At 42.8% G+C, this 71,864-nt stretch overlaps 1 protein-coding gene across 1 annotated transcript; it reads left to right on the forward strand.

The window, feature by feature from the left end:
- The first annotated feature begins 21,913 nt into the window (after window positions 1-21,913).
- PXDC1 (PX domain containing 1) lies at window positions 21,914-47,331 on the forward strand. The gene is made up of 5 exons (XM_033062326.2): window positions 21,914-22,555; window positions 35,363-35,454; window positions 35,741-35,858; window positions 39,531-39,642; window positions 45,678-47,331. Exons 1-5 carry the CDS (start codon window positions 22,300-22,302, stop codon window positions 45,793-45,795), a joined length of 696 nt encoding a protein of 231 aa, XP_032918217.1. The 5' UTR covers window positions 21,914-22,299; the 3' UTR covers window positions 45,796-47,331.
- The last annotated feature ends 24,533 nt before the right edge of the window (window positions 47,332-71,864 follow it).

The following is a 71,864-nucleotide window of genomic DNA, read 5'->3' on the forward strand; positions in this document are numbered from 1 at the left end:
TCAATAGCTCTCAGTCAGTCTCCTTTGCTTAAGGTATCCAGGGCCTTTCCAGTGACCTTTTTAAGTAAGAACTTAATGTGTATGGATGATAGGTCTCAAAAGGACATGCTGGATTTATTAGAATAAATGTTTTCTGTTAGGAAAGTTTTCCGAGAAGGCATTCCTATGGTCTTCCTCTTGTATCCTACAGCTAGACTGTTCTATTTATGTTTGCAACAAAAGCGTAGGGTGTTCAGGCACTAAGAATGTCTTCTCATAGGCTTTGTTAACCTTCCGTGTCTTCTTTCTAGGAGTCATTTTTTCCTACATTGTAAGCTCTGGTGCTTGCTGGCATTACTAAATTCGCCAAGACCAGTTTTGCAGATGATGGATTTGCAGTTCTGCAGCTTGCAGAACTTTCCAAAAGCAGTATGTCTGTATACAGCACTACAGAGGGATCTTTCTTATCTCTCTTCCTTGTTCCAATTCCCAAAAGTACACACTAGCAAGCTTAGTGCACATTGTCTAGCATTTCCTAAAAAAAAGACGGCTTACACTTATAACTGCAAATGGTCTTTACATGATGGTATAGTTGTGGTGCCCCCTTACATGATGGTACAGTGATAATGTCTCCTACCATTAGACTTAGACTTTCAGAATAGCTGACCTGTAAATAAGCTCTTTTTGAATGAAGTGTCCAGAGCTGAAAGCTAAGTCTGCTGCTGTTGTAAGCCCCAGAGCACCAAGAGCATTTGGTGGCAGCAAGCTCAAGTTGAAATACTCAAAAGTTTGTTTCTAAAACATCCAAACTTTCCGCATTATTGTATTATTATGTTAGTTTAAATTGGATGTTATGTGATGGCTGTCTAGGAATTATCTGAGTTGTGAGTATGAGTTTGTCAAAATGCATCAGTTCATCTTTTGCTAGACAAGAAGGAAGTGACATAGCAGCTATCAAAAAAAACTCCCAAACCTGTCCTTGCAGAGTGTCCTTAAAATAACCCTTTTCAAAATACAAAAATACGTATGAAGAATTTCCTTTTCCTTTCCTCCTCACAGAGCTGATCATTATGTTTCAGTGTGCCCAGGTTGATTCTATGCTGAGCTCCTCTTCTACCCAAATACCTCTCTTGTCCCCGGTAACCAAGATTCAATTTGAGAATATTTTTATTGATGTACATAGACCAAATCCCATCACCCTCTGGGGGATGTTAATGCAGTTACAGGGATACATGGCTTTTCTCTGGATTTGAATTCATGAAGTAAAGGCTGAGCCTGACTTTGAAGATATTCCAGATTCATTTCTGATGGCAGCCATCATGCTTGGCAAGAGTGAAATGATCTCCTTGTTGATGAAGGCAGATACCAGCCACTAATCTTGACAGAGCACATACCAACCCATGAAATGTGAGCCCTTCGGTTAATTTTGCTGAAAAAAAAGCAATAGAAAAGTTGAATTTTTCCTTTCTTATGGATCTGCTTCAGAAGGGCTACACTGTGACTGAGAATGCCATGTCTAACTTCTGTGAACAGGAGCAGTTTCCCATGAGGTGTTCTGCCAAACAAACACCTACAATGCTTTAGGTCTTATAGAGTGCTGTCTAAAAAGGCTTAATTTTCTGCAAACATGAATAAAAACATGAAAGGAAATGAATAGGATAATGAAATGCTCCTGAAAGTCACAGATTTCTAATGGAGAAGATTAAAGGGTCAGTGTATATATAGGTGTAAAGAGATCATAAAGAGACCTTTTTTTTTTAATTCTTTTTTTTTAAATCTATTACATTTCATTCTCTTTTCTCTGGAAAATATTTTGGATATGAAATGGAGGAGAAAAACTTTTGTCTAGTTTCAGAACAACCAGCCAAACAGAGAAACTTGTTTTTCTACTTCTTTTTGTAACACATCTTGAAATGAAAATGTAAGCAAATGAAAGTGAGAGGAGTTTAAACAAAAATTAATTTTTAAACATTTTCCTTTGGACCTACAAAAAGAGGGGAGGTTGCTTCTCTGTAAGGAAAATTCCGCTTTTATCCTCCTTTCAGTTTTTGAAGGGGAAGGTCTTTGTAGCATTTACCACACAGGAGGGATTTATTGCCCAGAGCTGAGCACAATTGAGAAAATAATTTTGACCTGATACATGGAGGTAATGTCTAGACAGAGAGCATTGAAGTGCTCAAGGGGAAACTCAGAGTAGGAACCAGTTATGACAAATTGAGCTTTTGAAGTGACAAATGGAAGCAAACATGTAAAAACCTGAAGATTTCATAAAGTAAATGTGAGATTTGCTGCTGACCTAAATCAAACTGGAAGACAGGACAAGCTAAATCAGAATGTATTTGTTTCTGCTGCCCTCCTCTTCCAAACAGGAGCCAGAGCAATTGCTGGTGGGGCCATACTATGCACCCAGAGCGGTGAAACCACCTTTTTTATTTGGGTTGGTTTTCTAAACAAAGCCAAGGCTTTCTTTCACCTGTTTTAGCTGGAAATCTGGATTGATCTCACAAGAATTGTCACTAGGATAACCTAGAGGTTAATGAACTGCTTTGTGTGGGCAAGTATTGTAATTAACTGTACTGAGTTCAGCAGGCAGCTGAAGGGAGCTGTATTTGTGAGGTCCTGAATGTGTCATTTTTGGGGGCATTTTGCCTTAGCAAAGCTAAATGCTTATTTGATGGTATTATGGGTTGGAAAGACACCAAGGTAAGAGTCACCTTGTTCTGCAGGAATTGAACTGAAGAGTGATTTCAGATTATCTGTTCTTCTGAAATGTTAGAAGTGGAAATCTGATATTGGGATGATAATTTTGGTTACAGGATAGAATTATGAAAGGGAAAGACCGATAGCAAATTGTCATTTGCACCCCAAAATATCCCGAGTTCTTCATCTGTATCAAAGCATTCAGCCTTTCTCTCTGTTAATCCAGTAAAGAGCCTGTGAGAAATTGACTCCAGAGTCACAAACTAAGGAAAGTCACCTAAAGACTGAAGTTTTCTTCACTGGAGAACATAAAAAATGAGGAAAGAATAAGGGGTTGTTTATATTTAAATAAGCACAACAAATAGGAATTTTCCTTTCTTTCTTTCTTTCTTTCTTTCTTTCTTTCTTTCTTTCTTTCTTTCTTTCTTTCTTTCTTTCTTTCTTTCTTTCGACTCTGATGGTTTTGTTGTTTTGGTTTTTTCTTCTAGAAAACATCTGAATGTTTACCAGGGCAAATAATAAATCCTCACGATCTTAATTACAGTAATTTCACTACTATAAGGCGCACCCTTTTGACTGAAATTTTCCCCCGAACACGGAAGTTTGTCTTATAGTCCGGTGCACCTTATCTGATGTACAAAGTTTGAGAATATGTGAACCCGGAAGTGCGGTCTGCAAGCTGAGCCGGGACCCACGGGAGCTGCAGCCGGGCGGGGGAAACTGGGAACCGGTGTTGCCACCAGCCGGGGAGAAGTGGGGGGAAGTGGTGCGGCCGTGGGGAAGCGCCAAGAAGCGCCGTGGGAAAGCGCTGAGAAGTGGCGAAAAAGCACCGTGGGAAAGCAGCGAAAAAGTGCCACGGGAAAGCGCTGAGAAGTGGAGCAAAAGCGCCGCGGCAAAGTGCTGAGAAGTGGTGAAAAAGTGCCATGGGAAAGTGCCGAAAAGAGGGAAAAAAGCGCCATGGGAAAGCACCAAAAAAGCCGCGAAAAAGCACCGCGAGAAATCACCGCAGAAAAGTGGCGAAAAAACACCGCAGGAAAGCGCCAAAAAGCAGCAAAAAAGCGCTGCGGGAAAGCACCAAAAAGCAGCGAAACAATGCCACAGGAAAGCGCTGAGAAGCGGCGCCACGGTCGGCCGAGGGGAAGCCGGGACGCAGTGCAGCCGCGCGGTGGGAGCCAGGAACCAGGAGCTGTGCCAGCCGGCGCCGGAGGCGGGCAGGAGTGCCGGGGTCCGCTGCACGGGGAGGGCACCTGGGGCTGCGTTTAAAGGCTACACCGATCTGTGAAAAATGTTTGCAAATTGAGCACCTGCCAGTAATTCGTTACTTTGTTGTGCGCTGCGCGGCTCCTCGCTGCAAAAAAATAGTGCGCCTTGTAGTCCGGTGCACCTTATGGTCGTGAAATTACTGTAAATGACAACAAAACACATGCAATAGATGCTTCTCAAATTTCTTTGAGACCACATTTTTCCTGCTGCTGTGTGGTATAAAAAGTATTTAATTTTGAATGGCAGTAAATTATTGAAGTTCTTGAGTTCTGATGTGTTATCAGATATCAACTTTAAGACTACGTGGATGTATTCTACGTGGTGAAATACCTTGCACCTAAGGTTTTTGGTCCCTTTACTTTGGAGGGAACTGAAGCAGCAAAGGGAGAGTGTGTATCTGGAAGTGTTAGATGATCCAGTGCAACATCCTGTAATAATATCCTATTATGCTTGTCTGAAATGATTTGATCTCTCTCTTTTTTGGTGGGTTAGGGAGGTGAGGAGAGTGAAATAGATGTCAAGAAATGATCTTCCTTCATTTATTAGGCCAAATGACTCTGAAAGAGTTAGCCTAGTCTAAAACCTGGGTTGTCTGACAGTTAAGTGACTGCATTATTGCTCACAGTCAATGACCATAAGAGTTGCACATCACTTAAAGCATGGCAATGGTTTTAACAGAACCTGTTTCTGGCTCATACTCTCCCATGGAGTCATTTCAAGAGAATGACTCCACTATGTATCACAGAACAGGAAATTACCATAAACATGGCTGAAGAGAAGATTATGTTATTGCAGGCTTTCACATTTCTGGTATGTTTAATTTTCTTTGGCTGCAAAAAGGACATTTTAGGTTTAATCCCTGAAAGTAGGTACATAAAAAGTAGAAAATTGAGATAATTTATGGGGCATGAGAACAACACAAGGGGAAACATCTGAGAATAAATCTAAAATGGAAATGTTTGCAATGTCTTGCTTAGGGCACAATCAACATAACCGGAACGTGATATTGCCTGTTGCAAGAGTATGTAAATTACTTGGCAAGTGCAATGCACTGTATCGATGTATTGGTGTTCTAGGGTTGTAGCTAGAGTCCTGTATCAGAAATGATGAGAGATAAGAGGAAATTACCTGAGAGGCTTCTAAAAAAGGTCTTGTAAAAGTGTGTTACTTTTGGATAGGTCTAGGTAACAATCCATGGCAGCATCTGATCCAACCAGAATAACAGGGTTACAGGCATGATAAAAACACAATTTGCAAGCAAGGTATGGATGCCTAACAAAATATATGTGATAAGACTTGATAGCAGTAGCATTAAAGTATTCCTTGCTTCCTTTTGAACCAAGTGTTAAATATTTATCACATCTGAGCTGTATCACTGATCTTTAGTGTAACACAGAGCATGCCCACACAGCCACATGATGCTGCGTAGGTGTGACAATCCGTGTTTAGGAGGCATTGCTCGGGAAAGTGTTCACTTCAAATATAAGGAAAGTGAAATTCCTCCTAAATCCAGTTGTGAGCTGCTATTACATCACTCTTTGGACTATATGCAAGGGGTTGCCTGCAAATACACTGTGGTTTTCTGCTTTCCACCAGGACAAGAAAACTATCTCCTTCTTTTTTGATTTCCTTTGTCTTTTTTTTTTTTTTCCTGTTGCTGATTGTTACTAGGAACACCAAAACTTCACACCACAAACATTACTAGGAAGGGAAAAATTAAATGCTTCAAGTGCTAATAGTTCTTTCTTACGTTTTTGAGGATGTACATACAATGTAAAAATCCTGGGTTTAATTTTTGTCTTAGACAATTGTTTGTGATCATTTGCCTTCTTTTCCATTATAAACACTAGATTTGTTTCTGGCACATCTTTATTTCTGGCACATCTTTCCCTGTCTAGAAGGATAAGTTGGAGACACATAGCACTCTCCTGAAAAGCAAACAGTCCACATATGTAATAAATTCTTTATTAGTCCCATTTATAGCTTTGGTTACAGTGAATAATATCACATTTTCTTTGAAGTAAAAAGTCTAATTATCCTTCTGTTTTACAAGGAAAGCTTTGTAAACCTCTTGTAATTACAGGCTGCTATATATTATCTAGCATTGAAATTTATTCTACTTGAACATAAAAAAACTATTTTCTCTTTATTGAAAATTCCTGAATTATTTACTTAACTAAAGACTTGAATGCTTAAGAATGAGTGAAGCAAAGGAAAAGAAGACTTTTTCACCCAGAGAGTTTCCTTTCAAATGTGGGAATTGTGTATAATTTCACACCAACATTAAAACAAGGCCTACACTAGTATAAAGCCAGGTTCAAGCCCGTGGAGTAGAATTCTAAGTGTGAAACCTTATAGTAGAGCCCTTGACAAATTCAGCAAAGCTGGAATTTTATCCTGAGGCTTTACCATCTCCTTCATAGTCACGACCATTTCAACTTTAAAACTCACAGAATTTGGAGCTTTTTATTTCCCCTTATTTTGAATGATGGAGCATAATTACAGTCTCTGTGCTCCACATTCAATTTTTTCTATTTTGCAGAAGTGCTAAGACTTCAAAGCAGAGAAGACTCATGGGCAGGGCATTTTACCACAGAACTGTTGAAGAAAATGCCAATTTTTGAAAGCCTGGTTTCTGAAAAGGCATTATAATACTTTAATATTTTATTCTGCATTTTGTAGTTAAAGCTGTAATCCTCCTACAAATTCCCCAAAGCATTTTTCTTGCAGGGTGGAGGGGGTTCATTCTGGAATGCTTTTTAAAATACAGATGTGTATGAAGGAGTATTTAAACTTGCATGACCCAGGCAGGAATGGGAGTTAATTTGAAAACAGTGTAGCATTTCAAAGCATGGAATGAGGTATGTTTTCAGCACTGAGCTTAGTCATCAACCCTCTAAGTTGCCATATAGATGATCTTTCCAGATCCAAAACCTTTCAATGAGCCCAGGATCTAGTTAGAAACTCTTCTTAATGTGGAAGCTGATCCTGAATGTCTTTCACAAGTTGGTCATCAGCGACCTAGGCCATTATGAAGAATAGAGCCAGGCCCATGGATTTGGATGGTAAACGTTAATGGAACAGTATGAGCTGCACATGGTTTTGGACTCTGTTTAGGAGGGAAGGTGGTACCATGTTTGGCTCCTTGAAGGGATGTGCAGTAAGCACTCTGGACATCTAATGCACATCCCCATACAGCTGAGAGGAGTTTACAAGTCCCTGTGCAGGTGTTGGAAAACAGCCTTCTCTCTTCAGGTTTCACAGCCCCCTTTGACCACATCATGGGACGTATAAATCTGGGAGCTGAGAGTGTTATGCAGCTTCCCACATATGCCAGCTACCTGTTTTCTTTTGATGCCTTTTCTTTCTTCTTAAGCAATACCTAAGTTGATTGCTTGTTTTCCTTGTACAGTTGTTTATGCTGAGATTCAGCTGGGCATGCACTTCTCAATCCTTGTAGTGTAGATTCAGAAGAATTTCTTTCTTGGGGAGTTGTTCAAACTTGGGCCAGTGTAAATAGGGTAAGAATCTCCCTGGACAGCAGTAGTGAATTAAATCTGGTTTTATATTTGTAGAGCAGATGTTTTCTTGGAAGGAACAGGCAGAAGTTCTATTTCAAAAGCTTCAACAGAGTTAAGCTTTGATAATACACTCCCTTCTTTGTTTTGTTATGAATACCTGCCAGAGGAAAGGAAAGGGTTTCTTTCTTCTGGATCCCAAGTACATTAATCTCTGAAGTGACTGGTTAGGACAAAGTTGAAGTGTCAGATAATGATATCTGAAGTAGATTTTAGTGTAATTGCTCAATATTATGTGTTGTTGAGGAAGATGGGGGAGGGTAGGTTTTGTTTTTGTACATTGCATCTGAAAAATTCTGCTTCCTAAACTTTCAACTCTTCTGTGGCAAGGGGCGAGTTGGTTTTTTTAAAACTTTTTTGGGTACATACCTTGAAAATGTTATTGCTTATTAATTTGTAGCAAAAACCATTTAGGCTAGAAGGTACTTCAGGAGGTGTGTAGTTCAACCTCCTGCCCAAAGCAGGATTAGCAATGAGATCAGACCACATTGCTCAGGGCTTTATGCAGCCAGGTCCTGAAAAGCCCCAAGGACTGAGATTGCACAACCTTTTGGAAACTGAGTCACTGTCTGACTGTCCCAAAGGGGGGTTTCCCCCTTCTATCCCTCTTTCAATTTGTGGCCATTGTCTCTCTGCTATGTAGCTCCCTTATCTCTTCTCAAAAGTGTAGGATACTCTCAGGTACCCAAAGTCACCTCTTCTCAAGCCTGAACAAGCCGTGGTCCACCAGTGTCTCATCACAGACCTGAGTGACAACTTCCAGATTTCCTGGACTTGTTCTGTCTGATTTTATGTGTTTCCACCCTGAGGCCAGAACTGGATGCCATATTCTAGCTGCAGTCTCATGAATGCCAAGTAAAAGGAAATAATTGGTGATCTGTTGCCCATGATGTTGGCTACCTCGGCTATCAGGCAGACTGTGGCTGGTCACTGTTCACTCCCACCCTGAGGTCTCCAACAGCACTGCTCTCCAGCCAGCACTGAAATCGGGGATTTTTTACTCAGACTATTCCTCCCTGGTGCACAAGCAAGCCCTTGAGCTTTCTGAAGACCACCTCTTAATGAGTCAAAAGCTTAGGGACCCTTTCTGAGCACAAGAAATCTAATAACTGTGACGAATTCCTTCCAGTGGTATTTCCTCTCCTTGGGAACAGAAAGTTGTTGATGATGGTTCTGTTAAACACACGCACCCCGGTAATGATCTCTGTGCCAGACAGATATGCACGACAAAGGTTTCTACACTACACTATGTTTCTTGAATCCTATTAGGGAAAGCAAAGCAAAGCATTGCTTCTGTTTCTAAAATCATCATTAGTTGCTAAAGCCACTGTTACTTTTCAGAAACACCATGGTGCTATTAATAAGGCAAAAAGTAGAGTAAAAATGCCCTTTAATTAGCTATGCAGAGATGAACTCTTAATTCTGTAGCTGGTGTCTGTGCTTTATTTTGAAGGAGCGGGAAGGCTGCCTGAAAAGAAATAAAGAAGAATGGAAGTCTGAATTCTGAGCTCAGTTATGCCAGCTAGTATGCAAGGCAGTTTGGATCCAAATCTGTTTTAGGAAAGACTTGAAGATTTAGCTTGTTAAATCTGTACGAAATGAATTACTGCAACAAAGGAAGAAAGCAAGCCTTGTGATGGTAGGACAAAAAGGGTTTTATTCTCACTTCTTCTCAGAATTTCCTTGGTGATCTTGACAATTTTAGCCTGTGTGACTTGGTCAAGCTTGAGCGCCTGTGGGTAGGCACCAGACATGAATATGCAGGTATGCTCCCAGTAAGCAACCTGATTTTGAGGGTTTGATCATCAAACCTTCTAATTTGATGTGCTTAGCTTGGCCTCCCAGTTTATCTGATCTTCTGTGGTCTGACTGGATGTCCCCAAGTAAACAGCTAATGCTTGCACAACCACATCTGTGCTTCACACTTTCTTGCAGGAAAGAAGGACTGATCCAACGGATTAAGGCACAAATCTGCCTTAAATACAGGCAAACAGAATTTGGGCCTCCAGTCCTGTTTGCTGTTTTCCAGTTTGGTTTTTTCAGTTTCTGATTCGTTGGACACAGCTGATATCTTGGGTTACCCAAGTCCTGAGTGGGAGACTCAACTGAGTGTCAGCAATCTGAGAAAAAATAAAAGATGACACTTTCTATTCTCAAAGAGTTCAGCCTCAAATCTACTAATTTTTTTAATGTCCCTTGGCATCTGAGGAAATTGAGCATGATTTGACGAGGAAAGCCTTTATAGGGAAGGTCTGATCATGTGAAAATGGACAATCTGGAAAGCATGATGTATTTTTAATAGTTTTTAACTGACAATGGTGGGAAGTAAGCTGGAAGGCAATGGCAACTTTATATGGTTTAGGTATTCTGATGGTTATTTCCCTCAGTCATGTGCTGGGGTGTCTTGTCTGGTAGTGGCAACCGCGTGCAGGGGTTGATGCCTGGAGAAACAACCTAGAACAGAGGCTAGACAGAGTTAAAGAAAGAAATAAAGTAGATATTTACTAAAAAGCCTTCAAAAGATACTTGGGCCCTACAAGAGCCTGGCCATAGCTACACTCCAGATGGACCCATGAAGGACAATATATGAACTCCAAGTCACAAGCTTTCTTGTTTTTATAAGTTTTGGTCCATTTACACTTTGGGGTTAATTGTCCAATTACAGCTTCAGGATATGAAGTCTCATTCTCCCAGATTACTCTCCTCAATTTGCTTTTTATACTTTTGGTCTGAAGCTGCAATGGTGTCCTTGTTTCTCAGGCTGGAAAAGGATAGTTTTGTCTAAGTAAACTGTGAAGAGAACTTGCTAACACCAATGCGGTAAAGAATCTGGAAAACAGGAAAGCTAAAACTTAAGGCATCGGGGTAGCTACTCAGGCTCAGTCTTTCATGCTGGACAACTTTGCTATTGCTCCAGTAGGCAAAGAGAGGTTGATTTTTCTGGGAAAATTAAGCCAACTCATTTGAGTACCGAATATGGCTTTGGAAAACTACTATGGGATAGATAACTTTTGGGCTTACACTGGAAGAAGCTGCTTATCAGTTTTGAAGGTTGTGATATAGCATTGAGAGGAATGTTAAGAGTAATTACTCAAGGGCCAGCCCAGTTTTGTCTTCTTGAGTGTTATGGCATCACCAACCCTTGGAACTAAAAGGAGGATGAAAAAATTGCACTTTTAGAGGAAAATGAGCTCTTCTGTTTTAAAGCACACTCCTCATAAGTTGTACTGTGGTAAATTCCTTTGCAGACCTTCTATCAATCTGGTTTGCTTTTTAATGGAGGATAAATCCTGCTAGCAATCGTCAGAGAAGCTAAAAGATGAATTGGTGTGTGATTTTCAGCACTTAGCATTACTAATACTTCTCTGCTGTAACTGCTATGTGTGGTTGTTACATACTGGCATTTCTCAGTAGAAGACAGCAATGCAAACACATACTTTAACAAGTCTCTGCTGAAACATAATTGATTGTAGCCAGCTATTGTTCTTCTGAATCCTGCCTAGGACAGGCAATGAGAAGCTTCCTGGGATTTTAGGCCCAGACCTTTTTGACAGGAAGCTGAGGAACAATTAAGAGGCATTGAATCTCTTTCCTCCCACACAGACACTTTTTAAAATTGAAAACTGTGGAAAAGAGGAAGTCAAGAGAGTTTCCCTTGTTTTACTCAGGTGCTGTGCAAGGGGGTGGCTATATATAACATGGTTTTGTTCTGAACTGCTTTGTGGACAGGGCTTTTTCTGGCATGGGGTGGCATCCAGCCACTCTAAAGGGAGAAGTTGCTCAACTTCTCACTCAAAATAAGGTGACATTTGTGAGCTGTGGCAAGGCAGGAAGAAAAGCTTGCTGCTGTCCCACCTGCCAGGACAGGCTGGTATCCATCCATCACCTATTGGAAACCACAGGACTGGCATTTCCCCACAAGCAGATGGCTGATACTTGTGCTGTTTTGCCTTTGTGCTCTTTGCTTCCATTCAGGATTGGAGGATACAAGCCGCTAGTACTGATTTTTCTGTGCAGCTAAAAAGACATGAAAGCTGCTGTGCTTTTGAGGGCTTAGGCTGTCAATGTTCTTATTCCCTGTAGGTCTTCCCAAGGTCTCTCATCTCTTTTTCATCTCTGCAGATGCCTCTGTCTTTACTAGATCCTTCCTGGTGACCCCTTTTAGGGAGGGATAGCTGAAATTCTGAAACATGGAAACATTTTGCTATAAAGCTCCAATTCTGTGCCTAATTCTGCCTGGGCTTCATTGGCATCTGTGTTTGATTGTGCTGACACAAGGTTGTACATGGGAATGATCAGAGTTCCCTGGTGATTTGCACCAATGAATCTGTGCTTGTGGAGCTACAGCACTCCAAAATTTTCAGAAAAGCTTTCAAGTTCATGGGGAATATCTTCAGGGATGAGTGAGAAGGTATCCCCCATTGTCTTCAGTCCTCACAAAGACTGATACCCTCTGTTCCCATCCAGCACCCAAGCTGAATTATTAGAAATTTCTTGGAGCAACCAATAAATCTTGCTTTGCATTTGGAACCCTGTTAACAGGCAGTATCGTTATAATATTCAGAGTGCCTTTAATTACAGATCTTTTTGTTCATTGCACAAGCAGCATTACAAGGTTTCAATAAAAAATGTTAAGAAAAAGCAATTTAAAAGCAAAAAATCCCCAAAACTGATCCTCACAAAATATTACCTGCTGTTTGTTTTACTAAACAGAAGATGCACTGGCAATAAATATTGGCAAATGAGTTTCCAAAAGCAAATACAGGTCAAAGAAAATCACACATCATAGTGGTATTTAGCTAGCTGTGCATACCTCTTATTTAATCTGAACTTATTTTTAGTAGCTCTAGCTGCAGTAGTTACCACAAGATGATGTAGGACTGGGATTTAGGTCCAGACCTTTTTGATGGGAAGAATAGGATCTCCATAAGATAGGAAGTTCACAAAAGATTAAGGGGGAAAAAAAAAGTGCTAGTTTAGCAGCTACAAGTAACCATTCTAGGCAGTTTTTGTCACCTCATCTTGAGTTAGTATAATAAGAAATAAGAAAACTGAGAAATCTAAGTGGCAGGAGTGGAAAAACAAGCCTTAATAGTTGTCAGGCAACAACTGATGAGAAGTAGCTTGCTCAACAGGCTTGCCCACAGATGCATATTTTACCACATGTTTAAGATAAGATTGTATTATCCTATCTCTTTGCCTTATATAATTGAATCATTTATGTGAGTGATGTTAGTGATGGCACTGTTAGGTCCAGCATAAAAGAAGAGTTTGGCACCAAGATAGTGTTCCTACCATAAAGAATCCCTTGTTCATGCAGAAGTTTCCATCTGTTTATGAACATATCTTTGATAAATAGGTCCTGAATTGAATTAAAGGTTTGAACCCTCGTTGATAAATTCCCTACTAAACTTCTTCAGAAACATTTTACTTTTAAATTTAGATTCTTAAGATTTCTTCTTTTGCAAATTTTTAATCCAGTCAGACAATATGCATTTTCCACCAGAAGTCTATATTTCATCATTGGTTGCTTTCCCATTGTATTAAATCTTAAATTTATTTAGGCCAAATTGTTTTTAACAACTCCCATTAAAACCTAGTTCTCCTTCAGGAGGGCTCTTTGAACTCTCTTAATGTTGACTTGTTTTCTGGGATCACTGATTGTGTGTACAGCTGCCAACTTCTAATACAAGTAAATTCTATTTGTAGAAGTTTCACTGAAGCAGCAGAAGAGATGGTCTTGGACTAAGGGCTGTGTTGGGATCCTATAGTGATGACAAGGGATAAATCTTTGCTGGGAAGGCCTAAAGAAAACGTGCATTGCATTTACAGTAATCCTGTGGTAGGATATTGCAGCAATTCCTGCTGCATAGCCTTCACTTTCAGCAGAAATTGGGAATTTGTACTTCTGACATTGACAGTAAAGTCCCTCCCTCTCTCACTGGATGAGTTGGGTTGGAGTCCCATGTTGCATTGTTTGTTGACTCTGACCTATGGGATATGACAGCATTGTGTGCTGAAAACTGGAGGCTTCCGTAGATTTCTTTAGATGGTCTAATTTGGAGCTCACTGCACTTGAAAATTAAGTTGGTGTTCAGGGGGATTAGCACTGGAATACAATGAGTTTGGAAACTGGTTTTGCATCCCACCTTCTACCAAATAAAACAAACAACATATCATTAATGCTGAACCTGATACGTTTTTGTACTTGAAGCATCTATGCAGTCAAGTCCAGAGTCTTTTTAATATGAGTAGAGGTTGTTTTTCCAGCAATTTACACGACAACCACTGCATGTCTTTTTCTTTATTCTCCATGTTTATCTGAGGCTTCACAGTAGGTTCAGTTAAGAGTCCTTAGTTGATGTTACAGAAAAAACACCACAGTCCTATGCAAACACAAAAACTTTGTAGGTTTTTTTATTAACCTCATTATATTGAAAGTGACAAGTTTGCCATTAGATCTTGTCTTTATAAGGAAAAGATGCTCTGCTAACTTTCATTACCTTTTTCAGTGTGTGTTGAGTGTATGGGAACCCAAACCACATTAATGTTTAAGGTCTCTGGCCTCTATAAGGTGACGAATAATAATAAGGACTTTAGGGAAAATATTTCTCATATGTCTGCTTGGGAGGGAAAAAACCCCATGAGGCCAACACAGTAACTGACTTAGAATGCTATAAAGGGAAATATCTTTTCTCATACAGATAAAAAGCCTCGATTCACACATGAGCTGAGCTGAGCCAAGTAGAACTGATGAATATAGCACAATAGTCCAAACAGATTCACTACAAGCCCTGTTCTGAATAACGAAAAAAAAAAGAAACAAAGAGGAAGGGGGCAGGGAAATGGTTACCTTCTTGCTCTTGGGAAGAGTTAGAAAAATAGAGTGCTAAGCAATATAGGGGAAAAAGAAAAAATAGTCACATATTATTCATGCTTCACTTGTGTTTGGTATATTCACACAGGCATATTAAGCATGAAAAGAACTCTGAAATGTAAATAGAGACATTCATTGTGTGGTTTTACTTTATTTTTTAAAGAGGAAGGGAATAGAAAAAATGGACTCCCCACTCTGCTCTTTCTCAGAAGAAATATCTTCTGAAGCCATTCTGATGAAAGCATAATTAACCTTGTTTTCATTAATGGGTCTTTCCTTTGTGGCTCAGATGACAAAAAATGGGAGAGAGCATGGCCCACCCTTGGTGATCAAGGAAACATCATAAAAACTGAGGATGAGGTTGTTGTGCACAAACTGAACTATCAAAGGTATGATGGGCTTGAATTCAATTCCCGTAATTATCCTAATGATGCAGAATGTAGCCAGGCCAAAATAACTCAGGTAATTACTTAGCATATTGCTCTAGTTTCTGCAGTGGCAGTTATTGTTTACATCTCTAATTATGCTGTGTAGACACATCAAATCACTCACGCTTGTTTTGTCTTGAAGTATTTGAAGCAGCAAACACCGATGAGCTGTATCTTATGGGTGCTGCTGTGTGAATGAACGCAATTCAGCAATACTTGTTCATCAGGCTCAGGGTCCAATCCTGCGTGTCTGTCATACTCAGAATTCCTGTTGCTGTGACTTCCTTATGTATTTCTTTCATTGAGAACTTCTCCTTGCCTTAAGCAGATGTTGAAGGGCTCCTTATTCACATAGCTGAGCACTTTGTGTGCCCTTAATTTTAAGAGCATGAATAGCCTATTGCAGGTCAGCAGGACTGCTCAAATATTTTACGGGAGAGTTACTGCTGGTTAAGATACAGAGTTTTCATCTAAAACAAGGGCAATTTCTTCTCCTGGGGTAGTGTAGCAAGAACAAAGGAAGAACTCATTTCAATTACTAACAATAGCAGCAAAAAAATACCTTGTATGAAGTTGTTATCCACTGTCTACCATTTTTAAACTGAGTGATTTTTCTTCACAGGAATGAGGGGGAAGAAAATGGAAGAACATTAGAACAGTTCGTCCTTAAAAAAAAACAAAAAGGATTTGTTAGTGTGTGCAAATGGCTCTGTGGGACATTTACACCTCTAGTGGTCATATGCAATGTGATTGGTTTCTTTCCCCTGCAAAACAGCATGTTCTCTGAAGGTTGTATACAAGTTCACATGCCAAATGCTACAAATACTTCAAACTTTAGGATGACCTCTTTCTGCAGTCCTAAGCAAGCAGCTTTCTCTGCTCTGTGTCTCAGTCTCTCCTGCAGACACAGAATAATAATGCTCATCTATTTTAACACTTTAGGGTTTCCTACTTTGAAATGCAACACAAATTTGCAGTGTTAGGCCGTTCAAAGGATCATTACAAGCCATACTGAAGGCCAGCACTGTGCACCTTTTTGTGGCCCAGATGGTTGATGGCACTAGGCTAAGAGTCTGAAAACACAGATAAATTTTGTCCTGTATATTTTTATGCCAATGGTTTTCTTAGCAATCTGCAGGTATATTTACTTTATTTTGCTCTTCTAAAACATAGTGAAGGTATAATTTCTATGTTGTCTCTGGGAAGAACGCTTATAAAGGGTAAATTGTCCCAATAGAAATATTCTCCTATTAGATGAAGTTAGTTTACCCTTTGGCAGGAATATACCTAGCTTTCAACTGCAGTTACAGCTCCTTGAGCATTTATAATGCACTTTTCAATGGAAGGAATTTCAGACTCTTCTATTAAATCCAATTCAATGTCAATTCTGAGGGAGAAGAAGTGGTCTTTCAAGCATTTTTTTTACCCAGAAAGCATGTTACAGATTCTAAAAATAGGCTGTGCATACATTAATGCCTATATTATGAGGTAGCTAAAACTGGATAGATGTTGAGGACTTTTTAAACTACTGTTGGCTCCAGGAGGGCTCAGTACTTCACAGAATCTGCCTGAGGGAGAGGGAAGGAGAACAAAGTGAGAATACACAGTCCCAGCAGTGCTCTGGCTATGCATGCAAACCTTTTGCAGTCAAAACTCCCCACAGGAGCATGAAAGGATGTTTCAGTCTGCAGCTTGTTTAATCAAGGGCTCCCCCTCAACAGAGGTGTTCAGAAGGAATGGATCTCATCATGTGAACTAGAGGCTAAAATAGGAGAGGCTGCTTTGACTTTGACTTACACATTGAAAAAAACTTTTTAGCAGAATAGTGCATATTGGGGGAAAACAGGAAAAAAAACCCAAAACCATGCCTATCCCCTCTGTATTACAAAGGAGAGGGCTTCTTTTAAAAGCCCATTATTTTCTTCCACTGCTTAAGTAAGTCTATAAAGTTTCAACCCCTCTTGCTTTATGAATTAATTTGTTGATCAATTTATGAAGATTTTTGTTACTCTGACACTGCACTGGCAACAGAGCCAAATGAGCTAACTGAGTTTCTTTGCAAAGACTCTAGTCTCCTATGTTTCCAAATCTGATAGCTGAGGATGGAAATGTTACCCTGTTCTTCACTGGAGTGTCCAGGCCATCCATGTTCTCATGACAGAAAGATTTTTGAAAGGCATCAGACAAGAGCTGACAGATGACTCCAGATCTGGGAGTTGTGGTGGCCTTTTGACTTAAGTGACTTCAGGTACTGAAGAGTAAGGAGCAATTATTAATGGTGCCAGGCACCTTGGGGTGCAGGAAGCCTTGTACAACCAGAGAGCCTCTTAGCCCACGGCAGGCACTGTCACCTTCCTGCCCCTCCTGGACTTTTTCCAGGGTGATGCACCAAAGCTATTTAGGCTGATTTTTTACATCAGCATTTTCCAACGTTTGAGTTTTGGTGGCAGTATCAGCTAAGGGAAATACTCCCTTGTCTGCCCCTGTCTGGTTATTCCTGGTCTGTACTTCAGTAATGTGGTTTTAAGCCTGGTCACCTGGCAGGGGTAATCACTGTGGGGCAGAAAACACAACTCTGACAGTGCTGCCAAAGCCAGGCTGCCTGCAGTTCACAGCCTGCCTTTGTCCTTGAGTTCCATGAGAAGCCTTCTCTTTAGGTGTTCCTGTCCCAGAGACACTCACTCACCTTGGTTTCAGGTGGAAATGCATGTTGGTTAGTGGCTGCTAGTGTTACAATAATCTGTTTCCTTTAAAGAGGTTAATGATCTATACTGAAGTAGTGTAACATGCCAGTTTCTCTGGTCAGGTCATGCTCACAAAAGATACGGCTCTTTTATTCCTTATGGTGAAATTTTTCTTTATCCCTTGTTTGCAGTGGCAGACATTCCTTATGACTGAACATAAAGCCTACAGTCAAAAATGAGGACTTTAATTATGAAAATAGTAGAAAGACCTCTTCCTCCCCTGAGAAGTATATAGTTCATGGATGTGGACAGAAAGAGGGTGAATCATCATGCCTCTGTGCTAAGGGTGTTGAAACCACAATGGTAAAAAAGGAGTAAAATATCTTTGAAACAATGACAGGGAGAGATCTTCATAGGTATTTAGATGAAGTTCCTCCTGAATGTAGATGCAGTCTAGGAGACAGTAATTGTTGGGGACTATAACTGGTGAGGGCAGAAGAAAGTGCTGCAGTGGAGTGCACGTCATACGACATGAAGGAAAATGTAGATAGTACAGAAATAGCCTTTAGAAGACTTCATAACCTACTTTTATATGACAGAAGGAGAGTATCCCTATAATTTCCACTACACTGATGAAGAAACCTGAAAAAACAAGGCTGACATGTCACAGCACAAGGTTAGAGCTACAAGCTCATTTGACTTCATTTGTGTTCCTAGCCACAGTTCATAGCACAGATATAAGAGCGTTACCTGCCCTTGAGCTTCTTAAGCTGTGATTTGGCCCTGGCCTCTTATCAAATTCAGGCAATTTTGCTGCATCACTTCGATTGTGTTTGCATTGGTTTGGCCAGAGCAACCTTTACAGGGTCTGAGTCCTTTCAACAAGCTTATTAACAGTATATGGTAGGTATCCTGCATGTATTTTGAATGAATGAAATCCTTTCAAGTTTGTGAGAGTAAAATGCAAGACCATAAAATTGATAGGTTATAATCAATCTAATAAATGGCTGAGAAAATGCATGCATTCCCATAACATTTTATGACTCCAGTGAGACAGTAAGATCACAAAAATGCAAGTGGATAAAACATGGGCTGTTGGCATCTTTATTCTCTAAAGTGCAACTGCCAGTAATTGCTTTTGTCTCAAAACTTATCTATGGATAATAGTAAAACTGCATGTCATACAAGAAGGAATGAAATGTATTTTAATAAAGCACATCTTTCTTCTTTATTCAAAGTCAAATGCATTTTCCCATTTTCTATTGAAGAGCCACCATGGCACAGTGCTTTTGCCCATGCTGCATACATGTAACAAACTTGTCAAGTGCCCAGCCTCTCAGTATTTTTAAAAGTGTACAAGAGATACAAGTTCTACTCTGACAATAAAAAGAGCTAATAATAAAAGATACTTTCATTTAGAAGATGTCTATGTCCTTTGGGACTATCTGGCCTTCCTGACTATCCATTTTACATTCCATGAAGCAGATAAGCTTGTGAATTCCGCCATCCTCCTCAGCACACTAAAGCAAACTTTTCCATGTGTAAGCGTTTTCCAGGAAAGCTTTTCTGGAGCCACACAGTTATAGATGTTTATTACTAACACAGCTTTCATGAATAGCCATTGTGCTCATATTTAATGTCTTGACAACATTACACTGCTGTAATAGGGGCTCTCCTGCCCCAGGGGGAAAGAGGACAGATATATATATATATATATATATATATATATACATATATATATATGGATGTCCTGCCACCTGAACTGAGAATAAGATTAGATTGTGGCGGGCTACCAACTTGGCCCCAGGCAATGAGTGCCAGAAGTGCTCAGTGGCAGGATTAAAGCTGTGCACAGTTCTACTTTTCACTTCAAAAAGGGGATGTTGTACTTCTGGACTTACTGGATTAAGTTTTTTCTGAAACAGGATTGTACTCATGGGGCAATAACAAACTGACCCTATACATTCAGCATATAGGCATATGGGTACTTCTACCTTTCATACTCGGAAAATTCAGCAGGATCTGGCATCAGGATGACAGTTTCAAGCCCTTTAGGTATAGAATTTTCAGCTTAGGCTAATTTCCCGTGAGCATGCAGTGACAGGCACACAGGGTTTTTTAAGTAAGTTGGAAGCATGGCACCAGTCAGACTAAAAGAGAAAAACAGAACCAAATACTTAATGCTTAAACCTACAGGATGGCACATGCCAACTTTAGTCCAAATTCAGAACCTCCAGCCAAGACCTTGAGGAGTCCAGCTGAAGCCAAAGCTCCTACTCAGTGGTGAGAGCCTCAGAGGTTTATGGAGTGACACACAGGTGGTGGGAAGGCCAACAACAGCAAAAATCATTCTACTGCAAAGGCAGAAAATACCAGTCAGAATGAGCAGAAGTTAAGTGCTTTCGTTGCTTAAACAGAAGCAGTGCAAAGCTGAAATCTTTTTAAAAAGGGGGGTAACTCTTGCAGTTGTCTTCCTAGAAGTTTCACTTCCTTAGGTTATTTCAGGTTAGCACAGCAAGTGCTATTTGCTTGGGTTTTTTTATATTGAAGACCACCATGTACTGGAACAAGAAGAGGGATTGCAAAAGCCTACCCTGAACAAAAGGAGCTGTGTGTGGATCTTTCTGTAATGCACAGGTTCACAGTAATTCCTTTCCTGTGAAGCCACACTGAACTCTCTGAACAGCTAATTTGTGGTACTTGGGACATGTGTAGCCCAACAGTGATGTGAACATTCTTGTTTTGGTGATGCAAGGTGATCCTCTGCCACATGCTTTGTTCTGTGAAAGGCTAAACACCTCTTTATGGGAAGTGAGTGCCTTCAGGTTGTTTTGCTTTTTCCGGTTTTGTATCACAGCTCTGGGCCTGGCACTGTTGTCTGTGAAGTCAGTTTAGCAGGAATAGGATCTGCTTTGTCATCTTGAGTATCGCCCACCTGTTCTCAAAACCACAGATTTCTCTAAAGAAATGTCTGCAGGTGCTATAGAGCAAGGCTGCAGCAGTCACGTGCCTTTCTGTTTGGAGAGATGAGGCTCAGCTGTTTGTTTGCATTCTTTATATATGACTGTGCTTCAAGGAGAGCTAAACCCAGTTTTATTATGTAGAAGCAAAATAGAGAAAATATACAATTGGGACATCATTGCAGTTGTTGGACTTGCTTTAATGTAGAGGCATTTGGAACCTGAATCATGTAGGCAGCTACTTGCAGTGTTATCCGTTGAAAAGATTATGGTTTAGTTATTTAATTATGCACTTTATGAAAAACTATTTGTGCCACCCCATGGTGCTTATTTGTGCTACCACAAGCTGATCCAGCTGTGATGCTCTCCAAGCACTGCTTTTTGGTTGATTCTTGTAATAGTGGTCTTTCCTGTGGGCTCTGCTGGTTTTTATGAGAGATTAAACAGCATCTGAATTTTTACCATGTGAATTCCTGGCTTCCCGAGCCACAGATGTCACTCCAGCAGAAAGTGGCTTAAATTTTATTATACATAGTGTGAGTGTAATGACCTCTGACCTCCCCAAATTATAAAAACAGGAAGAGTGTCTCTCCTGCCCTGGGCCATCATGACCCAGGGAAGTCACTCACTGCCTCCCTTGGCCCTGCCGAGCCCCTCTGTCTTAGAAAGCCTGATGCCAGAGGCCACTGCCTTCCAGCAGAATCCCTTTTTAGACGATGCACCCCACATCACTACGCTGTCGTTTGCTTCACCTTCAGTATGCATATCTTAACCCCGCAGCTCCAAGGCATTTGCAGGCATCCAGGCATCTCCCACACACTTCCTTGCTCTACAGTGCTGCTCCGGTTTTGCCAGATGCCTGCTGCCGACTGCTGCGGCCCCCGCCAGCTCTCCCCGTGCCCCACTCTCTGAGCGTTCGGGCACTGCATGGGCTGGGAAGGAGGGAGAGTGGGAAGTCTGTGCTGCACTGTATTTGCAGCACAGACTTCCCCATTTCCCTCCCGTACGCGATGCTGCTGGGGGCTCCTTAAGGATGCCGTCCCGCCAGACTATTATTAAAAGGGCGAAGGAGTCCCAGGCACCAGCTGTGTACTCCTTCCTCCCGTTTTTCTTCTCTGTGCTGGCCCCCTTCCGTCCGGAGGCGCAGGCTCGGTTGCCGGGGGCTCCATCGAGGTTTCCCAGGGCACAGGAGGGATGCTGGTCCACCCTGTGCGCTGCTGGCGGCTGACAGCCCGGCAGTCTCCCTCTTCCTCCCTCAGCTGGCCGGGACGGAGGCTGAAAGAAAAAAAAAATAAAAACCGAAAAGAACCTTCTGGGGTCACTGGGAGGAGAAAGAAAATCCTCGTCATGTCTACGGAGTCTACGAAAACGTCCCGAGAAGGAAGAGGAGGATCCCGCCCCGCGGGGACCGCAGGGCTCGGCGGAGGGGCTGGGCGCTGGCTGCGGGGCCGGGGCTGGGGCACGGCGTCCCCCCGCCTTTGGACGGGAGGGGCTCTGCCTTCCTGCGGAGCCGAGAAGAAGGGGCCGAGCCACCCTGCTCCCCGCCCCGGAGGGGCTGAGACCCGTCCTGCTCTCGGCAGGGCAGGGTGTCCGGGGTGTCCCTCGTTGCGGCCGCCGTCTATGAGGCACTAGCGAGCCTCTCTCCAGCGCCGGGAGGCGACACAGCCCCGGCGGGCAGGGCCAGGCCGGGGGGGCCGTGCGGCGGGTGGCACCCCCCTTCTCTCTTCCTCCTCCTCTTCCTCCTCCTCCTCCTCTTAACTTGGCCACGGCGGCGCGGGGCGGTGCGCTTCGCCCTGCGCCGGCGGCGGGGGATGTGCGGGCGGCGGCGGGATGGCTTCGGCCGTGTTTGAGGGCACCTCGCTGGTGAACATGTACGTGCGGGGCTGCTGGGTGAACGGCATCCGGCGGCTCATCATCAGCCGGCGGGGCGACGAGGAGGAGTTCTACGAGATCCGCACCGAGTGGTCGGACCGCAACATCCTCTACCTGCACCGCAGCTACTCCGACCTCGGCCGCCTCTTCAAGCGGCTCCTTGACTCCTTCCCCGAGGACCGGCCCGAGCTGTCCCGCTCTCCCTTGCTCCAAGGTTTGAGCAGCCCCCGCGGCTCTGGCGCTCCCTGCTCGGCGGGCGGGCGGGTTTCGGCCGCCGCTTCCTCGGGGGTGGCGGTGGCCGGGGAGGACGGGCGGGAGAGCGAGCGGTCCCTCTGGGCGGAGGGAAGTGAGGAACTGGAGCCGCTGAGAACCGGACGGGGCGGGGGGCAGAAAAACTGCGGGGGCGTTTTGCTGTTTTGCTTTCGGAAACTCCTCCCGGGATGTTGATTTCTGTTTCTTCTTCTATTTGTTTTTTTTTTTACTATACTTTTGGAGCCGAGGGCTCCCGGAGGAAGGAGACCCCAGCATCGCTGCTGCTGTCTCCAGCTGCGCGGCTCCAGGCTAGGCTGGGCTGGGGGAACAGGAGGATCCCCGTTGGCGCTGCCCCTTTCCGGTGCCTTCGGGCTCACCGAGGAAGGGATGGGGGGTGGTTGGCAGGAAAAAGGGTGTAGCTGAAAAATCTCCGCGTGTTGGTATGTTGTTTGCCACAAGGAGAGGGGAAAAAAAAAAAAAAAAAAAAGGGCTGCGGCGCTTGCCAGGGGACGGAGCAGCTCTGGGAGCTGGCATAAGTCCTCGCATAACTTCTGTGGAAACGGGAATTACAGCAATGGTTAGTAGAGACGTCTGTTCTCTTCGAGTTTCTGAAGTGGATTAACCAAACTCTAGGGATGTTGTCCATGCTCAGTCCTTGCTGTGCAGAAGCAGGGTGTAGCCAAGCTGTCTTGCGGGTTGGGTTTAGTTTGTTTAATGTTCGGGGTATTTTATAGATAGAGTTGCGAGTTCTACTCTCACGTATTTCAAGTGTGTAGAGTGGTGAGGAGCCTCCAGCCATCTGAAAATTGGTGTATGCCCAGCACTTCCAGTCTCCTCGCTTGTTTGAGTTAGGACGTAAATGATTTGATTGAACAGGAACGGGGAAAAGCCGATATTCTGTGCATGATTTGTTTTACAAGTTTTACACAGCTCTTACTTAGCCTCTCGCCTTGCTGTGGGACCCCCCTTGCACAGGGTCTGCGTTTTGCTGTTCTCGCAACTGGGTCTCCACCGTTCCTACGGTGTCAACCCACCGGACTTCATTTCATTCCCGGGCCGTCCCTGTGTGACAGCGAGCTCTGTTCCCTCCCAGTGGCGATCTCTCCCGGGCTGCCTCCCCAGGGATGTTTTCTGACAGGTGTTTATACCGAGACAGGTTTTTTCCATGCTCCTGCCTGATCCCTGACCTCTGGTGGTGGGCTAGGTTTGTGTTTTTTATGTGCCTCACATTAAAACGCTCGTACCTTTCCCTCTCCAAGCTCCTTGTGCCGCGGGAGCCGCAGCCCTCTCCCCGGCCGGTGTCCCCTGGCGCTGGGCTTTCCCGTCCCCGCAGCCGCAGCTCGGCCCCGCCGGCCCCGGCAGCTCCGCCGCCACTCGCGGGCCCCGAGTGCCCTCTGCAGACGGCGGGGATGGGCGCAGGGATGGGCCGGGCAGCCCCTGCTCGCTCCGGGTGCGAGCCGGAGATGCTCGCAGGGCTGGGTGCCGAAGGGCGACCGTCTCCTCCTGCTGGGAACGGGGCTGCTCCTGCGGGTGCCAGACCCCACCTCTCAGCCCTGGTGTGTGCCGGCGCAAACAGCGCCTCATGCATTTCTATTGCTGACCAGGGATTTAAAGCATTGCAAAAGCTTGTTACCCACCTCCTGTGTCCTGCCCAAAGAACTGCGGGTGTGATTAGTACTGGTGCTGGGTGACAGTAAGTTCTCACTAACATGGCTTTCAAGTGTATGTGGCACCTGTGCCATGGCTTTTGAGGATGCTGGGTAGGTTTGGAGCGAGCCTGCCTGTGGCCTCCAGGATGCAGCACCTGCCAGAGTCACTGTGACTAAAAATTGACATCCCAGGGAGCCAGTAGTCCTTCTTGTTGGCTTTATGGGGCTCTGAAGAGTAGTTTGGCAGCTGGACTGGGGTGTGTGCTGTGTCTGGCTACAAATGGACTCCATCCTTGGCCTTCTACCCCTCCCAGTGCTCCTTCCCCATTAGTTATGCACAGTTATGCTTGTCCTAAAGCTCTTGTCATTCCTCAGCTCCTCTCTCAAGCGAGCATGGTTCCTCTCCTGTCTTAAGGCCTGCCAGAGCTTTTGCAAAGTATTCTACTCTTTTCACTTCTCTCTGAAGCGTTATTTGTGCAGTTTGAGCCAGATGAGATTATGGTCCCTTGCACTGGTTTTACTTGACAGTCGCAGGTAGATATGCCATTCATGCATGAACAGCTGGGAAAGATTAACCATCCTCAGCCTGTGTTGCTCAATCTCTGCCTAAAACCTAGAGCCAGCAACCTTGACTTACCTTTATCTCAGGAACAGGCACACTGACTTCAGTAGAATGGGGAATGAGCAAAGCATCAATTCAGGATTTGAAAAATCGAAACCTAATATAAGTAGATTATGATCTGTTTAGCTTGTTGGGGGGGTGGGGGTTAACTTTGCAACAGAGATGGAATAAAAATCAGGAGTAGTTTCTAAGCAATTACAGCGTGCGTCACAATTTCAGCAATACTCTGTTTGAAATTATGCTGCTCCTTCTCTAAAGAAAATTACTTTGCAGAGTATGCTTCTCTGCCTAAAGAACACTTCATCATACCAACATTTTAAATTGGCTGACCACAGCCTCTGATAACTTGACAAAGTTGAAACATAAAAATCTCATTTAACTAAGTGACAGTGATGCAAATGTTTGTATGTAAGAAGAGATTGCATGGGGCATGTCCAGTCTTTACAAAATTCGTGGGGTAAGCATGGTTTCTTAATGCCCTGTTTAAAAGCAGATGTCCTGCTGTCTACAGTGAAGCTCAATGTACTTAACCCAACAAAAACACCTGACGAAAGCTCATTATTCTGTGTGTTAGCATTCAGTCATATACATGTGTGTGTATTTTTATATATGTATACAAATGTATTTGCATATGTATGTGAGTTTGTATGTGTGTGTGTCTATCTTGGGCTTCCTGAAAGAAGGTGAATGTCAGCGGTGCCTTTTATCTGGAGGAAGTGATAAAGTGTTGCAAACCAAATTTGCATTTCATTGAAGGACTCCAAAGTCCCTAGAGATTTGCCTAAGGAGCATTAAAAGGACTAGTATTATCCTACAGCTCAGTCAAGCTGCAGTGTGTTACATTTAAGGGATATGACTGAGAGTGGAAGCTTGAGCTATTTCATGTTATTAACTTTTTAAATGAAGGTTGTGGCTACTTTAAAAACCTCAGCAATTTTAGAAAGAGTTGGTTGTTACCTTTATTGCTGGTTTCAGCAGACAGTTCATGCTGAGCAGGAGTGTGCTCTTTTTCTTGCTCAGCAGGACGAAACTATTCTCTCCATTCCTTTCTTGACCCCTCATCCTCCGGGACTGACTTCCACAATGCTCTCCTCTTCCTTATTTGTTGGAGCAGCTGAGTGCTTTGAGATTGCAGGGGAGAGGATGGGAGGTGTAGCTGTCTGCAGGGGCTGTTCTTCTCACCCTTTCTTTGATATGAGAGATGGGGAGGTACCAGGAGGGAGTAGGGCATTCCCACAGTTCGGTCTTGTCTTTTGGCTACTAATAAGAACATGTGGCAGAGTGCACTCTGTATCTGGCGTGTACAATGATGCTAAAGGCCAAGGACGTTCAGCAGCACAAGGCATCTCACCAGGAAGCTGGTAAACAAGGTTAGATATGTGCATACCTGCAGGGTGACTAAGTATGATTCACTGTGATGTTACCAGTGACTTGCTAGTATTTTATTTGTCTTTGAAATCTGCCTGTCCCTTGCTCTAGGCAAATGTACAAAAGAGGATCCACAGGAAAACACAGATTCATTCACTCCTGCAATGAACATAGCCTAATGTTAATAAACTGTCTGTTTCTCTATGCAAAGTCTACTTTTGAATTTAATCAATTTTTCTTGAGAAAGGCAGAGCTATGGACTTAGAAGCTGACTTAAAATTGATGGAAATAGAAATAGTTGCAACAGACCAAATAGACACCAAAACTGAGGTATAAATCTGGAAAAGGACTCTTCCTTTCTCCTCCCTCCCATTTTCTGTAAATCTTACTTGTAAGGAGGTCTCATCTAAGATTTATCCTAGAACTTGAGCCAGCTTCAATGCAGTCAGCAGTCACACACCTCCCTTTCTTCTGACTTCAATTTGGGCAGAATCAACCCCTTAAGGGAGCCCAAAAAGCACATTAGCAGCCTTTCAAAACTGGGATTTGTTTTGCCTTTGGAGTGGCAAGGTGGTTTCTGGCAATCCTCCTCTGCAGTTGTTTGTTGCCTTTGTTATCAGAACATAGTCTCAGATATTCTTCCAATGAAATTGTTCATATTGTACCTACCTGTAGTACCTGGTCCTGCTCTGATACTCTGATCAGAAACTCTCTGACAGATTTATTTTATTTAATGGGCCTCTCATCCCAAAGTTCTCGTTTTCCTCCTTTCCATGCCTCCTCTGACTCATTCTGCTTTGTTGTGGTCTTTTTTCCCCTTGCTCTTCTTTCTGTTATTTCCTCTCTGCTTCTCCAAGTTGCTTTCCCTGAGCTACTTTCTGTTCCTTTTCTTTGCCTCCAGGTTTCCCTCACCAGTGTGCTGCCATCCATGGTTATTTATGGCTCTGCAGAACTTCTCTGTTCCCTTCCACCTTGCAGGTGCTCAACCTCTGTCCATCCACAGGAGTTTTCTAGTAGCGGTGGGGATTTTCTGTAGAAACCTTTCACCTTTATTTTGCCTCGTGGCGTAGAAGCAGTCACTTCACCTGCAACAGACCTGAGCTGTCCCTTACAGAGACTACGCTGAGCTCTAGCTCAGAGCCTTGTGCCTTCCTCCTGCAGGAAGCAGGTGATCAGCTGTTTTCCATGTCCGCTGCCATTGGAAGGATGTACACAACATAGAAAGCAGTTCCTGAAGAGCTAGCCCAGGAATACTGTTTGCTTGCAAAAACCGCATTTAGAACTTAGTTTTCTATATGCTGCATTATAGTGTTGTTGTTGTTTACAAGGCCATCTGGGAGTGTGACTTATGAGAAGAGGGAGCTCTACAGAGGCAGCATAGTGGTTTCCACAGACAGCAGCTGGTTCTCTGTGCTGTGACAATACAGATAAATGCACTGCATCTATTGTGCTCTTTTCATTGTTGACATTGTCAACAGTTCATTAGTGGAGCTTGCTCAGAGCTTCTGTCTGGCAGACAAAAGATGCAGCTCTTGGTTATCAGGCTCTAGCAGAACCATACAACCAAAATTAAGTTTGTGGCTTCTGGGTTTGTTTTTTTATCAGCTGAATTTCATGATTCATTTTTAATGATGGCAATTAATGAAGCTGTGTTCATACAAAGCTAGACTCCAGTTGCCTTTTTGTGGTGAACCAAGGCAATGTGTCAGGGAAGTTTTGTGGTGGAAAGGAATGGAAATGAGATGTTTTTCATGACAGCTCTCACCTGATAAGAAATCTGCATTAAAAATGGTTGTAGAAGCTTGCATTTTTCATCAGGTTTTGACTGCTTTGTTCACTCCTATCTCATGCTTCTTTGACAACTTTTTCTTTCTTGTGGCTTATTAAGACAGGGAACTCTGTGAGGAAAGCCTGTCTGATGTATTCTGCCCCCAAAACATGCCTTCTCCATTCCAGAGATCCTGGGAGATCCCATAACTAATAATACAATGTGTGGAAAAGCCATCATTTTGAGGTCTGGGTTTCTCCGCTTTTAACTTACCTCCTTTCTTTGCATGAGTGTTTGAGTGTGCCAGGGTCCTCAGGTCATGGCCACTTTTGCTCTGGGGGATTTCAGTTGGACAGTTGTTTGGACAGGACTTTTCCCCACCCTGCATCTGCTTCATATGAGCTGCAAAAGAAGAAAGGTGTGGGCAGGGTTTCAAAAACTCCCTCTTTCTGCATTAAACAGATTTATCTCAAAATCTTCAATATGTTTGCTACTACCTAGTGGAACTTCTGAAAATATGGAGTGACTCACATGTATTCTATGTTCTGATACCTCTTTAAAAAAATTTTGGTCCTCATCATCAAGTTTAAGAAGGGCAGCACAATGTGATAAATGTCAAAAGTCCACCTCCCTACACCCACCCCTCTTTTCAGCTCAGCTGTGTCCTTTTAGTTGCTCCCTCAGTAATGCCAGGAAGAGGGATCTTGTCTGGGATATTGCATCAATAGCAAATCCTTTGTAAAGGCTGTAGTGACTCCTGTCACATGAGATGGATGAACTTCCCCACAAGGGGAAGGGGCAAGTGTGTCTGCCCCAAGAGAGAGAGGTTGTAGAATTAGGGAAGAGGCATCAAAGAGGAGTTGCTAGAGCTGCCAGACTTAAGTCAGACCAGTGCTGTAGCTGGCTCTAGGATCCTGTCCCTGGTGATAAGAACCAGATGCTGCAGAAGCATAAATAACAGGCAGAGAACAGAAAAGTGACAGTCCTGGACTCTAATAATTGAAGATCTGACATTCCTGATTGCCTGTAATTATCTGCCCTTCTCTGGATCTTATCAGGTCTTTGGACTTAAGAGATCCCTGTGGTGTTTTTTCTGCAGTTATTGAAGAAAAGTTGTGTGAAACTAGCTGTCCCATCTGCTGGGGTTTTTTTCATTTCCTGCCTTTACATACCCCTGAGTATTCCCTTACCCTTCTAGCAATCTTTTATCCTCCTCTCCTTCATCAGAGAGGTGGCAGCTGTTAAGGGGAGCTGGTTTGGCCTTTTCAGAATGCAGTCTGAGGTGGCTAATGCCATAGTTCCCAGGTGGCAAGGTTGAGGGAACACGTGTTTGCAGTGAGGAGGGATCCTACCTGGGCAGCTGCTTGGAGGAGCGAGGTATGGTGGCCATGAAGCAGGGGAAAATGTTGGCTGAAATGGTATTGGAAAGACCCAGTTCAGCAGAGGGAGGAAGTAGGAAGAAGTGCAAAGGAGTAAAACAGCAGAAAAAAATGGGACTGAGTTGTCTGTCACCTTTCAGTGTTGTTCCATGTGCCAGCTGAGTAGCTTCAGTTTCTGCATGTTTCTGTGGAATAGCTGTCTGTGGATCTGTTTAGAAGTCAACTAGGTATGGTCCCTAGAAGCCTGATCTGACTTTGGGCCTGGCTCTTCTTTGGATGAATCAAATTTCATTCTTTCATTTAACATTATTCTCTAATGACTAGGACCTGCCTTTTGTTGATCCATCTACATCTTGGATTGTGTGTGTACACAAGTCTCAAAATATATCTGAGGGACAGAAGGAATGAGGGAAAAGGATGAAAAAGGTTTAGCACTGCAGTAGTAATGAACAATGTAACTGGGGGAAAGGGGCACATCTCCCATTGAAGTATGGTCAGGAGAGATAGCAAAGTAGCAAGGCAACTTGTATGTCTTCTCTAAAGATCTGAAATCCCTAACTGCTGCTTGGGGTCTTGTGCAAAGCGAGAAGGATGGACTCATGATTTAAATCAATAAGCCTCAAATCTTTCTTGCAGCATAGATTAGCAGAACGCAGTAGAATTTCTCTCTGGATTTAGTTGTTCCTCCTTTTTTTCTCCCTTGATACCTACTCTGCAGTCTTCCTATAGGGAATGGAGAGAGAATTAGATGAGAGGGGCTCAGTGTAACTTTAATTCTCATGTGCATACTGAAACACACAGCATTTAGGACTATTGGTATTCCATCTTGCAGGTATCTTCAGAGAGTACACCTTGGCTTCTGCTCTTGCTCAGCTTCCTGTATTTATAGAACTGATTTTGAGAAAATAGGGTATCTCTTGGACAGTCTCTGCTCCTGTCCTGACCACAGACATGAAGTGCAGTCCTTTACATTGGAGAGACAGGGTTTGGTATCATGTACACATAGTGACTTGTACATAGCAACACATCTCCAGAGAAGCAGACTTCTGTGTGTCATCATTGACGTGACATTACAGATAGATGCTTGCCTTGGGCATGAACTTACTCTTGCTTGCAAGGCACTAGAGGATTTTTGAGACAATGCTCATTGTGTATGCTGACCGTCAGAACTGCCCTGTGATTTCATTATGAGCCATGAAGCACATGCTGCAATTCCTATCCTACTTCCTGTGGTAAAAACATGCGGTGCATTATCTGCGGTTTTCAGAATGTCATTAGTTGCAGATTTGGTGGCTCACACAGCAGTAACAGGACAGCCCTACCAAGGCTTGTGTGTTTACATCAGGAGTTGGCTCTCAGTTCATTCTCCTCTGCTGCTGAGCTCGTTTCCTGCCTGTGTGCAGCTCTGGGCCCCTCTCCCACGCTGTGAGCCAGCGTGCCAGGTACACAGCTGCTGGTCTGCTCTCCCAGCCTCCTGCAGCTGCCCCGGCACCAGGGACCCAGGGCAGGAAGAAAGCTGCAGGCTTCTGATGCTGCTTGTGCCATACTTTTCCAGACACATGTTGCTCTGTGCAGAGTTGCTACCTACGCTTGGTCTCAAACTGAAAGCAAATCCTTTTCAGTCTTCAGGACTCTGCCTGTGGCTCTTGGTCTGGAAAAGGGCAGAGAAAATGTCAAAAGCATTGAATGAGGTCACTGACGATGTAATGCAAAAAAGCAATCTCCCAGGCTCAGGTGAGTGCCACGCTGGGTTAGGCACTGTCATCCTTCCCATAACCCAGCCTGCTGCCTCCCCTCTGTGCAGGGTGGAGGAATCTTAGAATGTGGAATCTTTGTGGTATTTGGCAGCAGGGTTTGTGGCCAAAAAAAAAAAAAAAAAAAAAGCCAGCGGGACTCCAGTTTACCTCAAACCCTATAAACAAAGGTGTTTATAGCATTTAAATCACTTGAAATAATAGCTAATTGTCCAAGTACAGTAGAGGTAACAAGACAGGGAGCAAAGTTTTCCTGTGAGGGGTTTGTGCATGTTTTCCATTAGTAGTCCGGACAAGGGCCAGAGCTGAGAAAAAGGCATGAGAACAGCCTTTCAGCATGACCTCACTAACACATTTCCCAGCTCTGAGTTCAGCTCTGTTGCGTGACTGAACAAGTGAAGAAAGCACAACTGGTTTAGGATGCTAGTTACTTTACTGGTATCTTACTTTTATAGCAAACAGCGTAAAGATTCTTGGGTGGTAAAAGCCCCAGATGGAAATATAGGCTAGACATGTGTTTATGGCCCATGGGTAGAGACAACAGCCTCGAGACATGTTGTAGCTGCTGTATGGATGCTTCATATGTGGCCATGGGGTCCCACATGCTCCAGATGCATCCACATTTTGGTGCATTTGTGTCAGGGTTCATGAATGGTGGGGTGCTGGGCTCTGTCTGCAGTGTCAGCTGGCATGTCTGTGTGTCTATCTGTTCAGGTATTTCCAGCATCTTGAGATCCTACATCAGTTTTTGGCTCTTTGTTTCTCCTTCTTTCTGCCTCGACAAATCTTCCAAAGGGGAGAAAGAAGACAGGAAAAGGAGAAACCTTATAAAATGAAGAATAGATCTGGAAACTTGGGTGCAGTCCTGTGACCCTTCTTTACACAAATTCTGATTCCTGTTCAAACTTACAATAGTGCCTGGGTGAGAAAGGAGCTTGGATGGGGCATCCTCACCTGCAGTCTCTTGCTTCTTCTGTGGAGTCTGGGGTTTCCTGAGGTGAAGCCTTTAACAGGAGCGGTTTGAGGTATTGCCTGCTGCTCACCTAATTGTGCTGGCAAAGCAGAAGCAGCTCTGTGTTGTGGTGTGGGAGAGGAAATGAGGTGCAGGGGAGGGTGGAAGCACCTTAAGCCAGTGTTGACACCAGAGACTTTACCTTGTGAAAGCCCAGTGTTCCTCATGCACATAGGTGCTGTTAGGGAGTGCTGAAAGGGATGGACAGGAAAGACCAGGACCTTCACTCCTCCTTGGCTACTTGGGCAGGCAGTGCCTCAGTCTGGTTAGCATGGCTGTGGGGTTGGGAGCAGTCTTTCAGGTTATGGAATCATGGTCTATGACTAACTGAAAACCACAAGAGCATCTGTTAACTTTTAGAAACAGAGACTTCTAGAATTAAGATAAGTGAGGGCTTTACAAACTTAATGACAAATGCAGAAGAAATTACAGGTTTAAATAGATGTACGTGAGGCCAGTCAAGTGGTTTCTGTTTGTTTGGGTTGCAGATATATGAAAAGAAAGGCTTTAGCCTGGCCAAATTGAACTCCCTGTACAGGGAATTCATTTAAGGTCAGCAGCCTACACCCCAAAGCTGTGCATCTGCAATCATTAAGCACACATATAGGAAGCTGTCCAGGCAGATGTATCACCCTCCTTCCTACACTGTCTGCTTTTTGGTTTGGATATTACTGAAAGCTTCAGTAAGAAACAGTTTTTGTAGTGCCAGATGTTACAAGTCTTCTGTGCCAGTTTCCAAGTTGGAGTGTGGGTTTGCATGGCTGGTGTCTTTCCAAGAGGTGGAAGGAGATAATATGCCAGGGCTGGAAATTCCTTGTGAATGCAAGAAGCTGTAAAACCTCCCACGGGGCGATCTATGACAGTGCAACAGGCTGACAGCCTTGTCTGACTTCTTGGTGAAGCATAAAAAGGCCATGTGGAGCTGCAGATGCTTTCCTTGATTACTAATGAGAGAAATCCTGACTGCTTGGCTGGTTTTCCCCATGGGATGAATGCTCAGGGTTTTTGCTGAGGTGGTTTTGGGTTTTTTTTCTTTTTTTTTTCTTTTTCTCCCCCTCCCAGTCTGAATATCTTCATTTTTTGAAAGTATCCCTCTTCCTGATAAAATACTAGTTCCCACAGTGCCTGCTTATCTGGGAAAGAGTCTGAAATTGAGGGCAGATTTGAGAGGGAGCAGCTGAATGCTGAATCCCTGGTGGATGGGCAGTGAAGTAGGAGCCACAGCTGGGCAGACTCTGCTCTGACTGTATCAGAGTTTATGCTGAGTGGATCAAGACCAGCAGAAGAAGCAGAGAGGCATGCCATTACAGCTGGCACCAGGGTGGCTGGCTCTGTTTTCTCTGATGTGGACTGCAGCAGGGCCAGCAGAGTGTTTCTAACATCATGGATGGGTGTCTAAGCTGTGGAGCCATTGGCAGCTTTTTCTTTCTTTTAGGGAAGATGAAACCCCTTTCATTGAAAAAATTTGAACTTGATCCGAATGTGGGATGGGAACATATTTGTGGAGGGGTGATGCAGATCCACCCAGGCCTGCACTCTGTAGTTAGGAGAATGAATGGTGCTGGTCTGCAATTCAGGTCTGTAATGCCAAACACAGCCAGCTAGTATGCAGTCTGTGGACCCATGCAGATGAGCTTATTCACATTTACAGCCTTTCAGAGAATTTCCAAGCCAGGCTACCTGACTGTAGTGTGCACCAGCCAAAGCAAGACACACACCACCTCCCTTCTATGCCTGCTGGCCTGCAGTGCTGTCAGGAGAGGGGGCGAGTTGTACTGGGGTGAGGCGATAGCCATGCTGAAAAAACAGGCAAAATTAATTACTGTAGAGCAAGAGAAAGGCTTATACAAACAGGGGACTTCTGTGGGACAACTGTCAAATAAACCCGGTTGCTTTGGAGACAATCTCTGTTTTATTTGGAGCTGTAACTGGAGAAGAGCCGACAGCTTCCAAGTCACACTTTTGTCTGGAAAGTTTCTGTGGAATTGTATCTTGTTGGTAGCAAACAAGGACTGGTGCAGACTGAAAATGTTTGTGGAAGCAGTTCCCACACTCTGCAGGTTTTATGGCTCTACATTTGTCTTATGAACAGGAAGATGGACATACACTTACTTTAACAGAATTGTAGTGTATTGAAATGCTTCCTCACAGACTGCTTTGCAGATTTTTAATTTTGATGTTTATGATTTATTGTGTCTTTTCATGTTCCAGCTTTCTGTTTGGTTGTTTGTTTGTTTGTTGTGGCTTGTTATATTTAACAATTTCTCATAGATATTTAATTTTCATGGGTGTGTCCTGCTCCTTGGAAAATATGTACAAATGTAGAAGTTAAATGACGATTTGATTATAAAAAGTAGGTTGCAAATATCAGCAATAAAAGGCCCACTAGAGGGATGTGAGATTTTGGGGTTTACTTCTCATATGCCCTTTACATGCATCTAACCTGTCCTGTATTTCCTTCAGTCTGCTAGAGGAGGGGAAAGTTACAGATGTCCTGCAGGTTATACATACACAATACGGTATCAGTGTTTAAGATCACCATACCAAGTAATTCAATATTGCATTGTAATGTACCATTCTGGATATTGGACAGTAAAATTTCTGTCTTAATCCCTTCTGCAGCACTGTGATAATTCAGTGACTGAATAGATAAAAAAAATGCTAACAGTTATCTTGCACTTGAAAAACATGATACTGACAAATTTTCCTTGGACCATTCACTGGGGCTTGCAGTCAGAGAAATACAAAACTGCTCTCAAAGCCTTTTGTTTAGCTTGTGTTTATTTTTTCCCCCTCTTATCTGTAGGATGTGTCTTTTTGGTAATCTTGGGTTTTCTTTTGCTTTTCATTTACAGAAAAAAACAAAAAGGGATGAATAATGGTTCTTGGAAGCAGAAAATGGGCTGTTTCACTACACTGCTGGGAATGCTGTGTAGTGAAACTGTGGGTGAGGGAGTAGGTGGTTCTACTTCTGCTTGTCTTGCAATTCCTACATATGGTCATAAACAGCTGAGTTTGTGTCAGGCTTGCAACTCTGCTTGTAAACTACACCCACTGCAGTTTGGGGTGCATGCTTTTTCATCAGTTGGTGTAAAAGACATTTCTGGAAGGCACATTTGAGGTTGTTCCATACCTTCCTGGGGGGCTGCTTCTGGCTGCTAAAGTGTGCGTAAGTGTGTTTTTGTTTATGCTTTTGATCTGTTTACTTTGTTTCTAGGGCTCATCACAATAAAAGAAGCCCATGATATAGAATCCAGACTTAATGAAGTGGAAAAGCTTCTGAAGACTATTATAAACATGCCCTGGAAGGTGAGTAAGCCAAGTTCCAATTCAGCCCAGCTTGACTCCTCCTTCATGGTGACATGCATTCTTATGCAGATTAGAATGTGATGGGCTTTGCCAAACTCTGAGAGAAGCAGCAATTTATTGAGTAACTTGGAGTAATGCTGAGTGCCAGAATGGTGTAATGATGCCTCCAAGCTGTCACTTGTAATAAGTCTTTCTGTCATACTATGAAGGGGTGGAAATGGAGAAGAGGGACAAAGCAAACTACTGGTTAAAAATTGATATCTGTTTTTCTTTCTCTTTTTTTAAGTATTCAAGGTCTGAAGTTGTCCTCACATTCTTTGAGAGATCTCCTTTGGACCAAGTTCTAAAAAATGACAATGTCCATAAAATTCAGCCAAGCTTTCAAAGTCCAGTTAAAATATCAGGTAAGAATTGTTAACTTCCTGTGGTTGACACAAGAATTGAAGAATGAAAATTACTTCATTTGCTGTTCCCATTATTATTTCTCTATCAGCAATTCAAAATGTACAGTAATTTCACGAATACAAGCCGCACCAATTTGACCAAAATTTTGGTGGAAACCCGGAAGTGCGGCTAATATTCCGGGGCGGCTAATCTATTAACAAAATTCTAAAAGCTGCCAACACGGAAGTGAGAGCCCGCGGCAGCCCCAAGCCAAGCTGGAGCCCGGCCGGCCCCGGCAGAGGTGGGAAAGCCTGGCAGAGGCGGGGCCAGCAGTGTGGGGGTGGGCGGCAGAGCCTGAGCCAGCAGGGCGGGGCAGGGAGGGCGGCAGAGCCTGAGCCAGCATGGCGGGGGAGCCCGGGAGAACTGGGGCTAGCAGTGCAGGGGAGCATGGCAGAAGCAGGAAGGCCGGCGGGTGGGGCTGCCTGGCAGCGGGGGAAGCCCAGCAGAATCGGGGCCAGCAGCGTGGGGGAGCCCGGCGGTGCGGGGGCCTGCAGTGCCGGCCAGGGCGAGGAAACGCGGCGGCGGTGCAGACGGGAGGGGGCGGCCGGCGAGCCTGGTGGCGGCGGCGGCAGCCCTGCCGGCGGGGCGAGCGAAAGCGGCGCTCACGAAGCGGCGCTCGCGAAGCGCCGCCGCCGCGAGCGAAAGCGCCGCCGCCACGAGCGAAGCACCGCCGCCGCGAGCGAAAGCGCCGCCGCGAGCGAAAGCGCCGCGGGGCGGGCGCGGCGCTCGCGAGGCGCGGCGCTCGCGAGGCGCGGCGCAGGGCGAGCGAAAGCGGCAGCGGGGCGGGCGGCGAGCCCGGCGGCGGCAGCCCTGCCAGCCGGGCGAGCGAACGCGGCAGCGGGGCGGTGCTGACGGGAGAGGGGGGCCAGCGAGCCCAGCGGCGGCGGCAGCACCAGCCGGCCAGCCCCGCCGAGCCGTGGCGCTGAGCTGGGCCACCCGGCCCCGTCGGCAACCATGAGCGGGCCGAGCCTTCCTGGCCCCGCCCTGAGCCAGTAAAGCCCGCTATGCCGCGATCCTGTTACTAATTGGCCAATTTGTGAAAGCTGCGCACGGATTCTCGCGACGAACGAAAGTGCGGCTAATATTCGGGGTGCGGCTTATCTATTGACAAAGACAGCAACATTGTCGAGGCACCGGGGGTGCGGCTTATAATCCGTGCGGCTTGTATTCGTGAAACTACTGTACTTCTCTATAGTGTATTGTGATATAGAACATATAATTTTCCTTGATATGCTGTGCAACGTACATTCAAGCAATAAAGTGCCAGGTGAAATGGGAGGCTGACAAATGCAAAAGCAGGGAATGTGAGGAAAATGCAGTCCTTACTGCATTTCGTCACATATAATAGTGCTGTTCCCACTTAGAAAGGAGATTTTGAGGCTATTGATACAGTTCTGTGAAAATGTGAGCTTGGTACCAAACAATGGGCAATACCAGCAATGAGAATATTAGATACTATTAGGAAACAAAGAAGAGGAGCATAACTCCATCCTGAATACAATATGCACAATTTTGGTTTCTTCATCTCAGGATATAATAGAATTTTAAATTATACTAATAGAGTGAGGATTTGAGTTGTTGAACAGCTTCTCTAAGAAAGGGTTTAATTCAAGAAGGACACTTCACCTGTGAGAAGAGATGGCAGACTGGTATGATGGAAGTCAACAAAGCTGTGACTAGAAGGAGGTCAATTACCCTGTACTTCTTGTGAAACAAGATCTATTGGTTATCTGATATCATTGACAGACAACAGGCTTTAAACAAACAAAAGGAAGGTTATCATATTGTTTTGTTTCCATACAAAGCAGGATTAAGGAGTGGAACTCACTGTCATAGGATATGTATGGTGAGACTGAAAGCAGAAGTGACTTCAAAAGGGAATTAGACAAGGAAGTGGAGGAAAAGTACATTGAAACCTGTCACTAGTGGAGACATAGCAAGTTCCTACACCACAGATTGCTAGTGGGTAAAGTGGAGAGCCTATCCTTACCTATTCTTTTAGCCTTTCCCCTCTTAATCTGCTACTGACCTTTGTGAAAAGGTCTGTGAGCTTCTGGTGTGACTGGTTTTGTGTTTCTATACTGAAATACTTTGAACCTAAGGAACCAGGAAACTCCTGGTTTTGTGTCTCCAGAAGAGCTTATTTGCAGTTAATTAAAGCAAAATACTACATAGTCCTCCAAGGTTTAGAGTGTCTGACAAGGAACTGGTACTAACAAAACTATCTCAGCTGAATAATAGCATGTTTTAATTCTAAATGATTGTTGGTATTGATGAGTCATAGCTAATTAACTGGAGGAAGATTCTCTTACCTGTGCAGCTATCCAAAAGCATCTTGTGGTAATTAATTTTATCATTCAAGTGATTGCTGCCATTAATGCCAAGAACATAGGTGGAAATTTGATGTTAATTGGTGTTTCCCTCCTCTGGATGTTGCACAATGGAAATGGTTCAGTGTCTGGCAGCGCTGTCAGTAGATGGCAGTAAATGATAATGGGTAAAGCAGTTCATGCAGCAGTGAATGCTGTAACTCTTAGGTCAAGTCAAGGACACAAGGAAAATCCTGATATTCTTGTTAGTCAGTGCAGCTTTCTACCTAGCTCACAGTCTTGGAAAAGCAGGCAAAAATATGGAAGTGAGTTTTGGCTTTACCTTAATGCAGGAGCATGTAATGTTCAAAAAAATTACCTCCTCTCTCCTGTCTGATCTCCTGTTCATTGCTTGAACTGTATTTAGAGCTGAAATTTGTTGCTGTGCTTTCTGCCTACCATATTATCTGCTGCAGACTAAGTTTTTTATTTTTTGGGGGGGGTTTGTTTTGGTTTTTTGGTTGGTTGTTTGTTTGTTTGTTTGTTTTTGATTTTTTTTTTTTTTTTTTGCTGTGCTGATAATGCAAGGCTGTAACACAGGGTCATAGTGTCTTGAGGCAGACCAAGAATTATTTTACTTAAGTCAGTGCTAATTTCTTTTAAAATAATTTTCAAAATTATTTATTTTGAAAATATTTATTTATTGAAAGTGCATGTATTTTGTGCTGGTCCTAGCTTCATCTAAAATTGTGTGACTGAAAGAAATCCTTGTGACTTGCCTAGTTTGACTTTCCACAGAGCACAGATGTGGATTAACTTCTCATTCATATCAAATACTATTCTTTAGTTATCAGTTCTCCCCATAGCAGTAAGTCAGTGCAATTAGGTATAAATTTTAGATATTCTGTATTGTTGGCTTCTAACACAGTTAGAAACAAATAAGCAGTATCAAGGACAGTGTAAAACATGGTATTTCTTTACACAACATAGACTTGGTGGTTTAATTAATTCATAAGGTCACTTTTCATTTGCCTTTTTATGTCTTTTTTATTTTTGCTTAAGCCTAGGACTGTCTAAGAAAAACACAATTATGATTTGGTAGTGGTAGTTGCTTCAGATGCTCTGTGTCATGAATTGGTTGGATGAATAAAATTGCTTGAGCACTGTCAGTTTGCAAATGTAAGAAGCTGTGAAATCAACTCTTTATTCCTGCTTTCCTGTGCAGGTTTTCAATGTCATAACCTTGTCAATTACATATGATACACAGTTTTGTTTTTCACCTTTTTTTTTTCCTAAATCTTGTTTTCTTTCTTCTCCCAACAGAAATCATGCGATCAAATGGATTCTGTTTAGCTAACACTGAAACAATAGTCATTGACCACAGTATACCTAATGGAAAAGAGAAGCACCTGGATGTAGATTCAGCAGAACATTTGTAAGTGGATTTTGAGCAGAGCAATGCTGTCACCTTTGCTGTAGCTTTCCCACTCCCCTAGCAAAATGTTACTGTCTAACAGCAACACTGGTACAGCTGTCATCCTGACTGGTTAAAGGTTACTGGGCCTGATTGCTAACACTTCACAACAATTTCCCATTAAAGTGGGGAAAAAATGGGAGAATGATTGACCCCAAAGTGATCAATCCTCTGTGTATGGAAAAAGAACTGAGGTTGCTGTAGGGGTGCTGCAAAGGGAGAACAGAATTATTTATTTTTCTCATGACTGTGATGAGAGCTGGTTTGAGCCCAAATGTGGAAACTCAAACACCCTAACAAATGGCATATCCTGCTACAAATGGTAGTAGAATGTTAGGGAAGCAAAACGCTGTCCTTGGAGGGGAACGCATCCCTGAAAGTAATTGAACAAAGGTCAATTGTTCAGCTGGCACTTGGTGTAGCATGTGTATATCCTTAGGGAAATGGCAAGTTAATCTGGTTTCGTTGGAAAGTTCTGCTTCCTAATGCATGTAGGTATTCCAGGGTCAGAAAGTTGTAACCAGGAGGGCTTTTATGGCCATAAACTAAAGCACAAGGAGTTCCAGCTCAGTATGAGGAAGAACTTCTGGGCAGGAGAGTGCTGAAACAGGCTGCCCAGGGAGATCATGGAGTCCCCCTCTATGGAGGCATTCCAAATCCACCTAGATATGCTCCTGTGTCACCTGCTCTAGGTGGCCCTGCCTTGGCAGAGGGTTGGAGTGAATGATCTCCAGAGGTCCATTTCAACCCCAACCATTCTGTGATTCCTTGATTCATGTAGGTCATAAGTCAGTGACTGTATTCACAGATGGGTATTGATGATATGCTCCTACAGATTTCTGTCATACCAGCTGATTGATATTTCAATGAGCTTCAGGTAGTGAACCATTTAAATATTTTTGAGGAGAAAAATTGACCTACTTTTTCATTAGACCAGCTTAATGAAGGAGAGAATACTAAAACACTTGGGGAGCTTTTATCTTTGAATGCAGTGATCTGTCTTATCATATTTGAAATGCCAGTCTGTAACAAGGTTTAGAGCTTGGCGACATTTTGTCAGGGGCTGGAGAGTATGTCTGGCTCCAGCGTAATTTCTTGAAGCCTTTTTATTAACTTATCACTTAGTGTTTTGAACCTTGACCTTGCTAACAGCATTTAAGCTTATAAGCTTGTAATAATGAGGATGAAATGGCACACTAGAGGTAATTCTGTAAGGCCAATACCTGGAAATTAAAATTGTTATAGTACACAGTAGATCACTCCTTGTACTGAGAGTGACAAATTATAGGACAAAATTACCAAATAAAGCCTTTTCTTGCCTTGCTTTGCTTATTTTTCTAAAATTATTAAAAATACATTTATAGCTAGTATTGATTTTAAAAATGTCCTCCAGCCCATGCAAAACTTAGCAGCCTGGAATCAGAAACTAAAATCATCTGTCATCCCATTGAAGTCAGAGACTGTTAAGGTCAGAAAATATTAATGTGATAAAAACTGAACGGTAAGCATAGTTTCCCATAAACTGTGGTGGAAGAAATGAATCTAGGGTAACAGCCTGACTTTGTGCAGCCTGACTTAGTTTAACTTTCCAAAGGATGTGAAGTCAGAAGTCAAGAAGTTAATAAATTTCAAATGTGTGTTTTATATGGTGCCCTAAATTTTCCCATCCTGCAGCTGTATTTTAAAGCCAAGATATAATAGCCAGGAGATAATGGAACCAGTGTAGCACAGCTGTTTTGTAAAAATTGAACATTTTTCAAGCAGAGTTTTTCTGTTCTGTTGGTTTAAATGTATGTTATTAGCCCAGAAAGGAAACTTTAAAATCTTTCAAATCTATGCTATCCCATTCAGCCTTAGTAAAATTGGATTTATGGTATGTTCTACCCTGAAATCAGCACTATTTCCTTGTGGACTTGATATCCTCAGATGGGAATTTTTCCTTTCAGCTGCATTAAACTCTTAATGGCTTCTGCATTTTGGCTGCTGATGGACTTGAATGAGACATTTTTCAGATCAAACCTGTATTTTTTCAGAAGTAGTACTTGACGCTTCAGCAGGAAGTGCTCATTCTCTATACTGGTTAGCTGTGTAGCCTGCAATGCTACATGCCCATGATCTGTCAGCTGAAAAGTCTCATACTTGTTGCAAAAGAAACCACAGCATTTTTCCAAGTTGCAGTTGCTTACTCTGTTCTTCTGAAGTAGGTCTTTTCTGCTTCCTTAATTTTCTCTCTGATTCTAGTTGGCAGTCCACCATACTGTTGCAAACGGTGGTGAAGCCAGTGTGCCCAGCATCCTTGTGGCATAACTAGTCTTTTTGTGTGTGGCTCTTGGAGAGTAGTCTGAAGTTCCTTTTGAAAGAAAAAGGTGGTAAATAAATGCACTTGAACTGTGGTTTACAGAGGTACCTTTTTCTGCAAGGACTGTTTGCACTTCTGTCTTCTAGGCCAACAGCAGAGTCTGTGGCATCGGATAAGCTGCTTTTTTGACGAATTCACTCCAGTACCTGAAGGAGATGTGAAGGGAATATTCATGGGAGCATGTGATAGGATAAGGAGGGGTGGCCTTAAGCTGAAGGAGAGTAGGTTAGATTAGCTATTAGGAAAAAAATATTTAGATAAGGGTTGTGATATACTGGAACAAGTTCCCCATGTTGTGGATTCTCCATCCCTGGAAGCATTCAGAGCCAGGCTGGATGGGGCTCTGAGTAAACTGACCTAGTGGAAGGTATCCCTGCCAATGGCAGGGGGGTTGGAACTAGATGATCTTTAAGGTCCCTTCCAAGCAAACCATCCTATGATTCTATGATATGTACATCTTTTAAGTACTTCCAGTGGTGGTGACTCTACCACTTTCCTGGACAGCTTGTTCCAATGCTTAATAATCCTTTCAGTCAAGAATTTTTTCCTAATATCTAATCTAAACTTTCCCCAGTAGAACTTGAGGTCCTTACTTCTTGGCCTGTCACTGGTTACCTGGGAGAAGAGACCGACCCCCATCTGGCTACAGCCTCCTGTCATTCCTCTCCTGAATCTCCTTTTCTCCAGACTAAACAACCCCAGCTCCCTCAGCTGCTGTTCATCAGACCTGTGCTCCAGACCCTTCACCAGCTCTGCTGTCCTTCTCTGGACAGGCTCTAGCAGCTCAATGTCCTTCTTGCTGTGAGGGGCCCAGAACTAGACACAGGATTTGAAGTGTGGCCCCACCAGTACCAAACACAGGGAGACAATCTCTGTCCTGGTGCTGCTGGTCACTACTTCTGATACAGGCCAGGATGCCATTGGTCTTCTTGATCACCTGGGCACACTCTGGCTACTGTTCAGGCACTGTTGGCCAGCACCCCCAGGTCCTTCATGGCCAGGTAGTTTTACCGCCACTCTGCCCCAAGCCTGTCGCTCTGCACAGGGTCACTTGTTGTGACACAAGTGCAGGACCCAGCACTTGGTCTTGTTCAAGCTCATACAATGGGCTTCAATCCAGCCTGTCCAGATCCCTCTGGAAAAGCCTTCTACCCTCCAGCACACTGGCACTCCCACTCAGCTTGGTGTCATCTGCAGCAGACAAGAGGGTGCACTTGATGCCCACATTCAAACCGTCAATAAAGATACTCAACAGGACTGACCCCAAAACTGAGCCCAGGAAAATACTACTTGTGAAAGGCTACCAAATAGATTTAACTCTATTCACCATCCCTCACTCTTTGAGCCTGGCCACCAGGTTTTTACCTAGCAAATCTGTCCAAACTGTAAGCTTCTATGTTGTTCCCTCTTCTTCCTGGTGAATCTGAGTAACAAATCTAATGCAGTAACAGAGGTTAATATAGAGATTCATAAAATGAGCCTCTATAAATAAATAATTTTGTCTCACAACACAAGAAGAAGATTCTTGAAAAAGACAGTGTGTCTGTTGAGGTAAAAAAATTAAGGGCAGCAGTTTGGGCATTTAGGAATCTGAAGGTCCACAGTAGAGTTGCAGAATTTCTTTTGGGAGGAAGACCTGTTGATAATAAGTAACAAAAACATTTTGTTGGTGCTGACTGTGGTAAACAGTCCTGGTTTACTGGTTTGGTTTTGTGTGAGCATTCCAGAACAGTGCTTTGCAGACTGCTGTGCACACACTTCCTTTCTGGTGGCAAGAAAAGTTTTCTGCTTAACCACAGCATCTGATTTCCACTGCTTTGCACTTCATATTCTGCTTCTAGTAACCTATCAGTTAGGCTGGAGACCCACAAAATCTGTGGGACCTTTCAGATGTAGTCATGTATCTTTATGCTGATAAGAGAACAGAATCTGAATAGCCTTCTTGACTCTTCTTCTACTTTCTTCACTCTATCTGCCCCGCTCGTATTTCATAATCTGTTGTTTCTGGATCACTTGCAGTCCATAAGACAGCACAACGTGATCTGTGAAGTATTTGCAAGATACCAAGTCAACTCCCTTGTGCACGCATTCCCACACATGCAGGAAAGTAAACAGCCTGGAGAGACTAGAGGAATGAGGGTAATAAACATTCAAAGTTCAGTTTCATTGCCGTTTCATTTAACGTGAAGAGCAATGCAACAGTGCCGCAGGAGAAAATCCATGAGTTTCTGCTCAAAAAAAATGTCCTCTATTTTGGTTCTCATAGTTAAAAAAAAAGAGATGAGAAGGGCTAGGAAGGAATATGGAAATTACAGAACTGTGGCCATATATTGCAGGATGTATAGATCAGGCTATCCAATAATCCATGATGCTTCTAAATAAAGTTTTGGGAAGAGATGGGAGTGGGAGACTTATCTGTTTACCCTACCACCCTTCTTCAAGTCCTCTGAAATACTTAACGCAGGTCACCCTCTTGGGTGAGGTTAGAGGGATGTCTGCAGTTGTTTCACTTATCTAAAGAGTCTAACTCATGTGTAGATGAGATGCAATTTTAAATATTACTTACTTAAAAGCTTATCTGTTTATCTGCCATTCAGACACCTGCAGTAGGCCAGCTAGGCTGATAAAGGTGTTAGAGACATGCTAAAAGTGAGAGCTAGGTTAGAATTTCTTTTTCCATCTTGTGCAATTTTTCAATTTCTGCTTCCTTTTATTTTTCACTCTGTCATAGTGAATGAAATTTTTTTCAAAATATTAGAGAGAGGGTTTGAGAAAAAGAAATTCTACGGTTTTTCAAACCCCTTTTAGAACTGAGGTGAAATTTAGTCCTTGGCCTTCAGTGAATGCCTTTAACTGCTAGGCTATCTAGGAAGAAGTTAATGTTTCTTACCGCAGAAATTCAAGCTTTCTTGGAATAGGAATGTGTGTAACTGTGAGAAATGTAGGTTTTAACATGATGCCTTCTGGTTGAGAGTAGGTATGAGACAGTAGGTAACTCTTCCAAGAGTTCAGGTTATGAAACAGGTGTTGGAAGTGGAGAGAAAATAACAAAACTAAAGTGAAACTGAACTTGGGAATCTTTTTATATTTGGAGATCCTTTGATTGTCAAAATCTAAATCTTGTACCATGGGAAGGACAGCTACACTCTGGAAGAAGGACACTGTAGTCATTTTTTCCTACCTATGTTAGACACATGGCCTCTTACAAAAGCCAAATCCAGAGAAAGTGCCTGTGAAAAAGGCTGAGTCCAAATTCAGATGGGAAAAAAAGGCAGTTTCTTTTTCACTTTTATGTGAGAACTGAGGCGTTTTGTGTTGCTTACACATGCTGTGGGAACAAAATAGAAGGATGTGGACTTCAACTGAGTGATTCACTCTTCCAAGACTCGCTGCTTGCTTCCTTCCTTCCTCACTAGTAGCTTTGAAAGTTGGGGGTGACAAGATTACTTGCTTGTGTGCACCATGGTTTTCACTGGCCCATGGTTTAGTCATAAACACATGAATATAGGAGAAGAAGGAAGTGTGGATGGAATCAACTCCGAGTGCTTCTCCCACTCCCTTAGTAGTTTTTTTCCCAATTCCTTTGATTTTCTAAATTACTTAATGCCTTTTGGTGTTTTTTTTCATCTCTCCTTAGGTTTGAAAGTGTTAGTGACTTTACCTCAGAGCTGGAAGACAGCGATGATCCAGCAGCTTATGTCACCAATTTGACATACTACCACCTGGTCCCATTTGAGACTGACATTCTGGACTGAGGCTGCTCAGGGGTGCAGCCAGCCAGCATCCAGCCAACCTCTTCATCCATAGGTTCTGCTATCTCTGGCATTGCATCTCTGTGAATAAGGCTGTGCAGACAAGACCAATGCAGGGAAGCTGCAGCAAGGGCACCACAAAGCTGGTTCTGGAGGTGTGATCCTCTTTTGTGTGTTATGGAGACATCTTGTAAGGAGATATCTGCTTTGCTGCTCACAACAAACTCACTTTCTGTGAAAGCAGGGCAGCAGAGCCTTCCTGGGGATCAATTAAATCTCTGCTATGTCTGTGGAAATTGCCACCCCAATGCAGCTGTCAGAAACTTGTGCTGTAGCAGCCACAAGTCACCCGTGTTCCTTGTGGTGCAAGCTGAGTTCCCCTTTTAGGATACCACCAGAAGCTTCCTCAGATGGCGTGACCACACTCTTTATGCTTTGTAAGCAAGAAGACAAGCAAACCAGCTGAACTTTGTCAGTTCCCTCTACAGTTGCTTAATGGAGGTCTCGTGGGTCGCTTTTTGCTCAGCTACCGGATGATTGGTGCCTTACACGAGATGTCAGAAATACCATTGAGTGCCTCCAGGAAACAGAACACACGAGCTGACAGCTTTACTTCTTTTAATTATGGGCTTTTGTATAATTGCTGAAAGGGCAACTGCTCTTTCCTGGAATAGTAAAGCAGACAGCAACTGGCATTGCAATGAGCTGTGATGATGTTTGGGTACCCGGACGATTTCAGAAGTCTGGAAAGCTGATGGGAAAGCTGAGCTGCTCCACTAAGAACAGTCAAGGCTATGGCAGGCACTTTGATAATATTTTTTCTTTTCATGTGGACCAGCAGATGTGAATGGTGCTTACAGATGTTTACATCAGAGAGATAATTACCTATGCATATTTCTTTCCAGAGGATGGGAAAGAAGACACTGAGATTTATGTTGTGTTTGGACTGAAAAAGAATGATAAGCTGCAGTGTGCCTACAGTGGTAAGAAAAACAGTCTCTCCACTGCCACCCTGTCTCAAAAAGTTTGTCCAGCTTTCTGAGATCTGCCTAGCAGGGTTAGGTGCAGGCCTCCTTGTCCTGTGATGCCATGGATTTGAGCAGAGATAGAACAGGGGGAGCAAGAGTAGGATTGGACCCTGCAGCCTCTTGACTGTTGAGTAGTGCAATGGTAAAGCCTCCTGGGGGCTCTCCCTTGCAGAGGACTCCAAGCTCCCAGCTCTCACTGTGAGTGCTCAATACTCACCAACAGGACTATTCATTGAGCTTTTTGCCATCTGTTTGCAAATATAAATCTGAAGGGACTGAAATGGAAAGTAATGCATTTTTGGACATGTTTCTTGGAAAAGAGGCTTGCTTGGTCCTGAAGAAGCTAATACAACTCCCTTCTGCGGGCTTTTCATTTCTGTCATAGAATAACAGTCAAACAGAATTTGTTAATGTAAATAATAAATTATTGAGAATCATAATTCTTTTACACAGTATGTTTTTAAAATATATTTTAATGAAATAAAATAAAATATAACTCACCATCAATACATCTCTGCAGCTTCAAACAGCGCTTTCTTTTTTTTTTTTTTGGTCTTGTTTTGAGTACACTTTGCCAGACATGTCAAATCCTCTTTCTTTTCCCCACAGTTTTTGAAACATGCTGAGTAATAGCAATTTCTGTGCTCCACATGTTACTCATACAGTAGACATGGTGTGTATCCACATGAAGCCTCTGCCTAGCTGTTGATCTTGGGTCTAGGTGTGTGTGACTTAATGCCACTCAGCTTAGTGGAGGATTTCTGTATTTTCACTAACATCAGTAAAATCGAATTTGGCCATTATTATTTTTGAAGATGAGGCAGATTCTTATAAGGTAAATTTCTATAGTAGAAGGGAATATGTTATTACTCACTCTGAGCAGCCTCTTGAATTAGAATAGTGAAGATTTTTTGTTTTATTTGTTTTACTCTCATTAGTTTTAATTCTTCTACTAGTGTTCTCAGTTAACCGTGATGAAGTAGAAAGAGCATCTGGTACACATGTGTGTTGGACTGGATATTGGAATCTTTTATTTCAATTACTGGCCTTGCTGCCAGCCTACCGTGTTGCTTTGGGTAATTCTACCTCATCTCCCTGTCACTGAGTTTCCCTTGACTGATATTTTGGAAAGCAGCGTCATTGGTTTTTGATGCAATGTTGTCCCCTAATTCTCTTGAATTTTCCTATGAATTATTGACCACGTGGTAACATCTTTTAAAGAACTTCAAATTGCATGAGTTAAAAAATAAATACATAAGTAATGCTAATTTTTAAAATGTACAGCCACATTCCTCACATGAAAGCCTGCTAAGTTATGTGCGTTTCCAGTTTGTCAAGCTGAATATCAGGGCCCCATGAGGGTCAGTGGAGCAGGGGCTCCCATGGGACTGCCAGGATAGAGCTGGGCAGCAGGGGTCTGTGCTGTCACCCTGCCAGGAGCAGGATGCCAGGCACCAGGGTGGCATCAGGCACCCCCCTGAGGATGAGGGTGGGCCAAGGGCAGGCCAGGATGTGGCTCTGCTCTGAGGAATGGGTGAGCAGCCCAGCTATGGTGTTGCTGGGGCAGGGGCTGATGGGCTAGGGGGACTGGCATGGGACCCTGGGCCATGAGCAAGCGGCAGAAACCCAAGGGTCAGTAGGGACAGCCAGACCTCTAGGTGGCCTTGGGACCCGGGTGCTGGATGGTCAGGATTTTTGTCATGCATGTTTTGGAAAAACATTTATTTTTGCCAGGTACTCTGGTATTCTGGGGACATGAAATGGTGCAGAATTCAGTTCTTGCTGCATTATTGGATTAAAAAAAAAATTATAAGAATGAACCAACACCAGTCTTTCATAATTTAAGGAAAATGTAGCTGAAATAAAATTCCGTGGTTTAGATTTCATAACTGGACCTCTCCCTTGTGCACCCATTGTAGCTGGTAAAATCCTCCATGCCCAGGTCTACAGAGCCTGTGAGAAGTGTCTCAGAGCAGGCAAAGTGCTACCATCCAGATGAGTGCTGTGTGTGGTCCTCCAGAAATGCAAAAAATTAGCATCATTATTCATTTGTTAAGCTATTGATGAATCTAAAGGGAGTGAGTGACACAAGAATTTTGTCCCCAAACCCCTCTCCACACAATGCCAAGACACTTCCTATGTAAGGCTTGTCCTTGAAAAGCTGGTCTGTGTTTTCTATGCAACTTTGGCTTCTGCCCTTGGCACACATTGTGGGGATCATGTGTAACAGTCCTTGCTATGAGCTGCCTGAGCAGAACAGAGCTGAAGTGTGCTGGTTTCTAGGGAAGGAGCAGGAGGTATGTGTCTCTTGGCAGGAGCAGCAATGACAAAATCATTTGGTTTTTATTTCTTGGGTCATGAAATATGCTGACATTATAGTGTTGCCAAAACTTGGGAGAGTTAGGGAAGACAAAGTGTATGACACTATGCTATGTTTTGTCCACCAGTCTTTTCTTTTTGTTACACCAACTACATTTTAAAAACTCAGTCATGGATTCCAAGTCCATTCTTCATAGCAGCAATAATCTGTAGCTCAGTAACAAACTCTAAAATAAAAATGACGGAAAAAAGAACTTTTCCTAATTGTTTCCTGTAATATCCATTCCTGCTCCAATCAGCTATCTCTGAACTCCCTTCCCCACACATACACAAATTATTCAGGCTATTTTACTGATCAGCTTCCATCAATGTAATTGCTTTCTTGTGGAAATATTCACACCCTGAAGTGCTGTTCTCAAGTTTTATAACACACAGACTATTCCCATTTGCAGTGCTGTCAGATAATTTCTTCTTGCTCTAAACCCATTCTCATTCTAATTAACTCTGTTAGTAATACATACATTGGGGGATTTAGGTAAGGGCAAAATACCAAGGTAATAAACACAATATATCTAGATCTAAAAATTGGAGAATTTCTATTTGCCTAAAAGCAGCAGTGAAGATTGGTGGGAGGCATTTTACAATTGAGCTTTATGAATTCAGACTTTCCTGGGCTTTCTCAAACCCTGTTATCATGCCTCTGTTTCTTACAATTAATGCGTATATTCTTACAATTAATGCTGTGTTGAGGGAAAAACAGCTTGAACTTTGGTATCACAGAAGGGAAGATGGAACACTAGGAGTTGGCTGAGACAGAATTTTGCAGTGCTTAGTTTTTGTCCTAGCAGGACATCTAGCCTGCAGATGCCTTGCACTTCAGGATAGGAGTTTCTGTAGAGTTTTGCGTTGTCATTCTTCATAGACTGCTATTAAGGGAACCTGCTCAGCTAAGGATTTAGAGAAAAGCTCCTTATTTTCTAAAGATGCCTTGTCTAACATTTCAGAGTCATAAAATTGATTTTCTGTTTTCCTGTGAGGCTACCTACATGATTGAACTGAAGGACTGGCTGGTAGGAAATCACTTCCCAGCTACACAAGTGCCCACTTCTGCCAGAAAGTACTGGATTAGAGCCCAGCCCTGGCCTGGGCTGTGGAGATGCCTTTAACCATCCATCTTTAGTCCTCAAATTCTGGTAAACAATTTTCAGAAACTTTTAGCTAAGAAATGACAGCTGATATGCTGGCGAGAAGAAAACCCAAATATGAACAGGGAATCTTGATTAAAAGCATCCCAGCACCAGCTCTGCGTACACATTTTCCAGTGAACTTTGAAAACTAGAAGATTCTTCACTAAAATGTTTTACACCATCTGCTGGCACGCCGTGTAAGGCCTTGCATGTCCCTCTGGTACAGCGGTTTCTGACACAACCTGCCAAAATCAACACTTGGCCACAGCTGCAGCCTGTGTGTTTGTAAGGTCTGTGAGGTACTGAACTTCCTTTGGATCCCCTGGCAACTCACAGGAGGCTCTCAATTCCTTGGAGGCACTGGTCTTCTCTACAAATCTCTGTGCAGTCACATCAAAATTCCTCTAGCATTCTGGGGGTTCCAAGCAGCTTGGATAATTTCCATTAGTAAGTTAGCTCCATTTAGTATTGCAGTGCAGTTTGGAAACCATCTGCAAGTAATCTTGTTTAGCTGTATCACCTTGTACTGGGAAGGCTGGAAATAGAAATAATTACATGTACCAGAAGCCAACTTTGTTATGTAAAATGGAAAAAAAACCACCATCAGAACCACCACCAGCAAAACAACCATTGCCCATTATTTTCCCTTGTCGCCATTAAAATTAAGTTGAACAGATTCCATGACTTTTGAATGAACATGGGCTCATTTCAGAAGAGAAATGTCCCAAAATTTGCCAAGTTTCCCTTTGTCTAATGGGAGCTGGCTTCAGTGGTTGAGCACAGTGATAGCACATGGCACATCCAGCCATCTCGAAGTGACCTTCAGATAGGAAAACAAGCAGTGGGTGTATGTCAAAGGGAGGGCAGGAGGCAGAGGAATGGCTTGGAAGGAGAGGGAATGAGAAATAAATGAAGGGTTGTAATGCAAACAGAGGAGATCTCCAGAGATAGTTTCAGTCTTGAAGCTGAAATAATTCATCTTTCTCAGAGAGCTCTGGTCTGGCAGTGTCCAGGTGCTGAATCATACTGTTCCTCACCCAGTATCCTGCAAGGAATGTTACCAGCCCTGGCTGGTTTTGTTGAAAGAAGGAGACGTCTGTGTCTGATCAGGTGCCTTTGTATAAAGGGAATATGCTGAGCTTTCCAGAAAGAGATATTTTGCAGCAACAAAATTGATTGTGGTTACCACTTTAAAGCACCACACAGCTCGTGTAAGTGGTTTGGGAATTCAGCTTCTGTTCCAGCTATTCCCACATGGACCTTACTCTGCATGCTTCATGCCCATATGTGTAGGATTGAAAATGCAGATGGTGCAGGTGATGGCCATAAGGGCCCTCATAGGCTTGGATTGCTCTGACCATTCACCTCACCTGGAACCTCACCCACATCCTCCAACCAGGGGCTCTTCTTCAGCTCCGTCCAGGACCTTTTGCAATTTTAAAATGGGCTACAAGAATGGCTGCCTCTAGTCCTGCTCCTGAGTTGTTGTGGGGATTCCCTAGGCTGCCTTCTGACATGAGATGTGCCATGCTGATGCTCACTTGGGTGACTGATGACCACCCTGATTCATTCACAGTGAGCTCCCCTGTTTTGCTTATTATGGTAAGTGCTGTCTTTACAAGCATTTCCTGATATTAGTATGATTTTTCCTGTTTTAGAGAAATACTTTCCAGAAATGTCTGCAGAGACTATATGCCTGGGGATACATTCTTTGTATAACATGTGAGTTAAGAGTATAGTTAGTTTGTTCTGGAAGGTATAGCTGCTTGATGACTCAGCTGCTAGAAAACATTGATGTGACCTTGGTATTTATGATAAATTAATGTTACCCTGGGTTTTAGAATAAAACAGCAGCATCTATTAATGTGTAGCTTCCAAAAATAAGTTACAGGCTTTGATGGCTGGGGGATTTCCTTGTGTTTCTTCTCTGCTTCCAACCAGGCAATGGGCAGTTCACTTGAAATTACTTATTGGCACTATCTCTCTGTAGAGTTAGTGAATATCTAATCCAATAAACAAGCTGACATTATAATAATCACAGATTTGAACCTATATTGGCCATATAATTTGTGGTTCCAGGTAGTAAATATGATCATTGTCAGAGGAAGAGTGGAGGTGTTCCCTGGCAGGAGACCCACAGAGGTCAGGGTTTGATGGGTGTGGTATCACCATGGAGCTGGTGCTGGGCATCTTGAATGTGCAAGCAGTAAGTTTCCCAGGAAGAACAATTTTTATCTCCTTTCTACTTAATATTGTAATATCCTTGTTTTCAGCTGTGGACAGGTTAAGAGGGCTGGCAGTCCCATTCCTCAAGTTAAGGAGACAACAGGGACATTTACCCAATCTGTGCTGAAATGTGTGGAACTGCAGCTTCTGAGCTGTGAGAAGACTTGTAATCCAATTTGTCTTCTCCTGCTTAACAACCTGAGAAATGATGAGGGTGGCAGGCCAGCTGTGGAGGATGGGTGATTAGATGCATGACTGAGAGGAGAAAAGGCTGGCTGCTAATGGGTATAAGCAGGTACCAGCAGAACAGGAGCAAGAATGCCAGACAAGGAATATAGTAACAGGTACTGTAGCAATATATTGTGAACCTATGGGTTAATTATGAACGTTTGGCTTATGACATCTGAGGCATTTAAGTGTAAAACAGACATTATTTTCCATAGGGCTACAGTGCCAGACAGGATTTTTGAGGCATGCAACAGAGCAGAGAATTGTATATCTCAGTGAGTCAGAGGAGAGTGCAGAGCAGTTAAATGCATGTGATAAATAGAAGAGATGGAATTACCACTTTAGGCAGCTCTGAGACTACAGAACCAGACTTAGGGTTTTAGTCTGATCAGGGAGTATCAGACACTGTAATGCCTAGCAGAAGAATAGGGCTTTTTCACCAACAGAGTGGTTCAGGTTAATGAAGGAAGCAGGATGCTATTAAAATTTAATGTACAAGTTTATTAGGCATCTAAATGGTGATTCATTAATAGCTGTGAAGGAAGATTAATATCTTTCATTTTCTATGCTCTCACTTGGAAGCCTCCCCTAACACACTTAATTAGCCAGAAGAGGGAAATTATGCTCCCCGTGTACAGTCCTGTTATCATTCCAGTCACTGAAGCAGCCTCCAACCTGACACGCATCCTATGGGACTGCTGTGCTAAAAATAGCTTCCCACTGCTTACACCTGCAGCAGAGGGCAGGCTGCAGATAAGACACAGACACCTACAGCACTCCTGGATGTGGAATTCTTGGTTAAAGCAGATGTGAGCAGCACACATCTGAAGAAGTGTTACTCCAAGCAATTAAAGGCTGTAGTGAGCTGTCTAGAGCATAGGAGTGATTTCCCCAGGCGGGAAAAGCAGCTTCCCACCTACCTGGCTGTTGCCACACTTCAAGAAGTGGTGAAATTGAATTTCTTCTTAGATCAGGGCTTGAGATGACACTGCTCTGTACAGTCCTGCAGGGTACTTATATACCAAGCTATTCCCAAGTAACTCACCTCTAAATTAGTGTCAGAACAAGTCCTGTAGCAGAATCTGCTACTCACCCAATGTAAATCCAATACTTCTCATGCACCAGCCTGCAGATTTAAAGTAAGGATTTTGTATCTCTCTCTAGATCCAGCACAACAATTTAAACCCTTTGAATGCAAGGGCCTGGAAGAAAGGATATGACATGCAACAAAAAACACTGACTCCTTAGGCCCTCTTCCTTTGACTGTGTTCTAGGTTTATGTAGTCTGAGGCATTTACATGGAAAAAGCCCTTTCTGGCAACCTTTTAGACCAGGATTCCGAATCCTTATTCCATTTAATATTCAGAGCTGAGGAATGTTTTGTGATCCATTGTAATCATTATTATCAATAACCTTTCTCATACTCTGGGTGGATGCTGTATGAAATGCCCTGTTCAGAAGCCAAGTCAGGACATTCAAATGCAGGATTAATGTTAAAAGCTGGAAGTGAGGTGATTACCATGTTTGTTTTCATTTTTTCCTGTTAATACAAGTGCTGCTTAATCTTAGAGATGGCACTGGAATCTGATTTAAGATAAATATTTTAGGCAGCTGAGCTAAACATTAGTAGACATGAATGTAGGCAGGACAACTTTTTTTAAGAGCCAAAAGTTGTAGAGAGTTAGGTTATATTCATGGGAAATTGAATGGATGGGAGAGGGGAAAGGTGAAACTTTTAGATACAGTCTTCCTTCATAAGATTTACTATGTTCCTATAATCATTACCAACATAATTATTTTAAAACAAAACAAACCACAAATATTGTTTCAGCCTGCTGGCCTGGTTTTCCACATATTTATAAACATGCCATTGTGGCAAGGCTTTTCTTAAGGCAATTTTTAACCTGAACAGTTTCATTATAATAAGATATATTCTGATTTTTCTTTTCTTCCCCCCGATGTTTGTATCGCTGTTTTGCTCCCTTCTCCTCCCTTGTCACTTTACCACCAAAAAGGCTGCAACAAAAGAGGAGGGAAAAAAGGGAGGGAAACAATTTAAAATGCAGAGCACCCTAAAACTGAACTAGTTTTCTTAAATCTGGAGAAATGATATTTTAATACCACTGGTGGGTTTCATGCCAATAAAACCTGATGTTTTAAAAACCTGTCTTTCTGAGGTGCTTTTTCTGCTTCTGCTCCACTTGCTTTTCACTTATAGCTTGCTGAGACATGACTATAGAGCTTAGATTGACTTTTATCTTTTAACTTTTTATACTTTCATATTTCAACACAGAGTTATCAATACTGCATTAGTGTTCTTTTTGAAGGCTATTTAATAATTAGCATTGTAGAAGAGAATTTTCTAAAGTACAGTCAGTAGAAGACTAAATGTGATGTCCTTTGTAGATTGGCGTAGTAAAATTGTTGTCAAAATACAGATTTTTGAAAACGATGTGCTAGCTGAGGCTACAAGCTGGCTACATTGACACAATATAATGTATTCTATTCATGAGTAAGTTTAGGTGCTTCAGCATGAAAAGCTGTTTTCTTCAAGATTGAGTGCACCTTGACAAGTCTTGGGGATATCTGATGCCCAACCACATGCTAGTTTGTTTATACATGTTGAACACAGAGGAGAACCATTATCTTTTCTGTAGATTTTCTGCAGAAAAGCTCATCTTGTCCCTGCTCTGTAAATGAAACCTCTTTCTTGACTTACTAAAGTTAATGGCCATCTTCCAAGTTATCCCAGCTCTAGTCAGGGCTGTTGCTGTTGACATTTGTTACAGCCAGGAAGGAAGGAAGGAAAGAGCATTCTTTTGTTCTCAGGAGAAAAGTTTAACCCCTCTTTAGAGCAAGAGGAACTGCCAGGGAGTAGTTAAACAACCAGATCAAGGTCACACACGGGATTGTGTGTGGCGTATGCAGCAGCTGATCCTCCTCTGCTAGCACCAGAATACACTGGAGATCCCTTTTTTCCTCTCCACATCTCTTTCCAAAGCCATTCCTCAGGTTTGGTGATCGTGGGTTTGAAATTTATGATGATAATATAATACAAATACGAGAATCAGACAGGAAAAGGACTTGATTGTCCTTCCAGCCTGTCTGCTAAGAAGTAATGGGGCTGAGGCTGCAGATGGGGACAAGGGGCCAGGAGGGAAGGTGAGGCAAAGTAGGTGGGACAGTGCCCCCACAGTGGGCCCCAGGCAGAGAGAGCAGAGTGGGCTGGATGGTGGTGACCAGGGGCAGCCAGGAGTTCAGCTGGACACAGGAATTTGTTGTGACAAGGAGGTGCAGGGTTGGGAAGTTAAATTATTGGTTCAGATTCAGGTTTGTAACAGGCAAGGGTGGGCTCAAGGCCATCTATAGCATAGCTTGGACAAATACCAAGAGCAAGGACTTGAGCTTAATACATTGGAAGGTGCAGAGAGCCCCAGCAAGGCTTCTCCCAGCTCTGCTCCCAGCAGTCAGGTCACACAATTGCACCATCTCAGAGCCAGCCTGGAGCATTGGCCCTTGGAGGGGGAGGAGAGGCTGCAGGGCTTAACAGCAAGAACAAAGCTTCCACCAGAAGGTTGGTAGGGCCATCTGTTAGCCGTGTGGCTAAGACTGCTGCAGAAATGATAATTATTTGTGTCTGCTCACTGTAGAAGAAGCTGTGGAGATTCCCTATGCCATTCTTTTTAGCAGTGATTCAGCAAATGCTCAGCCTAAAATTTGAAGAAATTCTGGAACAGGTTGAGGTACAAATAAACAGCATGAAATTTAGCAGATTGCCAAGGCTGGTACTAATCACCCATGTGTTCTGGAGGAGCTCAAGGGTAGGCTGAGGAATGATCTCCTGAATTTGAGAGATGGATAGTAAAATAGCAGATGAAATTCAGTGCATGTAAGTGTAACTCCTGGGTAAAATTAATCCTAACTTCACATATAATATTCTGAACTATTTGTTATTCTTATGTAAGAATGAAACTGTGGATTTGTAATAGTTCCATGAAACCATCAGCTAGTACTCAGTAATAATTGAACAAAAGATTAAATACTATTACTTTGTGGAAAGAGAACAGAGATAAAAATGTCTGACTCCAAGGGATGCCCCTTCCCCACAGTTCTGGTTTTCTCATCTCTCATTCTCATCACAGCAGGAGGAAGTCTGAAGAAAGGTAATTCATTTGAGCAAAGGTAGGAGATGATATCTTCCAAGGCACAGTTAAGTAGGTTGAAATTCACATTGTCCCTTTCCAAGGATGGATGGATGGTGTGACAGAGATCTACAAAATCATGAGTGACACAGAAGAGAGGAATAGAGATAACTTATTATTTCTTTTTGCATGAGAGCCCATCAAGTGACACTAGTAGGAGGTAGGTTCAATGCAAACAGGAGGTGACTGTTCCTGTGGAGTGAATGAGGCTTGTTGTACTGCCTGCCAAAGGATGGTTTGGAAAGGAGCCTGGAAAAGTGTTTGGAATAAAGCTTCTTTGATATCTAGATAAACCACAACAGTGTCAGGGGGTCCCTTAAGGCTGGAGAGAGTATTAGTGTGAAAGTGCCTTCCAAGTGGCGCTTGTTTTTTACCTCATTTACAGACACTGTTGGAGGCAGAAAACTAAACTAGGTGGACCAAAGTCTGCTCAGATATAACTCTGCATTTTCTGTGATTTTACTCATGTCATTATTTTTTTTGTTTGGGAGACAAAAGTCTAAGTTACTATTTTGAATTCAAAGTACGTCTGTCCTAGGCATGACGCAAAGTTGTCATATACTGCCATGAAAATTCACTGTTGTGTGCTTTGATCTGCCAGATCTTCAAAAAAGCTTTGACGCTCTGCAAATCTTCACAGAGCACAACACCATTGTTAAAGATGAAACAGAGGACTTAATCTAATGCCAGCTGTCCAGTGAGGAAGGTTATCCTCCAGCATGAGGATACTGTGTTTTATCCTGTCATGCATCTATGAAGACAAGATGCTGTCTTCCTCTTTGTGTGCAACCTTCTTAAAATATTTGTTCCTTTCCATACTTCTGCTTTTGCATTTTGAGGGAATTTGCCATGAGGGGTTTCCATGGTTACGAGGATACGGCTGCTCTTGGAGTGGGAAATCTGCAGAGAGCAAATAGAAAAACCATTGCATCTGGGGCAGGGGAAAAGTGCTTTGTGTCCATAATGGTCATTCCACCCCGGTTACAAGCTGATACAAAATTGGAAAAAGAGACGTTATTCTTAACTCCCTTGTCTTACCGTGAAATGTAGCTCTCTCCTTTACCATTAAGTCTTAGACCACTGAAAGCACTCTGATTCCTGTGGTCTCTTGAGTATTGAAGGGCAGGAAAGAGGTTATGTTGCAAAATATGCTACTAACTAAATTGTGCAATTTTCTTGTGTAAGAAGGAAAATGTTTTTTTCTTCCTTGGAGTTGTACACTTCCATTTTGTTCTTTCCTCCAAAAAGAAATGGAGGAAAAGACAGGAGCAATGGTTATCTCCTTGTCTTTGCACTCTTTGGTAGCATTGTCAAATACTTGTGTCTCTGACCAACTCTGCAGAGCACTTGGTTGAACCCGGGAATAATGCTGGGAACATCTACAGGGGTGCAGCACACACACACAAATCTTCTTATGAAGTATCTGCATTGAAACAAAGTTTGTTGTAAACCGAAGGACAGCCTTGTCCAGTGGCTGGCACTGAAGAGCACACCGCCTGTGCTACAAAATTTGAGGAAGCCTTCACCACAAATGCAGAGGGTGAATTAACATGTCTTTCTGAAAAGGTCAGTACAGAGCCTCTACATACACTTGTAGCCTGGTGGGAAGAGCTAGGAGATAACTGAGCCACCCTTTTACAAAAGTGTTTTATTCTGGAGTGGTAATTGCCAGGTAACTTTGGTTAAGGCTCTCCTGCAAATCCTGACTGTAGGGAACAGAAAGGGGAGAGAAAAAGCAATAAAGAAAGGAAAATCCTACATTTAAAAATTAAACCTGGTGGCTTCTCTTGCTCTCTTGCTCCATAGATTTTAACTGTAGCTCTTTGCCACTTCAATGCAGAATCGCTTACCTGAGCAAGCATGAACACAATTTTCAAGGTGATTGCAGCTGCATCTCATAGATGCTGACAGAAACACTCAGTGGTCTAACTGATGTTCCAGGCAAGACCAGAAAAGGATTTATTCTGATTTGTTTTCTTTTCCTTAATTGTTAGAAAACCTTCAGTAAACTACAGTTTAAAAAAATGAGCCTTTTGGCTAAATAAACGCAAAAATCTACCCCATTTTTAAGATGTATTTTTCTTATAAAGCCCAAGTTGCAGATGTTGTTTTCTTGGTAACTTCTACAGTAGGTTTCTTCAGTACTTGAGAAAATGAGTTTTTGCTAGAAGAAGCAGCTAACCATTTTGGGGAGCTCACCAAGCAGTAGAACATTGTAAATGGCAATAAATTATAAATAAATAAATTCAAATGCCAAAGCAAGATATTTCCAGGCTTCCATATTCCAATAAAATTATTTAAATGAATGCCTTTCTATTTATAGAAGGTGGCAGCTTAACACCATAAGATATTAATATTTAATAGCATGCTCTTGTACTGCTTCCAGTGCTGAAGAGTTGAGGGACAGCTTACCATCATGGATGTGTTTCAGCCAGGCAGAGCCTGATGCTGATGCTCGGCCACAACAGCCACCTGCCAGCAACAAGGTTCTTCTGACAGGATAGCAGTCCCTTGATGGGTAGAATTTATGACTGATATTTGTTGGTGTTCTTAACCACCTGACAGATACCTCTATGGTGTCACTTTTTAATGCTGCTGGCAGTCATAGGGCACACAACTGCAGCCACAGCCAATTTGGAGAGACAGTTTTGAGATATGCAGTAATAATTCTGTATGCCTCTTTCAACTAGCATTTGCCTGGTTCTGTGGTGTTCTATCCCTTCTACTTCACGAAAATAGCCTCTTGCAGCTTTGCCTTCTTTGATAATCATGCAGGAGTCCTGGAAAAATGTGGGGCTCTTCTAGTTCCACAAAAATCAAGCTGGACCTTCAGGAATTGGTGGCGGAGGATACAAAAAAACCCAAGCCAGAAACACTTCTGCAAAGCACAGTATAGTGTAGCTTGTTCTTTTTCTCCATAGTACTCTGTGAGAAGTTCTGCCAGCTGTGTGTTAAATGAGATGAGTAACATCTGCTTCATGCTCATTAAACACCACATACATGAAACCCTCTGCCGGATCTAGTGCTAATTAGGATCTGTAATGAGAGTTATTCTCCTTTTAATTAATATGAGCAGGGTAGATTTTGAGTAATATCTAAGTGAGTGAGGAGCTTACATCTACTTTTCCAAAAGCAGCTTAGAGAAGCATTTACTGGACTGAAATGTCATGCAAACAGCAGTAGCTGTGGCTCTTTTTTTAAACTGGGTCACACTGGAAACTGTTGACTAGCTTAAGTCTGTTAATTCTGCTGTAGGAAGTTGATTTGATGGGATTCTTTTCACTTTCCTCACTTCTGGCTTGCTTTCTCCCCTGAAACGCAGGTGACTCTTCTGGAGAAGTGTTACACTTGAAAACTGAGTCTTGGAAAAAAGCCAGGGTCTTGATCCAGCTCTTAGTGCAGCAAGTGGAAAGATACCCATTTACGTGAGAAAAGCTTCAGCTGGCCCATGACAAAAGATTTAATGGAACCTTTTCTGGTAGTTAGGTTTGCTCTGAATTCTTTGCCTGTGTAATAACTTTGTCTTCTAATGTGTGCATTTCAGAGTCTGACACCAATGCCCTTTTGCAGGGGACAGGAAAGAGGTGTTTTCAAAATAAATCCAAATACGTGGAGATGAAGACTTCCATACAACCCATAAAAAACAGTCTTTGGGAGAAGTAGTGGAGACAGGTCTTCTAAAGGCAGGTCAAACATGGGCTCAAGGAGCAGGTATTAAATAATGAGACAAAACTGCTCCTTTAGAGCCACTAAGGATCTGTACCGTCCATGTAGCAACATATGGCCAAGGATGCAGCTCAAAAGTGGGAGATAACTGAAGGTCTGACTTTGCCAGACAGAAACTTGTCCCTGCTTCCCTGCCAAAACACATCCCAGAACTCCATTTCTAATGCACAACCTCCCTGTCATGGGAACTGGAAGCTGTGTTCTGGAAGTTGGGAATTCCCACAAGGTGTGACTTAGACCACTTAACCATGACATCCAGTGAAGACAAGCTTGAAGTCATAGCTAAGAGGCAAGATTTCTTGGGAGAAGTTGGCTTCAGCAGGAAGAAAGAACCCAATTCTTTCTGAATCCCTACCAGAAGAAGTTCTGTTGCCTTATCCTGCTGCAAGCTTCTCCCAGGGTTCTGCTGCTGCCATGGATCAGGCTGCCTCCTCTGCACATTGCTGCTCCAGGTAGCAGCACCTTGTCCCTGTGCAGGATGGTTGGAACCTGCCCCTGCAGCTCCCATCAGTGATCAGCAGCTCTCCTGTAGTGAGGGGGAGCACAGCACATGGGCCTCACCTTAAAGTGTTCTGCTGGGGCTGCCTGGTGGGAAGGACTCCTGGTCATCCCAGGGTCCACACAGACAGATACACTTTGTGTAGGGTATGGGCCACTGCTGGGCAATGAAGGTAAATCATCTTCTGCAATAGGCTAAAAAGTCAAAAGACTTTGAGCTGAAATCAAGTGATGAAGTAGAGATGAGCATGTGGGGTGTAGAGCTAATTGGAAAAATCGAAAAGCATTTCCTCCCTCTGGCTTCAGCTTTACTATTTAAGTTACTGCATTTGGTGAGACTTCAGAAGCAACAAGCAAATCCACAGAGGTAGAGCAGGGGTTCAAATGTGTCAAAAATCAGATCTGTGCAGCTATTCCCATCTGATTTTTATTGAATATAGTGGAACATGTGGTTGTTTTGTAAGCAATAGCAATTGAATTGCTAGTAGAATAACTCCAGCCTGTTTTTGAGGGAAAAAAATGAGCTTTAGATGCTGTAATAAGGATAACTAATTTTCAGTTTAAGGTAGGCTTAAGCTAGCCTGGTTAAACAGATCTAATGTTTCCATTTGAAAATGCCAGAAAAAGTCCTGATGTGTTACGCTTCAAGTGAAAAGGATGTATCTCTGTTCAAAGGAATCATAGCTACAGTTTTGATTTGATCTACCCGCATTAGCTGAGCATATGCTCTCTAGAAAATAGGTCACAGCAAGAAAGGCAGTTAAATTTAAAGGAAAGAAATATGAGTGATAGTGACTAGGGAGATTAAGGTGTTCAGTAGAGGAATGGCACTAAGTGACAAACAGCCCTCTTTCAGTTGGGCATAAATATTAATGCCTTCCACATTCATGCTAGACAGAGCCTTTTATTAAAACCTACTAAATAAGAAAATCATAATCTGCATTTCTTAGGTTGGAGGCTTTGAGCCTACTATGGCTGCCTAGTAGGAAAAATGTAAAGCTGCTCTTGTAAATAGTCGCTCTTTCATCACTTGTGAAAGTGGGAATTCCAAATCTGATTTGTCACATGGCTTTTCAGGATAGTAGCTTATTAAATAAATATAAAATAAACACTAACATCACTTCCTTGTTACAGGTATTCATTTGTTCAATAGTTGTATTCCCCATTCTTAGCTTACCCTCCAGCTTTGTTTCTGTGCCTGTGTTGTGAGAATAGCTAGGGCTCATGCTTGAATGTTCCCCTTTCCTAGCTAATACATAATCTCAGCTGTTTAAGAAATATAGTTTTGTACATTTTAGGTGATGCATTCAATATTTTGATTACACATTGTTCTTGTTTGCAATTATACCATCACAATTACAATATGGCAGTCTGGAAAGAGTCCACTATGTCATTCTTAGTGGTGTAGAGCTGTTTCTAGGGAAAATTTGTTTAGGATTATCCTTTTCTAGTGTGATTAAAGGCATTAAATGCTTCATAAAGTCAGATATAAATATTTGAGTTAAGTACACATACATGTATATTTGTATGTCTATATATATATATGTATATTTGAATATTCACTGACATTTCCGTATGCTGAAGAAGCTTTACACTTTAAATGAAGATTTTGAAAATTTGGATACAATTTCTGGGCCAGTACTAAAATCGGTTCATTTCATTAACTCTGTCCCTGTTTATTTCTTGACTGCTTCTCATTTTTCATTCTTCCCTGTAGAAGGGAGTTTAAGATACCAACATACTTCACATATTTTTTTTCAAACATGAGGCATATCAAGGCATGGGCCTGATGGAATTTGTCAAAGGTACTGCTTTTGCTGAGGTTGTTTGTGCTTTTACATGAAGCAATAGCAGTATACACTAGAGCACTTCACGCTGGAGATAGCCTAGAATTTAACAAAAACACATTTAGAGAAAAATTGTAACCTTTCATCACGAATCAAGCCTGTTTCTGTAGTTTTCTGCTGGCTGATGACTCTTTATTAGTTTAGACTGGTAATGTTATTATGGAAAGAATTGGTCTTTATGATAGCTTTAGGATGCTGTAATGGGAGTGAATGTAATGGGAGTTTTCAGAGGAAAAGCAATCATCTCATTGATTGAAGTAATCGGTGAAATCATCCTATTCATTCCAACTGTTTCAGTGATAAATGTGCCATGATTCTCCCCATGATCTACTAGAAACGTATTTTTGTGAGCATTATTCAGTCAGAGACTTTGCAGTAGGTCATGCTTCTATGTTGATTACTGGTGCACTCCAAATTCTGGTGTGCCTGTCCAACAACTGATTTGGGATGGCAGGTTATAGTCATGAAGAAATGCTTCCAGAAAATACCTGTTTACTCTGAGCAGGACTAGAGCTTTGGTGTTTAAAGTAATGTGAATAACAATGGAAATCGGTGTCAAACTGAGTGATGAAAAGGGGTTTACAACCTCCAATAGCAAGATGGCCTCAGGATGATGCCAATGTGAGCAAACAAGAAGACATCCTAGGAAGTCTGCTTCTAGCTCTCTAGGCAGAGAAGTCAATGGCAATCTCTGTATACCAGAATCTGTGATCAATTTCTTGTCCCCAAAGCAGCTGTCCTGAAGGTGGGAAAAGTAGGTATAGGAATGGTGATCTTGTTTTCTGTCTTCATCCAGCAGACAAGCACTTTATAGGGAAGGCACAGATGTGTTGCAAGAAAATGACATCTTCTTTCCCCTGAAATACAAAGAAATCCTACTGGATTCCAGAGAAAAGCCACCCTCCTAGAGTCATTGGACCAAGCTAGAACAGTTCTTTAGAAACAGTTTTCTCTCTTAATCTTGCCGGCAGTTTTAATTCATGCAGGCAAAAGAGTTGGCATTTGCTACTAATGTTGACAAGATATTTCTCATTTATTATACTGATTTTCAAAAGCAAAACCAAGTAAGTCCCTTCCCCTGTGGTTTGGGATTTTTGTTGTTGTGGGGTTTATTTTGGTTTTCTTGGTAGCTTGTCTGTTCAATAATTTAATGACTCATTAAGCATCTTGGAGGCAGAAACCATCATATTGTACTAAAGCTAATACAAGTCAGTCCTTCCTCTTGCCAGGAGGACATCATAAAAACTGCAAAATACAGACGTATCATTTGGAATGCAAGTTTCCAAAGAACAACTCTAACATTTTCTTTATCCTCAGAATTACTCTTTTGTGCTAAGCAAAATGTTACAAACAAACACTGGAACTGTAATTTCCTGATACCCACTTCTGAGTGTTCTAAATAGTTTCTCAGCTGTCCCTTCCACTTAGTTGTTCTTGTTTGCTGTTCCCTACTGAATAACAATAGAAGAAAGGATAGATAAATTGTCATAGGCTGCTGTCCAGAGAGTGTTTTTGAACAAAGCTCTGCTTGTAATTAAAATCCACACAGAGACTGTGTCCAGGAGGGCTGCTGCTATAGTCTCTGAGGCCATTTGGATTTTTAGGATATAGGTAAAGTTGAAAATCACCTTTCAATCAATAGATACCTTCTCTTATTAAGAGGAAGCTGGATTCTTGATGGATATATTAAACGCCAGTTTGGGGTGTCTTACAAGACAATGGAGAGGACCAAATCGAAATACTACAAAACTCTATTTTTCAAAACAAAGATATATTCTGTGTAGGTTGTTTCACTGCTTTGTTGCTTTAGAAAATATTGTTATCTATAACTCTCATTCAAAGACCAGTGCACAGAGTTAGAGCTGAGCCATACACTAATGTACTGAGGCAGTCTTTTGCCATTTCAAACATGTTTCTAGATTGTGAGGAAGAAAAGCCTTGAAAATAGAAGCTTCTAACTCTTTATGACTATAAACAAATTACCATACACCTAGTGTCTGAGTATGATGAAAAGGTTACTAATGTTTTAGGGGGGAAAAGATATTTGTAAAGAAAAAGCTCCTAAAATGAGCTTGACCTTCACCTATAGTTTCATTATAATGTGGTTGACACAGAACAAAAATGCAGTAGTGCTGTACAGGTGAGATTTCTGGTTGACAGCAGTCTGTGAAGAATTGTAATTGCTTGAGATTTGAAGTAGCTTCATTTTTACTAACCTCTAGCTGTTACAGAAAATCAGTTTGGAAACCCAATTCTTCTTCTGATCATTAACCCTGTGCTTTTTGGCTCGAAATCTGGAGTATCCTCAGCAAGCACCGGGGTAAGGAGCTCATCAGGATCCAGGTGTTAATGGGAAGATAGACTGAGGGATTTGGAAGGGTCCCTGAGACCTGTGTAGCATGTCCTTCTTGCTACATGGAGCAGATTGGACCTGCAGATCTGAAAGGAATGACCTCGAAGTTTTGCTAACAGAGCCCAGTGCCCTGACCAGAGGATCCAGAGGTAGTTTTCTTGAGGTGTCCTGATCTCTGAGTCCTGGTTTGGGAATAAACATTTTTAACAGCAGCCACAGCAGCTGCTGCAGCAACTCTTTCCAATGCACCAAGCTGAGCAGGAGGTATCCCCTCATATTGAAGAGGCTTGATCTGTGGATCAAATGAAACATATACATGCAGTCTGCTGTCTACATGTCCAATGTCAAGTCAGAGCATGATGGTATCTTACCTGTCAGGGGCTGCTTAGAGAGAGGACAAGCCCATCAGACCAGTTGTGTGTCTTATATGGCCCCAGACTGAAGGCTGGTGGCAATTTAACAGCTTGTGTGCCTGGATGTGTTGTCCAGCATTACATGATTGGCTGGCACAGTACATTGTCTGGATTTAATTTACAGTGAAACCAGAGCAACAGATTAAATAACAAAGACGGTTGGTAAATAAGATTTCTGTTTACACAGATTTGTTTTCACCCCACACAACCTAGGTGCTTTCATGGAGTTTCTTTGCTTGGGCTTCTCTGTACCTAGATCTGGCTGCATGAGGCTGCCTGTGTTTCAGACCACAGCTAATTCCCTTCATCTTCCTCATCAGCATCATATGGCCTCTGATCAGTGAAGTCAGTCAGCCACTGGTTTGCACCAGTTGTGGTTTCAATGCAATGGTGCATGAGGGTTAAGTAGGTAATGCCAAGGGAGGCTTGTCGCTGCTGCACATTCCATGCAGGGATTTAGTTTTTTTGTGGAAACTGCTTTAAATTTCTCTCACACAGCACTAGAAAGTGTCTTTTCTTCCAGAGGTATGATGAAAAGTTAAGTAGGTCATTTTTTATCTTGAAGGTATAAAGCTTGAAAATGAAATCTTCTGAAATAGTATCCACTTGGTAAATCTAGCAAGGGGTATTTTTGTCATTGCTTGATGATGCCATCAAAGACAGATAATGCTACTGCAATTTGGGATTACTCTGTGGCACTAGGTCACTGTTGGCTCTTGGTTTGAAGTAGGCGTTCAGTGATGTGAGCTTTCAGTAGCAAAGTGAAAATATTGTGAAACTACAGTTGTTCTTCTGTGACTTTGGAGAAGAGCTGAACATGTATGTTCACTTCCTCCTCTGTGCTTCCTTCACCTTTACTTGTGAAAGGAGTAAAGGCAGAGCAGATTGGAAAATGGGTAGAAAAGTGAACCTTACATTTGTCTAGGAATACCCTGAGTTGCTGGCTGCTGAGCAGTTTCCCTTGAATACCTTAAATCCCAATGGTCACTTCTTCATGTTATGTGCTACCTAGATCTGGATGCCTGGGAGATGTGCTGTTCAAATCCAGCTTTTTAAGGAGCAAGATATGAGCTTATAGAAAAGTTCTTTTTTTCCTTACTGATGATTATCTTCTGCTGAGTGCTCTTCAGGAGCAGAGCAGAAGGCACAAAGCGTTCCTCTTCTGAAAAACAACTTGTTTATATGTTTATCCTGACGTTGTAATTTAGGTCAGAGAAGGCTGGGCTTTACTTGTTTTTTCAGAATCTCTGCCTTTTGTAAATATGGCATTGTTTGCAATCTTTGAAGCAACATTATACACACACACACACACAAGTGTATGCATGGACACACCTTGTCTTTAGAAATAAATACTTCCTATTCCTATTCCACTGCCTATTTCTAGGGGCCTTCCATACATCCCAGGGTATGGCATTTACCAGCTCTTGTCCCTGCTATGACAGAGCTGCAGCTCAGAGCTGTGTGCCCTGCCTAGGATGGGGAAGAAATATTCCAGCTATTCCTGATTTTGTTTCATTGAAATAACTCAGAGGGTTAAAGCTGATGTTAATTGTGGGTGGACAGATGAGGGATTGTTGGACCCCAGGGCTCCCTAAGACCTGACAGGTATGTTGTGCTCCTGTTGTATACAAGGTGGTCATAGCCTAATGCAAGGACAATTCCTGTCTGCGCTTTAGTTAGGGTTGTGCCTGCCTCTGTGTAGCACTTCCTCTTCATTCATAGTACCTCTGATTTTCTGGCTGACCATTTATTTCCAGAAACTGCACCTCCAGCTGTACAGACAGCTCTTTCTTTCACCTCTGCATCCTACCATATGCCAAGGTTTTTGTTGCAGTAAGCGGAGCATGTTCTAAAGTGAAAGATAAAGAAAACTCGTGATAGCTTTCAAAATCCCTGCAGGCATCTCTTAAATCAGACTGCTTGCTCATTTTAGTTTAAGCAAACACAGAAGGCCACAAAGGGAAGGGAACTGGCTGTCCAGGTTAAAAGAGTGATAGGTTCCATTCCACCATTAGCTCCCACTGTGTTTTTGTCTGTTCCCCCTGCTTGGCACTGTTGCCTCTGCTTCAAATCTTGAACCCACAGGATCTTCTTTGGATCAGCCGCCAGTCATGTTTAGGACATCATCATGAAAGACATGGTCTACCCCCAACTTTGTTTCTGGCCTGCAGTGTGACCAGGACAATCACTTGGCTCTTGTGCCTCAGTTTCTCTTGTGAGAAATGGAAATGCTGGTATTTCTCTGAAGTGTTACATGGATCTATGGGCAGAAAACACTGAAGACAAATCAAATCTTACTGTTGGTCGCTAAAATCTTGTAGACAAGTGTGATGAGGTAGCAGTAGGAGCCACTGGTATAATGCAGAGATTTCTAATTCCACTGGGTGGCAGCTGAGACTGAGATTAGATGAGGAGTAGTGCTTTCTCCTTTGGGTTGAATGCAGTGACTTTTTGCTAGAAGAAAATAGATCCAGAACCAAGCCTACTGCAAGGTCCTGATGCTGTACCTATCTAAGACAGCAATTTTCTTTGTGTTCCCATCATTGAATCCCCTATTTAATACATACAATAAAATAAGATCTTTTGAACAAAAAACCCCATCAAACCTGCTGGGTTTGGATTTCCAGTCATTTACAATACTTTTAAAGGCTTGTTAAACAAAAGCCATATCAGCACAAGTCCCCTCATGTTTCATTTGATATATTTCCTACTGCAATCTGTTTGAAAACCAAGCATGAGAAATCATGTCTCAAAACTGCATTTGTTGAGGAAGCAGATAACCAAACACATTCTGTTGTGTGGAGTGGATCATATTGCCTACAGCCACCTTCCCCCAGCTGTGTCCGGCCCTGGCAGAAAACAGCTATGGTATAAAGAGCCACTGGGCCTGGAACGGCATTCTGGCAATCCTGCAGTGCTGCTAAAAAGGTGCTGTGGTGGGCACAGGCCTGAAGGCACAATTCAAATTCCTGTGCTGTAAGGGAAGGCACTACACTTCATCCTGTGCCACCCGGCACTATCTACATCCTGCACCACTGCTGCCCACCGTGTGAAACAATCTTTCAGTGGAATCTCCCACTGTCCATCTCTATGCTGGTCCCCTAAGAAGTAGGTCTCTGGTGTCTGTTTCTTTCTTGGTGCTTTGTATTGTTTGGGCGTAACAAATGGATACCAACCAACGCAGGATACTGAAGCATTTAGTAGCTGGGTCTTTGTTTCTGTTCAAGAGGCAAAGAAAAGTCTCCTGTGAGTAATGGCAGTCTTATGAATTAGGCTGGAAAGGTGTGGCAAGAATGTTCAGAGCTGGTTAAATGCTGTATTGGTGCTTTGGGAAGAACGGCTGTCTATGTCTCCAAGGGACAATAAGTCTTATTATCCTTATTTGGTGGCTTTTCTCCTGTTTCTTGAGCACCTTGTCCTTTCAAGGAATTCTTCCACAAGCTCAAGATTTCTTTGCATTTGGGCTTTTGGATGAAAAATAACCCTTTTTCTCTCTCTTTGTGTTGCCTCAAAGTGGATCACACTGTGGACTTTGACATAGAGCTTCTCATTTTTTACTGCACACTTACCTGCAAGTCCCTCACGTAAAGATTTTATTTTTATTCTTTCTTCTGTTCTTACCTCTCCTGTTCATTCAGGAAATGCTGTTCACATGGGTGCAGTGGGTAGGAAGGGCCTGCAGAAGTGCTCTAGGAAGAATCCCTGTTTCAAAGGAGCTTGCGCAGCTGTGCAAGGCTAGCAATGGCAGCTTTCATAGGAATTGCCTTCAGGGCAGGCAGAGGGCATGACAGGAACAGCAAGGCTGTGTTTCACCTGCCCCTGGAGTATGACTTATTTATTCTCCTGCAATAAAAGAGCCATTCTCAGCCTAGTCTTAACATCAGAGAGATCTGACACCTGGGTTCTTCTTTGCCAAGCATATTTGGGCTACACAGGAGAAGCAGGCTGCCCCCAGCACAAGTGTAGGAAGTCTCTGCAGAGCTGTATAGGGCTGGCCTGGGTGTCAGTGTATTTGCTTACCAACATGGGAGGGTTTGGATGTGAGAGGGAATGTCATGTATAATTAGAGAGTGAGAGAGCATGGAGGCTCTTCTTAGAGATTGAATGTTAATATGGTTTGACAAGAGTCATAGATGAAAGAAGAAATGGTTGCAAAGCTAAAACAAGGCAACAAGGCTGGCTTCAACCCTGAGACATCTTGCATGTTCCTGTTGACAACATGCCAATGAGCATGCAAAGTGAGGGGCCCCCTTGTTTGTGTCTGGATTGATTTTTGAAAGGCATTTGATGGCTGGTATGGATGAGCATGGGACCATCCAGCAGGCCTGCAGCAGTACAGCTACAAGAGTGTGGAGATGTGGAGTGCAGTGCAGGAGTAGGTGCCCTGAGAAAGGAGTGGGTTTGGCTTTAGCATCTCTTTCTTTACTGCTCTGTGGTACTGCCTTACATCAGGTGAGTAAGAAGCAACACAGGCTCCAGCAGGGCAGGCTGACATTGTGTAGGAGACAATGAGGATGGTCTTACACTTAAACTTCATAGACCACTTATTGCTGCTAAGTGGCACACCAAAAGCTAAAGAACAACAAAAGCAAGGTTGTTGGATTCACGTCTGTTAACACTCATGAAATGTTGTATCAAGCAGTGGTAGTACACTGGAAAGCAAACAGTAGCAATGAAACTGAATTCTCTGCCTGGACAGCATAGACTGTCCAAAGGGAACCCCCGAAAGAGAATCCAGGAAAAACTGAGGCTAACTTCCACTCTAAAGAAACCTAGCTGAAACAAAATAATTCGACATAGCTTGGCATATAGCTGTGACAGCTGGTGCCCTCCCAAAATAGTAGAGGACTTTAAGAACTTTTGTCCATCAAATAGAAAAAAATTCTCCACTGATGATGAAATTGAGCAAGAACCTACCACATATTCACTAAACTGAAATACAACAGAAGTGCAGCGTACAACCCCCTCCAAGAAGCTGTCAAACCCAACTCAGTGCCCCCTGAGGTACAGAAAAAACCTAAAAACCTTTATAAGGAGAAGCAGAGCAGATTGTAGTGGACAACAGGAGATTTCACCCTACACAGCAGTGCTGGCAAGGGACAGGTGCAACTTCAGTGTGACAGAAAAAGTGTGAGCAGTTATTCACCTCTTGAGAAGCTGTTCTGTTTTCTTGTGAACATCAGCCCCTCCTCCAGACTGTCCCCTTCTTGGCGCAGCACCATGCCCTCCCTCAGCCTAATTCAACCCGCTCCGCCTTGGCTTCTCCCTCTGTTAGCTAAAAACAGAGCAGTAAAGCAAAGCTGCTTGAAAAAAAGCTCTTTGGCTCCCTGCCCCAACCCTGGCAAAGCAGCTGTGCAGTGTCAGGAGCCTGAGGTGTGCCAGCAGCAAGCTCTGCTCTGCCACCCTGACAGCACAAGCTTGCCTGTGCCATGCACCCCAACCTGACCTGAGGGCTCTCTCTGCCCCAGACTGGTTTGCCTGTGAGTTCCAGGCTGCTTCCAGCAGATGATTATATGATTAAACAGTAGATAGATAGATAAGCAAAAGTGTTTGGTACCACTTGATTTTGGACTGGCAGAACCATCAGGTAAGAGCATAGGAGCTGTCTTACAGGGTGCTCCTCTCCCATCCTAGATATAAAGGAAATATTTTTTTCTTTAATGTGATTTAATTTTATTTAAATTAATTCTATTTACTTATTTAACTAGATTTTATAGCTAATTAATCTGAAGTTGGTGGTAATAAGTAAAACTAGTTTTACTAGTGGGATGATCACTCTACCAGGAGCACTAGTATTTAGCTGAACTGCTTCTTTTGTTTCAACTTGTTTTCAGCAATGCCAGCTCCAAGCTTCTGGAAACATGAACCTATTCCCATGTGTATCATAAGAGTGGCCACACCACAGAGACAAGGCCATAATTAGTGTCTGACACAACCACAGGAGAGAAATGCATACATGAGACCAAGCACTTGGTAAATGCTCTGTAGTCAAAGCTGGGGTCTTTGAGGAGATGCGGGATGATGGACTGCAAAGTGTATCTGTGT

This window comes from Catharus ustulatus, chromosome 1, assembly GCF_009819885.2.
Source record: "Catharus ustulatus isolate bCatUst1 chromosome 1, bCatUst1.pri.v2, whole genome shotgun sequence".
In the NCBI taxonomy this organism is placed as follows: Eukaryota; Metazoa; Chordata; class Aves; order Passeriformes; family Turdidae; genus Catharus; species Catharus ustulatus.

Coding starts and splice junctions, on each gene's coding strand:
- PXDC1 (XM_033062326.2), top strand. CDS start 22,300: ATGGCTTCGGCCGTGTTTGAGGGCACCTCGCTGGTGAACATGTACGTG. Junction 22,556..35,362: donor CCGCTCTCCCTTGCTCCAAG/GTTTGAGCAGCC, acceptor CTTTGTTTCTAG/GGCTCATCACAATAAAAGAA. Junction 39,643..45,677: donor GTAGATTCAGCAGAACATTT/GTAAGTGGATTT, acceptor ATCTCTCCTTAG/GTTTGAAAGTGTTAGTGACT.